Source organism: Coffea arabica, chromosome 1c, assembly GCF_036785885.1.
Source record: "Coffea arabica cultivar ET-39 chromosome 1c, Coffea Arabica ET-39 HiFi, whole genome shotgun sequence".
NCBI lineage: Eukaryota > Viridiplantae > Streptophyta > Magnoliopsida > Gentianales > Rubiaceae > Coffea > Coffea arabica.
In genome coordinates, this window is record NC_092310.1 from 7,353,689 (window position 1) to 7,425,777 (window position 72,089).

Below are 72,089 nucleotides of genomic sequence, written 5' to 3' on the forward strand. Positions count from 1 at the left end.
CTTAAAAAATGTAATTCTAAATTTACCCTTTTGTTGTCTTATTTTTATTACCAAAACTTGAGTATATTAAAAACAAATAAAAATAAAAAAGTATAGTGCATTTTTAAAATACCAATAGTTAGAATTTGAATGTTTATTTGAAGTTTTTGCAAGTTACAAAGATAATGTTTTGGGTAGTCTATAAAGTGTTTTTCAGTTAATTTATGAATCTTTTACATATTTTCAATTTTATTTTATTTTTTTGGGTCCAAATTGATGTATTGAAAATGAAAAAGATACAAGAAGAAAAAATGAGAGTTTTTGGAGAAAATGAAAGAAATTGAACTGATCATGTTTGATCAATGTCTTGAAAATGGTAGAGTATTAAAATATACCAAATCACATACAATGCTTCTATATGGCTGACATTCTCCATGTGCGTTAGGACTATAACATAACCGGTCTGTTAGTACCTTTATTTCCAAATACATGTGTCATGCTTGCTCCTCAACCTACGGTAGGACGGTCAATGCCCTTCCTACCATAAAGGTATCCTCTTTGGAAGCATTGTGCACAAGTCACACTCATCCATGATTGATAATCATTTCGCAGCTCTGAGTTAGGCTCCCAAGGTAACTAAAGAAACATTTATTTAGTTGTTTATGAAGATTGTATCACGATAAGATCGAAAATCGATGCGCTCAATCATTCTACAAAAAAAATAAAATAAAATAAAAATAGATGCGCTCAAACGAAAAAGGTGCACCCAATGCTAAGCGTGTGCAACCGTCAAAATGAGAGCAAAGAAATATTTATGGATTAAATAAAAACATTATAGATAAATAGGCTTTGAATAAAACTATATCTGGTTTTCTTTCATTTTTTATTTTTTCGGCCTTCTGAAATTACTGCAAATATCATCTATTAGTTCTTTGGTTTCCAAATTTGTGATTGTAGAACTCCCATAGTTCAATAACCTTAAATGATTTTCTGTTGGTAGTCATAAATTGGTTTTGGGGCGTTTTACAACTCAAGCAACTGAAAATACATATCTCATGTGTAGGATGCTATCAAGTTGAGTCAAACCCATATGTATAAGGTTCTCGAGTTCGAGTTCAAAAAAAAATTAGTTAAACTTGAATTTGAACTCGAGTTCAACAAATATCATATATTAGTGCTCAATCTTGATTAAAGAAAAATATGAGGAGCTCAATTAGCTTGTTTAAGCAAATTGAGCTCGGCAAAATAAAATTGTAATTTGTCCTAAAAAAACTATTATGTAGATAATTTTACATTTATATTAAAAACATGTACACAGACACACAGATTCACACATATTTATTCAACAAGCTTGATGAAATTTTGAGTAGTATTATGTGGAGATCTTGATGTGTTAAGTTCATGAGTAAAGAATTGTATCTCACCTTGATTTCAACGAAAGAGAAAGAGTCCTTAATATGTTAGTAAGGGTTCAGAATCTAATAGTTTAAGTTTTTGGGTTAGCATTGGATTTCTGACTTATATTATTGGGTATCTTTGGTGAGCTCTCACGAGTGTTTCTCCCTAATAAGTTGTATCAGAGTTTCTAGTTACGGAACTGGACTACTTATAGGCAAGTCGACTCTTCTCGGATTTGGACCAGTGAAATTCTCATCTTGGTGGTGGATCAAAGTGCTAAGGAATTTGATTGATGTTAGACCAGATGCACTAGGAGTTTGGTAAGGATCTAGTTGGTGTTAGATCAAGGAGTTAAGGGTTGGTAGGGTCTAAGATCCGATTTGGATGTTGAAGAAGAGTCGGTCCATGAGTTGAGAAGAGGTGACCTTGAGTGTTAAGGTGCAAGGTCCACTAAGAGTTTGGTAGGGGATCCAGTTGTTGTTAGGCCAAGATGGTAAGGGTTGGTAGAGTTCGATATTCGATTTGGATGTTGAAGAAGTGTAGGTCCATGAATTGAGAAGAAGTGAACTTGAGTGTTAAGGTGAGTTTTTATTGAGTATTAAAGTGAACTCAGTAGAACTTCTAAACTTGGATTCAATATAAGTGCCAAGGGATTTGATTGGTGCTGGACCAAGTGCATCAAGAGTTTGGAAGGGAGTTCAGTTGGTATTAGACTAAGTAGGTAAGGGTTGGCAGGGGGTCCAAGATCCAGTTTGGATGTTAAAAAAGAGTGGGTCCAAGAGTTGAAAAGATGTGATTTTGAATGTTCAAATGAGTTTGCACTGAGTGTTAAACCAAGGAGCTAAGGATTGATTGGGGTTGGAGATCTAGTTTAGATGTTGAAGAAGAATGAGTCCACGAGTTGAAAAGAGGTGACCTTGAATGTTAACATGAGCTTATATTGTGTATTAAAGTGGAATCAAAATAGATCTTGTAAACATGGATTCAATGTGAGTATCAAGGAATTTGGTTGGTGTTGGACCAAGTTTAGGGGAGGTTCGAGATCCGTTGTAAAAGAGTAGATCCATGTGTTGAGAAGAGGTCACCTTGATTGTTAAGGTGAGTGTACATTGAGTACTAAAATGGGTCAAAGAAGAGTTTGTAAATTTGGGTCCAATGTAAGGAGCTACACATGAAGGGGAAAATTATTAGGTTCACGAGTAAAGAATTTTGTTTGACATTGGTTTGAAAGATGGAGAAAGAGTTCTTAATTTAAGTTCATGAGTAAAGAATTGTGTTTAATATTGGTTGAAAGATGGAAAAAAAGTCCTTAATATATAAGTAAGAGCCCAAAATCTAGTAGATTAAACTTTTAGGTTAATCCCAAAATCTAGTAGATTAAACTTTTAGGTTAACGTTAGATTCCTAACTTGTATATTAGGTCTCTTTGATGAGGTCTCGATTTATGGATCAACTTGAAGTACTTGAATTCGACTTGACTTTTGAATTTCACTGAACACTTTTGAGTCTTTGACTGAGCTGCCTGATCTATTGCCTTTTTTTTTTTTTTTTAAATCCTAGCAAAAAGTCAAGATCTCTAATTTCTGGGCCCTCAATTTTAACCACTACACTAAACCAAGGCATCTTTGACCTTTTTTTTCTAATTATTTTCGTAACAAAGGAAGGGTAGAATTTAAGAAACGAGAAAGAAGCAAGTGACTAGAATTTAGAACCTCTAACTCTTGGGGCCTCAACCCACTGCCTACTTGTGAAAAATGAAAAATGTGATAGAGGCATGTAAATTATTCCCAATAAAGATATAAAAATTGGTCAAAAAAATATATAAAAATTTTAGAAAATATTATTTACACTTGTGTTGGTGTTAGCGGTACTCTTTTTTTTTCCTTCCATGTGTTTTTGCAAAGATTTGAAACAAAATGGACCGTCAATCGTCATTAACAATAATTGGACAATTCGTCAATAAAATTAGCCAAATATTAATTCCTTTCATTGATGAATTGGACTGAAGTGTTCATTGAATTGTTACTTTGAAGCTGTATATTGTCTTCTACCTAGACGCAATGAGGTAAGACTACTTACTCCTTCCGCAAAAGATTTGCAGCAATCTTAAAAATGTCAAAAGAGACAAAGGTAAAAACAATAAATTTAAAAGAACAAAATTGCCCTGCGTATTGCACTTATCAGTTAAGTCTTCTTGTAACTTTTATAACCACATCATTTACTATTGATTGAGACAGATATTAATCCATCCGGTCATACACAATCTATATCTATATGTATTCACGAAGGGGTTTTTAGCAGAAACCCTCTCAATGGCTTCTAAACTTCTCATTATTTTTTCTAGATTTTGTATTTATTTTAATCATAAAAGTAGTGGATTATAACCCACCTTATCACCAATCAAATTTAAATTTGAAATATTCCCACTATCCTCCAATTTAAAAATTTCACTCCAATTAAAACTCCTCCAAACATAGCATCCTCCATCAATTTAAATAATTAATTAATATGTTATTCAATATTTATAGATATTTGATATACACCTCTGATTTATCTGGACCTTCAAAGATGTACATGGAATATAAAGGTTAGATTATTTAGATTAATTGATATGACGATATCTGGAGTGTTTTAGCGTTCAAGGTGCATCAAAATGATTTTTATTAATGATCAGGTAATCATTCAAATCATATCTTATTTATTATGTTGAGTTTTAATATTTACTAACTTTTTAAAAAAATTATCAGAAATTTGACATGCAAGGAATAATAAGAGGGAGTAGTATGCTTAGTATTTTCGGACAACACCTCCGTGAAGGTAAGATATATTTGTTTCAGAATATACATGTAATCCCAGCAGATGCCAAGTACCGGATTGCACCACATCAGTTCCAGTTATCATTTGAGAATGATACAAAAATAGTGAAGATTTTAGATAATTGTGCAACCATCCCCCGTTTCAAGTTTAATTTGGTCAAATTGAGACGTATAGAACAGTACATGGATAATGATATGCAATTGATAGGTACGTCCTCACAATTAATATCATTTTTATTATATTTCTGCAAATCACTTGCTATTAATTAAAATTTTTTTATTTATTACAGATGTAATTGGTTTAGTTGTATCTGTTGGTCCATACTATCAGATATCTACTAATAACAAAATTGGTCGGGAGATACTATTGGTTGACAAAAGGTTAGTTAACAAATCTCGACATCTTTAAAACTTTTTATTTTTAGAGAATTTAGATTTGCACTTATCAAAATTTTGTTAACACAGTTTGACAGTAGCTCGATTCATATTGTGGGATAAATTTGCTAATGATAATGGTGAATAGTTATATCAATCTGCTACAAAAAATAATATTTTACTAGCATGTGGTATTTGCGTATGAAATTTCAGAGATAAATCAATTGCTTTTAGTTATATTCTATATATTTTGAATAGCTTTTGAGCGAACATAATCATACTATGCAGGACCATCACTGTGCACAATTGGAGCTAGCAAATTGTATATTAATCACAATTTAAATTTTGCTCGATACCTGCGCAGTTAGTGAGTTCCTTAGTAACACTATATCAAACTATTAATATTGTTTCGTACTCTTATTGACATGTATTTCAAAAAAATTGCAGGTTTGAAAATAATACATTTGCTTGCAAGTTAGTTACGTGGTTGAGATCAAGCAATTTCACAACACCACAAGCACTGTTGATAGCAAATTTAAAGAGAATATGGATATCTGAATATACAATCATGCCTACGGTAAGTTTACTCAATTTTAATTAATTACTGAACGATTTTTTTAAATTTATAATCATAACCTATATCTTCTTTCATTCTTATTAGGTTAAATATTTTCGAATACTTGATTATATTCAGAGCATTAACATAGAAAATATGTTCAACGAGCTATGCAAAAATTGTGGACAACTATGTGAAGATCATTTTTCAAAGACAGTGTGTATGCATTGTAATGACGTGGTTGATACTGTTATTAGGTAATTAATTTCATGTATATTTAACTTCAATATATTTTTCTGTATTGCATATAATATTTTATTTGTCAAACAGGTACAATGTTAACATATAACTTAGAGATTCCAGTGGTAACATACATATTAATCTACAAGACAGACATGCACGATTTGTATTTTGTTGTGATGCTTTTTATCTCAGAGAATTACAAAGGAAGGTAGAATTTCTTAATATATATTTATTTTTTATAGTACTATTTATAAACTATGTAAAAAATATACTAATTTTGTACGTTCTTAATTATCAGGAAAATGGTGATAGGTTGTTCGGCCAATGAATTAATTCATGCAAAAATCGTGTATTTTCATTTGTAGTACGAACTCCACAAAATTGAACAGAATTAATTAAATCACCAATTTTGGAATTTGTAATAAAAGTGGATTGGTGTGAAGAGTGTTCACACCTTCAAGCAAGATTATCAAATCGAATGCTTAGTATTTGTAAGTATTTCATTTTAACAACATTCAATTACATTCATTTGTAGAAATATATCATTCCCTTTTTTAATATAAATTTTTTTTTCAGGATCCATCTTCCGAAAAAAGACAGTTCTTGAATGATATACACATTCTATTATATTTCAAACTATTATTAAACAGATATTTACATTTTGATTTTGTTGGTACAATTTTTTCACCTTTATTTGTTCACCATTTTATTTTTATTATTTTCAATAATGTTAGCACCGTGCGTAGCACGGGTGTTCACACTAGTGTAAGAGTATTGAAGTGAATAATCAACACCAAAATTTCCCTCTTGCTTCTTGATCAAGGAGGTTCTCTTCAGCATTCTACTTTTGAGCTTCGCCATGTTCTTGACTCTGAAGCATTCCCTGGAGCAAAAGAAGAACAAACAGCCTCCAAGTCCACCAGCCCTTCCAATTGTAGGTCATATACACCTCATGAGAAATACTGCTCCTCGCTTGGCATTCCATAAGCTCTCCATCAAATACGGCCCCTTGATTTCCCTTTATTTTGGGACCCGCCGCATCCTTGTCGTGTCATCTCCATCACTTGCAAAGGAATGCTTCACCAAGAATAACGATATTGCCTTTTGTAAACCGGCCTGATTCCATTTCCGCTCAGCACCTTGGCTATAACTACACTAGCCTTGCGTTTTCTCCATATGGAGATCACTGGCGTAATCTCTGCCGTCTAACGGCCATCCATATATTTTCTTTACTTACTCTCCAACAATATTCATCAATCTGGAGAGATGAACTACGTTTTGTTGTCAAAAAACTGTTCTCAAGTAGCTCTGATGAGAAAACATGGAAAGTTGCAGACCTGAACTCTTTGTTCTTGGAATTGCTTTTCAATGTGGTAATGAAAATGGTTGCAGGAAAAAGATGGCCATCCGAACAATCAGGGGATATATTTACACCAAGATCGTTCTTGGAAATTTGTGTGCGTTCCAATTTTAAGGTGGATCAGTTTTGGATGGCCGGAGAAGAGTATGATTTACTTGCACAGGAAAAGAGACAGAGTTCCACAGGGTCTGATTGATAAAATGCGAAAAAAAGGAAGGTAAAGATGTTGCATGTTCAACCAAGAGAAAAGATATTATTCAAGCATTGATGTCTCTGCAAGAAGCTGATCCTGAATACTACACCGATGTATGAATGTAAGCCCCTTTTCATTTCAAAAATTTCAATTAGAATTTCCCTCAGTTATGTTTTTTAAGCAAGATGATTCACGGAGTGATAAACCTTGTGCCTTGTAACCACATCCAAGGTCATATATCACTTTCCAGCCTATACTGTCTGTCATTGCAGTTGCAGGTTCAACCGCAGAGAGCAATTTCTGGTTTCAATCAGTAGCTAATGTGGCCGGACATAGGCTGCTGATCCCAAATGTTCTTTTATTTCATTTGCTAAATTAGATTTGATAATCAAGCAAACATTTTGATGGGGCCGGTGATTAACTTTCACAGTTGCACCTAGTAAGGATCACATTCACTGTGTTGAAATTTGGGGGCATGACGTTAAAATCATTGAGTTTTACAAAATTTCATCTGCATTAACGGACAAATCCTCGTTGTTAGGTGTTGCTAATGGTCACTAGCTCAGCTTTGAACAACTATGTTTCCTATATACCATTTTATAATTCATGATTTCTGTTTCTGCATGTCTCAAATTTTTTTTTGGTGGCTCAAAAGGGAAACAGAAAAATACTAATATCCTTGTTTTTACCCTTATAAAATTTTTAACAAAGAACATTAAAATCATGTTTCAACAATAAATACTCCAATAAACCACTTCAGACTTTAACACTCCAAATATAACTACAAAATCTTTTAGATACAAATTGAGGGACAATCAGGAAAAAAAGTAAATTGCAACTCGTCAAACATCAATTTCTTGAACTGTGAGCAAAATTAAGTATAACTAACGAAAAGGAAAGGAAAAATTATCCGTAACCTTGGTCGCGTAAAAAGAGTCAAGACTTCAACTGCTGAGGTTCCAGATTGATATGACTTGATGAAAGATCTCAAAAACTAGGCAGATGAAAGCGTCCAGAAAAGAGCTTCTGAATTCTTAGTTCCAGATTGATGTGTGCTGATGAAAAGGGTAAAAAGAGTCAAGACTTCAACTGCTGAGGTTCCAGATTGATATGACTTGATGAAAGATCTCAAAAACTAGGCAGTTGAAAGCGTCCAGAAAAGAGCTTCTGAATTATTAGTTCCAGATTGATATGTGCTGATGAAAGCTCTCAAAATCTGGGCAGTTGAATTGAAAGTGTCTAGAAAAGAGCTTTGAAGCATAAGGAGTCGATTAATTTGGTGCACTAAAGAATTTTTTTTTTAAGTGGTGACATGTATAAGCATCTATATTATAGTTTAACTGTTAAAATGGATAGATTTTTTTTTCTTTTTTTTTTACGCAAAAAATATCGTAAAGATCTTAATCATAGTTTTCACAAGAGGAGACCATCAAATACATCATAGGAATTAAAAACATGGATAGTTGAGAGAAATTTCCAAAATTATGATGATTTTTAAAAAATTTCTGTAAAAGGGGCATTTTGAGTATGCAATTCCATCCAAAGAGTCTTCGCATTCAGCGAATGTGAGCCATGGAGCTCACATTTGCTGAACGCGAAGTCACTCTGAATTTTTAGACCCACAAAGTCCAAAAAAAAAAAAAAAAAAAAAAAACAGAAAACCAGAATGCGAGGTCTGGCACCTCGCAACAAATTGAAAGCTTTGGTATTTGCTGAAATGAACTCGTGTTAAGAAGTAGAACCGCTAAAATTTTATTGGCATTGACCTCTCAGTTTGTTTTCTCCTCATTTGCTGTGTTTTATGTTCTTTGTGGGAATTCTTTGCTAACATTAGTAGTTCCTCTAGAGAACGTCCACTTTTGAAACCAGTTAGGAGATTCTAAAAATTGACCATTACTACAATTGGTGCAAGCCATTTTGCTAAACGTGAGATCTAAATTTTTTTTTTTTATGTTAGAGCTATCATGATATGAAAAATATATGTTCTGTCAGAGAAAATAAATATTTTTTAAATATTTATTGTAACTGTGATCATTTTGCTCTTTTTGACGACTTTGCATATTGTCATTTACTAAATGCAAGCTCCTAAAAAAATTAAATTTAAATAATATTTGTTTTCTTCTAGCGAGCTTCTACAAAATTAAATTTAAAAAAGATTTGTTCTCTTAACGGTACTTAATGCGAGCTCCTAGCGAATTAAATTTAAAAAATATTTGTTTTGCAGATCTCTCATTTACTAAATGCAATCTTTAATAAAATCTTATTTTTTTTTTAAAAATAATTGCTTATGCATTCATTGAGTGCAAGGAGTAAATATTTTGGATCTCGCATTCGATAAATACGAATTCATAGAAAATTCCTTTCAAAAATTGGGGTACCAAATAAATGCAAATTCGATAAATGATTTAGGATGTATTTTGAGTAATTGGGGGTACCAAATGTGATTTTCAAAAGTTAACATTTCTGCAAAAATTCGCATAAGAAAACGCAGTTTGCAGCAATACGTGACTTCTAGTCGCGTATTACAGAAAGTGCATTTTCAATTCTGGAAGCTTAAGGCATAAAACGCGACTTGAATACGCAACTTGAAGGTGCGTATTCATGATGGCGCATTTTCAATTCTGCAAATACAACAGAATACGCAGCTTGAAAACGCGACTTTAAGTTGCGTATTCTTGAAGTCATGTTTTGACTTCTACAAGGAACATGAAGAAAACGTGACTTAGCAATATGTGACTTGAATGCGTGTTTTGTGAAGTCGTGTATTGTCTCACTTGTACAAAGCTTTAAAACGCGAATTCTCTCTCAGTTTTCTTCTTCATCTCTTTCTTCCAGCCGCGTTTTCTCTCTACTCTTCACACACAATTCACCAATTCTATTTTTGCTCCATATCTTGGTTAAAAATCATTAAGCCAACACCTTTTGAGCATTATATAGTCTTTCTAATATATTAAAATCCAATAAAAACACCTCAAAATCGGTTTTAAGGAGATTGAAAGCTAGGGTTTCTAGTTTTAAATTTCTTCAATTGGAGGTCAATTGGAGGGCGTTTCATAGAGCTTTTTACACAGTCATCATCTCCAAATATCCTTCTGCATAATTGAGGTAAGTTTCTTCATCAAATTTACGTATTTTAGAAGTTGATATTTTTCAATTTCCTGAGCTTTTTGACATGTTTTAATTTCGAAAGTTTGATGATGTTTATAGATGTTTTTGGCCTCTATTATGCTTGTTGATGGTAATTAAGTATGTTTACAAATTCAAATGTAGAAAATTGATGATTAATAGTTCTTTAAATTTTTAAGTTGCTATATTTGGCTAAAATTGGAAAGTTGGTTTGGAATGTTGTTGAGCCATTGGTGATCAATGATTATGGTATAAAATGGTTAGTTGATGATGTTTTAACATGTGCATTGTGTAGAGAGAGTGATTTGATGAATTTTGTGAGTTATTAGAATACATCTTGCTTAATCATGTTTATAGCTAAATGTGTATTATTGTTGCTAAAATTTGGCTGCTATTATCTTGATTAGTGCTAATTTCACTGATTTTGATATATTTGTGGCCTATTTTGATAGATTGATGATTTTAGTAATTTTTGACATTTTGACTATGTCATTTCTCTTATGTCATAATAATGATTGTTTAACTATATGTTTTTGATTTCTTATGACATGGAGGGATGTATTTGTGGTCATTTGAATCAATTCATGTTATTTATTGTCAAAAATATGAAATATGTCTTAATACATGTGAATAATTGAATCCTTCTTATTAGGTACTATGGCTAGGGGAAGACAGGTTGTATATTCATCCTCTAGTAGTGATGATATGGATGTTAGTGAGGAGGTCGAAGTAAGTGAGGAGGAGAGGTCACCTTCTCCTCAACTGGTTAGAGGACGACCAGGTGAGGGTACTTCTCGTGGTGCCGAAGCGTCTGTCTTTGATAGTGCTAGGTTTTCTACCCTGAGGAATCAAGAGTGGCATGAGGCGCACGCTAATTTGGAGTTCCTTTTTGAGATGCACGTGAGTCCAGGAGTTGAAATAGTTTATCGCATCTCGGAGGCTTCAATCAACTTGGTTGGGCGTCAATTCTCACCTTGCCAATTCACTACTACCTTGACTTGGTGCACGAGTTCTGCGGCAACATTGATTATAAAGCGCGCCACAGTGGTGAGATGGTGGAGTCATGGGTGTGTGGGAGACATGTTGTCTTGTCGAGGGAGCGCCTAGCTACCATTTTGGATTGTAACAACCAGGATCGAGCTATCGACTTGCAAAAGGGATTCGTCACACTAAATAGGCGGTGGGATCCATCACATGACATGACTAGGTTTGGTCTTGATTACCAACCTTTTCGATCCTCGAGGAAGGAGACAATGTTGGCGAGTATTTTTGAATCTCGCCATCATCTCATTATCTATATGATGGCCCACAACATCATACCCAAGAAGACAGGGCATACGAAGTCCGCAAAAATTACATCTACTTTCTCGACTACATGTTTCATAATCGGGACTCCTCCTACGCTCGAATTCCCTTGCCAAACATCATTATTAGCCACATAAGGTCTACAGTGAGGTGGAGAATGACGCCATTCAAATTGGCATTTCCTCGTTTGCTTTCCTTGGTGTTCGAGAATTTTGAGGTTAATTTGCAAGGTATACAGCAGGAATTTGTTACACCTAAAACCAAATTGTAGGTTTCTTCCCTTTGTCGTCTCAGTATTGGCACGGAGAACATTCCTCGACCTATTCGAGAAAGTGGACAAAAGGCAAGACATGCCCGAGAGGAAGTCGGACCTTCTACTACGGAACCTCCTCCTCCACCGTCACAATCGAATTGGCAGCAACTCTTCACTCGCTTGGACGATATCGAGTATCGGTTGGGACGGATGGACACTTGCCTGGAGCGGATCGAGTATTTAGGCATTCCTCCACCTCGTGATGGTGATGAAGATGAAGATGACGACTGAAGCTGCACCTTTAGGATGGCTATTTTGTTGCTTCAGGATTTAATTGTCATTTTGTTTTTAATTTGTTGGATGTAGAGTGTTTAACTTGACCTTTTCTGTTTTCAAGTTTTCTGTTGGAATATGAATTGCATTCAAATGTTGTTAATCTTGAGTCTGCTGGCAGGGTATTTAGTCCAGTTTTAAGGGGAAATTCTATCAAAAATATTTCAAAATCTTGTCCAAAATTACAAAATTGCCCTAAAAGGTTTCAAATTTTTTCGATTTTATCCAAAGGGCAACAAGTTCCCTACAAGTAGTAACTCAAATTCATTCTACTTTTGAGATAAATATATGTGATTTTAGAACTTCCTCATCTGTACCCCAACTGTAATAGAGAGTCACTAATATCGCACTAAAATCAATTGTGCAAATGATTACAAATGAGTTCTGAAGAAAATTTTATCTACTACTAATCCTTTGTATATAAATTACAAAAAAGTTATATTTCTTCTATATTAAAAGATTTGATAATTATACGGTTGGAAACACTTAATTTTATTATTAAATAATTTTGTAAAGAAATAACTATACATGTATAATTCTTTATTTTCACAGGTCAATATAAAATACAATAAAATTGTTAATATGTTAAGTCTTAACTTTTGATGAATAAAATTCTCTTTTTTTATACTTCTCATACGCAAGCATCAAAATTTTTTGTCATATGTTTAATAGAAGAAATTTTTTCTCATACAAGAGCATCAAAATTGTTCGTGGGAAAAGAGAATTTCTTTGTAATTTTATGAAAGTTTCTAGTTTTGTAAAAAAGGATCGATAAGATATACGTGATTAAGTTTTTCTGCTAATATTCGGGAAAGTAAAAAATATAAACAGGAAATGACACAATAAAGTATGTCAGCCATAATTAGTTAGTTTATACAATAGCTACACAATCAGGACATCATCAATGATGTCCAAATTTTTCATGAGTACTACATCCTCTGGGTTTGCGTACTCTTTATGTTCGACGTGACTAGTTTTGCATTACTATATCGACTTGAGTAATCTCTGACTCAAGTGTAATATCATGATATTGGGTACTTTGACCTTCATCTATACCTCCTGCATATTGTGCAGAAGTGCCATGATGTAAGTCTGTATAGGGCGTAAACTGTAAAAAAGTCACTAGAGACCTAGAATGGCCAATGGATGCACTGTGCAGTTGCATGACTTCAGTCTGAGGTATGACTAAAGAAGATGCGTCAACATGGTGCTCAGTAGCCTGTGACCCTTCATCGAATCCAGTTTGGATAGTGGGTTCTGGTGATCAGAGTCTACGATGTCGTCCACCGCCATGCTGACCTCCGTGAATATTCCTAGGAGCTTGTTGAACACGACTTGCATCTGCGTGTTGTGGAATGTCCTATGGTACTTGTGGACGGCGAATGCAAGTCAGGATGACTCCCCGACATGATGCAATGTTATTGATGCAAAGTCCTTCATTGTATTAAAATAATTCCTGTGCTGTTCGTCACTATGTGCTAGAGAGTCCTCAGCCATATAATATACCTGAGACATAGCATTCATCTGGAGTGCAAATATTGGAATGAATAAGTATTAATAACGTTAAACCTTAAAAAATTCACTACTACAAAAATATCCTTTTATGAAATTTGAAAGCTCATTATAGCTCCATGTTATGACGTTTTAACTATAATGACGCTCTGTCAGAAGTGTCATCCATTCTAACGTCACTATAAGTTTTATGACAGTTTCTATGCGTCCTAATTTGTAGTTCTTCTGGCACTTATAAATGTCATTAGTTATCGCTATTATGACACTTTGAAATGACAAGAAATGCCAGGGCACAGTTGATGTTATATAAACTTAAGTGATGCACATAATTATCATATTTTGAAACTATCTTGACACTTCTGCCATGCAAGTATAATAAGATATTATAATACACTCACATAAGTAGAATAAAGTATTATGACACTTTTTGGTGTAACTAGATTAAGTTATTATGACACTTTTTAACATGAAATTTTGTGAATATTATGTATAATAAAAGTCGAAGTGATGACCTTTTAAGTGTTAGAACTGCATGTTGCATTACAGCGGGCTCTATTAAAGCAAGAGGGTCTGTGAAGTCTGCTGACGAAGAAGAAATCGGATTCCGTTGATGAAGAGTTGATGAGTCTGGAGGAAAAGGCTCACTCGACAATCATGATGTGCCTATCAGATGATGTCATCACTGAGGTCGCCGGTGAAGAAACTGCTGCGGGTTTGTGGGCTAAACTTGAAAGTCTCTATATGACAGTCTTTAACCAACAAGTTGCTCCTAAAGCAACATCTATTCGGTCTGCGTATGCAGGAAGGTACTCCTTTTCGAGAAATTTAAATCAATTAAATACAATTCTTCTTGAGTTACGTAATATTGATGTTAAAATTGAGGGTGAGGATGCCGCGTTGATTCTGTTAGTGTCTCTATCGTTATCGTATGAGAATTTTGTTCAGTCGTTTATTGGCGGCAAAGATACTGTGACTCTAGAAGAAATAAGATCAGCACTGCATACTAGAGTGTTGCACCATAAGGCGGTTGGTAATGTTACAGATAATCAGGTTGCTGGGTTAGTGGTCACCAGTGGTAAAGGAAAATTTGGAAAAAAGAAGCCTGGAAATAAGAAGCAGTTCTCTAAAGGTCCCAAGCCGGATGATATCTGTAACTACTGCAAGAAAAAGGGTTATTGGAAATCAGATTGCCCTAAGAAGAAGAAGAAGCAGGAAAAACAACATGTTTCAGTTTCAGTTTCAGAAAAAGAAGCGATAAATTCAGATAAAAATCTGGCCCTAATTGCAAACGAACCAACACATCACTCTGATGTGTGGGTTCTTGATTCTGGGGCATCCTATCACATATGTCCAAATAGGGAATGATTTACAAAATATGAGCAGATAGATGGCGAAAATGTCGTGATGGCTAATAGCGCTATCTGCAAGGCTTTGGGATTGGTTCTATCAAGATCAGAACACATGCTGAAAAAGTTGCCACACTGAACGAAATTAGGCACCTTCCCAAAATGACGAAGAATCTGATATCACTTAATACTCTTGACAGTAAGGGTTTTAGGTTCAGCGGAGGAAGTGGAGATTTGTGCATCAGTAAAGATTCATTAGTGGTTCTCAAAGGAATTAAGCATGGCATCCTGTACATCTTACAGGGTTCAACGCTAACAGGTTCTGCCACTGCTGCTGTTGCATCTTTTGAAGATCGTAGGTCTAATATGACCAAGCTGTGGCAGATTAGGCTTGGTCATATGAGCGAAATGGGGATGCAGATTCTGTCTAAACGTGATCTTCTAAAAGACCACAAGGTCACCGATCTTGGATTCTGTGAACATTGTACTTTCGGTATACCACATCGCAGAAAGTTTGGGAAGGCAATTCACAGGACAAAAGGCACACTTGATTACATCCATTCTTACTGTTGAGGTCCTTCACGAGTTGAGTTTTTGGGAAGCTATCAATATTTTTTTATCCATGATTGATGATTATTCAAGGATGACTTGGGTAATCGTTATGAAGAAAAAAGGTGAAACTTTCAAGAACTTCAAGCAGTGGAAGGCCTTAATGGAGAATCAAACTGGAAAGAAGATCAAAAGGCTGAGAACTGATTATGGTCTAGAATTCTATTCAAAGGAGTTTGATAAGTTCTGTAAAAATGAAAGAATTACTCGGTATCACACAGTTCGACACACACCACAACAAAATGGTGTAGCAGAACGCATGAATCAGACACTTCTAGAGAGAGCACGGTGTATGCTCTTCAATGCTGAGTTGCCAAGGAGGTTCTGGCCGGAAGCAGTGAGCACAGCCTGCTTCTTAATCAATCGTACACCTTATACAGGTATAAATTACAAGATACCTTATGAAGTGTGGTCTGGTATGTTCCCTACTTACTCAAATCTGAAGGTTTTTGGTTGTACTGCATATTATCATGTCAGTGAGGGCAAACTAGAACCAAGGGCTAAAAAAGGAGTGTTTCTGGGATATGGAGACGGGGTTAAAGGGTATAGAATCTGGTCACCCTCAGAAAAGAAAGTTATACTTAACAGAAGTGTAATTTTTGATGAAAACTCGATATTTAACCACCCCTATGAAGACTGTTGTTGAAGAAAGTGCAAGTGTTGATAAACAGGTAGAGCTACAAATCATTCAAAATGATTTTGAATCACAGCAGAAATTTGATGATCATCAACAACTATCCTTTGAAACTGAACCTCCTGCAGAAGTAGAGTCTCCAGAACCTACATCAGCAGAAAGGTTGGCACCTATATCCCATACTGTGTCAGTAACTCAGCAACACGATATTGGTTATGATCATGCGGGGAGAGTGGGAGTACGACTTCCCAGCAGGTATCGAGATTTTGTAGGTTATGCATTTCAGGTTGTTGAGGAGGTGGATTCCCCTGAACCCTCTACCTATAGAGAATCTATTTCAGGCAGTGAGTCAGCTCAATGGCTTGCTGCAATGGATGATGAAATGGAGTCGTTACACAAGAACGGCACTTGAGAATTGGTCAAACGGCCAGCAGAGAGAAAGGTTGCGACTTGCAAATGGGTCTTTAAAAGGAAGGAAGGTATTTCTCCAGCTGAGAGCATCAAGTATAAAGCACGTTTTGTTGCAAGAGGGTTCACTCGAAGAGAAGGAGTAGACTACAATGAGATTTTCTCACCAGTGATCAGACACACTTCTATCAGGGTGCTACTAGCAATGGTTGCACATCAGAACTTAGAACTTGAGCAGTTAGACGTGAAGACAGCTTTCCTACATGGAGAGTTAGATAAAGAGATTTATATGACTCAACCAGATGGATTCCATGTTCCGGAAAAAGAAGATTATGTATGCAAGTTGAAGAAATCCTTGTATGGATTAAAGCAGTCCCTAAGATAGTGGTACAAAAGGTTTGACGGCTACATGATTGAGCTCGGCTACAACAGAAGTCAGTGCGATTGTTATGTATATCACAACAAACTTGAAGATGGTTCGATGATCTACTTGATTCTGTATGTAGATAATATGCTTATAGTTGTGAGGAACAAAGCTGATATACAGAAGTTGAAAAGTTTTCTCAGTGCAGAATTTGAGATGAAAGACTTGTGTGCAGCACAGAAAATTCTGGGAATGGAGATTTTTAGGGATAGAAGTCAGAAGAAGCTTTTTTTATCACAGAAGAGTTATATTGAGAATGTACTATCCAGATTTGGCATGTCTACAGCAAATCCTTGAATACTTCGAGTGCAGTGAATGGTCAACTATCAATTACACTCGCACCACAGTCAGAAGCAGAGATAGAGTATATGGCTAAGGTTCCCTATTCTAGTGCAGTGGGTAGTTTGATATATGTCATGGTCTGCATTAGACCTGATCTGGCACATGCAGTCAGTGTTGTTAGCAGATTTATGGCTAATCCTGGGAAGGAGCGCTGGCTGGCCGTGAAGCGAATTTTTCGTTACCTGAGGGATGCGTCTGATGTTGGTCTCATCTATGGAGGTGATATAGAGTGTTTGATTACAGGCTATTCAGATTCTGATTATACTGGAGATATTGATAGTAGAAGGTCGATGGCTGGTTATGTTTTCACTTTTGGGCATTCTGTAGCTAGTTGGAAAGCAACTCTACAACCTACAGTGACTCTGTCCACTATTGAGGCAGAGTATATGGCACTGACGGTGGCTACTAAAGAGGGAATTTGGTTAAGGGGACTGGTTGGAGATCTTGGCCTACATTAGGATCAGGCTAATATATATTGTAATAGTCTCAGTGCAATATGTCTAGCCAAGGATCAAGTTCATCATGAGAGGACTAAACACATTGATGTTCGATATCACTTCTTGAGATCCGAGACAAGGATCAAGGTGAAGAAAATTGGCACTGCTGACAGTCCTGCTGACATGTTCACCAAGCCGGTTCCTCATAATAAGTTCAAACATTGTTTGGACTTGCTAAATGTCCTAAGTTTTTTATAACCCTTATGGGCATTCTGATGGTACTTAGAGACAATTCTGATAGTAAAAGAAGACTCTGAGTACGTCTGGCACTTCATCAGTGCTTCTGTTACATTTGTTTCTGAGAAGATTCAAGTCAAAGTGGAGATTTGTTGAAATGTCTTGAATCAGATTTTCGACCTCCACTGAGTTGTTCAAAGGTCTTGATTTTTGGGCCTAATTTTTGGGTCCAGTCCGTTTTGATTATTTGGTTGTATATATATATATATATCTTATATCCATTCTATACAAAAATATTTGATACATTCCGAACCCTAATAGAAAAATCTGATTTTTTCCAAATTTGTTCTTGTTTGTTCTTCCGTTCCGCTGCATCTGTTTTAACACCATCCGTGTTTTATACTTATAAGCAGAAATCACATTTCATCCTGCCTGCATATTGTAAATCCTAATTTTTGGAATGATAAAGTAGTTAGTCCCATCATATAAAGGAAAACCAAAGTTATTTACATCTTCATAGTAACTGGTGCAATACAATAATCCAAACTGGTGCAAAAATATATCATCTAAGCAACTCACCTTAAAACTATGTCAACAAATTACATGCTAATTCAAAGATTTTCCACTAGTGAGGAGTATTGCAGTAGCATTGTCAATATATATAATGGAAGCAGTAGCTTGACAGGAACTCAACTAAAAAGCATTAACAATGTCTACAAAAAATAGCCATTTGATCCAAGGATCATTTAGTTTTCTTCAAGATTCACCTACATGTGTCATAAACCAAGCAATTGGAGTTACCAATCACACAGCTCTGCTTTTACAGTTTTAATCTTAGAAAACAAATAAAAACTAAGTTAGAGTAAAGATTACCAAGTTTATTGGCCAAGTAATGGCCACTCCAATTGCATCTCCAATCTTGTGGAAATTATGGTATGGCCTTATCAGCTCTTCATCACTCTCCACAAACACATTCACATGGATTTCACACCAATGTAATCCCAAAGGCGTGTCACCAAGATAAATCATAGTTTCTGTGAATGCATATTCATGACAAATATTTAAGTAGGCTCATGATTAAAAGAGAACCAAATGTTAGATTAGGTATGTCATTAAAGGTAATTTTCTAGTAGTAAGCAATGTAGATTGACCCTTAAGTCACAAGGATAGCTATGCACATAAATAACTTAGAAGAGCAAACACAAGTCATGAGGATTTATGTAAAGTTTTATTAAAGAATTCAGTAATATAAATTTAGACATTTAGCGACGATAAACAATTCCAAAATTAGAGCTACAAGTACATGGTTTTGGTCAATCATGTTAATCAGAATAATAATTTTCATCTATGTCTTGTTGTAAGATTTCAATTTATGAAGTTAAATGTGCACTAGTGTGTAGTGAACATATATTTATTACATTGGACTTACATAACATTTAATAGCAATTGGAAAAAAAGAAAGACTAATAGTAACTGAAACAAGGACAAAACAAGAGGGGAAAAGCTAGACAAATATTAGGACCAAGAGTTTTGCCATTTCCTGTCAGTAGTATTCTGGTGACCCTAATTAACAACGTTGCTAGACAAAGACCCAGTGAAAACTAAAGTCATTAGAAATTAAACTAACCACTGGAATTTATAAAAGGTGTACACTTCATCACTGTCTTTGTACCTTGTGCAACGAGAAATTGAAAAAAAGAATAGAACAAATTTCATAGTATAATGCACTTTGTCCCAACCATCTAAAATGTCTCTGTCACCTATTAATTTTGTCAAATTAAACTTATGAGATATTTTAGTTGTACAAACACATCCACAAGTAGGTCTAATATAATCAATGAAATTAGAACAACACGAACATAAATGTAAGATTAGCCCTGCTTATGTCATGCTCCAATTTAATATAAATGTAACATGAGCCCTAAAAGCATTAGCTTGACACCAAATAGTAGAAGCTTCCTTATGCTTTTCTATAAGCAACATGTTTTTTTCCTCATTCTTGAAACTATAATATCCAAATCTTTGATCAGTATCTGAATAAAAATAGACAAAGTGATTTCCTAAGTGAAATGAGATTGTGAGAGTGTCCAAACTTTTTAAAAGGCAAGAAACAACTTTACATATTGTCTTCACTCAATATATATCATGCATAAATACTTAATGAACAAACAATAATATCACATGACAAGAGTTGCCAAGCTACTGCTTCATTAGGCAATGGTCTGAGACAAAAGTAGCTAAATACCTCAAATAGAAAATGCATGTTCAAACTAAAGATCCAAAGAGAAAACATAAAGACACATTCAACCATGTTGCAATATTTCAGTTCTCTATTCAACTCAAGATTAGTTTATAAAATTGATTTCAAGAAAAGAAGGCAGAGCCTTGGCAAAAAACTAAAGGGCATGCTGCTTGGAAGAATTGAGTAAACTATAGAACAAATCCATTTGGCCCGCAATGAAAAACTCATTTAGTCAATTTATCAAATATGTGGTGGGTCACGGATGCTACCAAACCGATGCTAAAGAAGGCTATAACATTTACTTGGAATCTTTCGACGGCATCCAATCATCAAGAAACTTCAGTATAACCATCAAGAACCTTCTATTGTTTGCTAAAAAACAAAAAGAAAAAATTCCAAACATGAGAATAAATCAAAACAATGACACATCAAATCAACTAACATTTTGATGGCATACTCAAATAGCTAAGTAGAAGACAACCCTAAATTGTTGATGCCATCAACCTTTTTGCTTATTTTAGACAAAATTGGAGATGTATATGTAGACCTAAAGTTAAAATTATCTCTTAAATACAAGAAATCAAAAAGAAAACAATCTTGATGTTAACAAAAAATTGAATAATTGATATTCAATAAACTAAAAAAACATCTTAATCATTGTACCTCCATCGGTGGGATGAATCCCAGTTGCTTCCTCCTTGAAAAATTAGTTGATTGGCAAGAAAATTGGCTAAATTTACCCTAAATTGAGAGAAACAAGAGAGGGAGGGAAAGGTCACAGTACAAAGAGAGAGAAAATGCAGCGGGTGAGCAGAGAAGTAATGAGATGTGGTAAGTAAGAAAAGGGAGGAAATATTAGAATTTTGGGTGAAAATAATCACGCGCTAAAGCATAGCACCAACTTTCAAAATTAAGGGTGATACGATATAGTTTTGTCTACTTTTGGCACCTTTTTAATGACACTCCTTACTGACTATTATGTTAACACCCTATTATGACGTTTAGGAAATATGTCATAATACAAGTGTCATTAAAAGCTATTTTTCTAGTAGTGATTATTTAAATAAATTTTTATAAACGGGTAGTGGTTAGGCAAAAACTTACAAGATATTGTGCTCTAGCGCTATCACCTTGAAAGTCCTCTGGAAAAGTGGGATACCTACTTGGATTTGAAATATAAAGCATTGTCTGCTCTCGATACTAATGACGATACTCATCCGATGGATATGTAGGATCTTCAACTACAACAACATCTTGTACATGCACACGCCGATCAGTCCACACATCTATATATGCTCTATGCGTAGTTATCCAGTCTTGATTCTCCCTTACCACGACGATCTAGAGAATGTAGGGTTACTTGATTTTCAGTCAACTTAAGATCAGGCAGGGATTGATAATATCTAAATTGTCATATACCTAGATGCGGAAGATGCGGCCCGACAACTTCCCAACATATAAGATACTGTCACCTCCAAATGTCACGACCTGCAGTACAATATGCAGGCAGAAAAGTGAGAACATCCTCCGAATATGGCTACCATATGAACTGCAAAAAAGATAAATGAATATGCACAGACCACTAAGTTAAATTGGTCTCCACAAACAATTTACTATATGCACCATTGAATATTGTCAAATGCAAAAAACACAACAAATTTAAGCAAATTTCTGTCATTTTTCATATTTTTTAAGAAAATTTTGACAGCATCTCCCCTATAACTGGAAGAAAACTCCCTGTCAACAAATCCAAGTTTGAAATAATCAAATACAATCTGTATCTATTCATCTAACAGTTACATATTTTATTATCTTATTCAAAAAAGGTAAAGTATTAGATGTTCAACGTCATTGCACAATTACAATACCTCTTGAGGATGTAGACCTATCAACTGATCTCGAAATATTGACACGACATGTCTTACAACTCTGTGTAGATAAAACCCAACATTCCACCTAAATAGAATAAATGAAGATTTTTTTAAAACAAATGATTGTTATTTAAATTACAAATTATGGTCACAACTACAATTGATTTATACACACCGAACTCCATATGGACCAGGATAGTGCTCTAACGGCTGCACTCGATCGGAACGCATTATAGGTATACATTCCCATACCCATATCTGTAATAAAAATTGGAATCATTTCATAATTGTAATAAAATAATAAGTAAATAACCTTACTTTTATTGAGTTTAATGTATCTGTAGCAAAACTAATGGTCATACAATAATCGATCTAGAGGGTGATGTGACTATACACAGGGATCGATAGAGAGTCACTAATATCGTACTACCCCAATTGTACCGCCCAACAATTTTCAAGTCTCATAATAAGGGAAGATATATTAACGGGACTTTATTATCAGATTTATCGGACAATAAATGACCACCTAATAACAGGAGGAGGTATATGCATGCTTGCTGTCTACATTCGACATCCGAAGCATCAGTTGGCAACTCTGTATCTAATGCCCTGGATAAACACCCCAATTTTAACCTTTGTTCATCAAAATCCGACAGGGACGGAGAAAAACTAATAAGCTCCTCACATATGAGTCCCCATTCCTGAACACTATAAGATGTATCTATCCCTGTAATTGGAGGACTATTGATCGGTAATCCCCATAGGACCTCTACATCCTGTAAGGCAACTGTAACCTCTCCAACGGGTAGATGAAAGGTATGAATTTCAGGCCGCCATTGCTCCATTAAACTAGTGATCAGAGCATGATCAATCATCATATATCCACTCTCGAGCACCCCTTCAAACCCAACCAAACGAAAATAATGCCAAACAGTTTCGGGAATAGGTGTATGCTCCCAAAAATCCTTATCACATCGTCTGACATCGAGCTAATTGTCCAAAATATGCCAGAAAAATATGAAATGTGCCCATTGTGCAGTTCTTGCAGAGATAATATCGTACATGAATGGCCCCAGATGCAGATCTGTTGGTGCAAGAATGTCAATCATATCGATGTGAATATCTGCAAGAATAAGTACAATAATGCAAAATTTGTCATTCCTTATAACCATAAACCGAATCATCAAATACAAAATATTGAAAGATTCAACTAATATATAAGACTACACACTATAATGCCTAGAATAGGAGTTTGAGAACCCATACTAACTTGACACTTTAAGAACTAAGACCCCTTCAAACTAAAAAAAAAAACAAAAATATTATTTTCATAATTTATCAACAAATAGTATATAGCAAAATATACTAATTTCATAATGCCTTCTAATAGAATTACATGGGTTCCTATCTCTAAATTATTTCATTCAAGGTTTATAATTTGAGCAATTTCTTCTATTGTGACCCGACTGATGATAATTTGTACATTTTCTTGGTTCTTCTGGATCTCTCTCATCCATCTCATTTCGAATTCTTCTTGCTCGTACTCTTCCTGCCCGAAATGTAATATATTTACTTCTATCTACATGTAACTCCCAATCAGGTTGGAGCCAAGTATTTGGATGCGGTAAAGGGTTAAACCTTTCTGAATACTGTACCGGCCACCACTTTTTTATAAATTGGGGCCTGTACTGCTACCACTTGGCACAAGAGCAAGTTTTATCAAAAAATTTGACCGTTTGTGTATTACCCCCTTTGCCATCCATACGTCGGCCTGTCACAACTTTGTACACCCCTGTTGAGACATCAAACTCCACAACCCTATGGAGTTCGGCTTTCTGATCAAAAATTTTAAATCGCCGCCATATCTTTGGAGGAAAAGGGTTACAGTAATGTCTGGCATTCTCACTTCTCGTTTCAAACAACTCAACTGTCCCGATGAAATGTCATATTGATACAAGCCCAAATTGGCAAATGGCGTGCCCCTCTAAGTACATTATTATAGCTTTCGGATATGTTGATTGTAAGAATACCCCCAACGATGGCCACCGTCATGTGTTAGACACCACTTTTCAGGTCCAATATCAGACAAATAAGTTCATGCATCAGAAACATGTTTCTTATTTCTCGTTTGAACCCCCGCCACTTGCGCAATTGTCTAGCTTTTTCCATTGCTCAACACAACCTTTTAAGATGCAGGCCTTTGAAGTGTGTCATTAGTTTGCTCCTAACGTGTCGTAGGCAAAACTTATGAAACGCCAAAGATTCTTTTCAATAATCAAACTGTGTCATGGCATGAATGATACCATTATGACGATCCGAAATGACAAAAAGAGGATACCGGTCACGAGCCACATGGTATCTAAATTGCTCCATAAATCATGACCAACTAGAAATAGTCTCTTCATCACCAATGGCATAAGCAATTGGAATTATCTTGTTGTTGGCATCTTGCGCAATTGCAACAAATAGTTTGCCTTTATATTCACTATGCAAATGAGCGCCATCAACATATATAACCGGTCTACACATGCAAAATGCATCAATAGCCGGTCCAAAAGCCCAGAATACAAACTTAAATGTTTTTACTCGATCTGTACTTTCCAAATGGTGCTACCACTTGACCACAGTTCCCGGATTTGACTGAACAAGTGCATCAATATATTTTGGTAGTTTAGCAAAATTGGCATCCCAAGATCCAAATATAAGTTCAATAGCTTTGTATCTGGCATACCATGCCTTTTTGTAAGAAACATCCACCTTCAAGCCTTCCTTAACATGACTCATTATATTCTTAACTTTAAATCTAGGATCATTTTCAATGCTACAAAGTATGTGTCTAGCAATAACTGAAGATGTGAGACTTGTATTGCTATTACTCATCAAATCACCTAGACAATTATTGTCGTTGACCCATTTGATTATTTGCCACAAACTATGAGTCTTCTTTTTCACTGCTCTAACACACTAGTCGCATGCCGAATACGATGGGGTGACTGTAGTGCTAGTACTCCTATCAAATACAGATTTGCATTTGACAACCCACGTGTTACTCTCGCTCTCAACCACCCTGAACTCCCTGTTATGATTGATAGACTACATCCTAACAGCCCTACTGAGCTGTTGTTTGCTCTCAAATATTATATGTAGGCGTATATTATTATTTTTCTCACTGAATATAACAATGCGCTCTAACTTACTTTTATCAGTGAGTTGGTCATCATTATGTATGTTTCCAAGGTCAGAGAAAAATCTAAGACCTCTTGGAACATATGAGAGGCCCACAATTGCATTGTTTGACCTACTATCTCCTCGCTCAGTATTCGCAACGCTCATACCATTAAAAGGCTATTGGGTCTCGAGATCCGGGTGAAAACCACAAGCTTCATGTTCGTCATCTGAGCCACTGTCGGACACATCAATTGACTCAGATACTTCTATGTCTTCTGTGTCATGTTCCGAATCATCGTCTCCTCTAAAGCAGGGAGCTTGTCATATCCACTGGCATACACATTATCTATAGTTGTTGTTGGACAACTTAGACCAGGGGTGAAATCTAAGCCATAACAAGATAAATGATACAGTGATCCTGGATCTCTACAACTTGGAATCGAGTCAAGGCCGTGAACATATTCAACATCACGCCTTAACCCTGATGTGATGCTTGACTCTGACGAGTCCCTATCCCAATCTCCATGTGTATATTGGGAGGCCGATGCAGTCTCTGATACTACTGTACTAGAGTGGGACCGGAATCTTGTTGGATTCATGCATGCATGGACAAGTGACATCATCGGACCAACATTGGTAGTTGATGAAATGAATATGCTACTGACTCGAGAATTTTGGAAAATTTCGTCCTTCTCGATATAAAGCTCGGCTATGTATGGAACAATTTCATTCCATATATCGTACATTATCTCCAGAGTTTCATCATCCACCACTGTGGAGACATTATAAGAGGTACGGCCACACGATTGACGGAGAAATAAATTCAACTTGAACGTCTCCCGATTAACCCCCATATATTGATAAATTATGTCAACCAATTCCTCATATCCAATTCTATGCCGCAATGTGAACGTACGGTTGGAGGTATGAGGCAAGTAACAAATTGACCCATCCTCGTAATGTATTTTACCTCCCCAATAAAGAGACACTCGCAGAGGTCTTTCTACAAACATATGTGTGAAATGAATCCTTATTTTGGGGAAAATAAATTAGAATTTGTAATACAAAAGTATGAAACAAATGACTATCGGATTAGGACTCTCTTCAAAATAATTTTCGCATCATCTCTCCCAAATATTAGCTCAAACTTTTCATTAACCATTGACCAATTTTTTTTAGCTATCAATGCACTGTAAATAATTACTATTTCTTAACTAGCTAAAGAAAAAACTATATTAATTATATGATGCATATAATAGAATGTGAAACTACAATAATTTGGAGGAGAATCCCCTATCTCAATGTTAGAAGCAGCCTGCTTGTAAAAGTTAATATTTTTAGTTAATTTTTTATAGAATTTGAAAGCATATTTTAAGTTAATATTCCCTCTAAATCCCCTATAAATTTCGATAGAATGTTATTCATGAATTCTTATTCTGCAAAAAAAAAAAAGAAGATAAGTTGATTAAGTTCAATAGCTTTCCTTGTTTTATTTCACGTTTCAAAACACCCCCTTTGAGTCACTCTTGTCACCACTCCTCAAAAAAACTTTTAAGTTAATAACTAACCAAAAAAGCCCAAAATTATATCTAAGCATGTAAATGTCAAAACTTTTTGAAAACTTAGTAGAATTTTTGAAAAAATTTCAACAGAATCTCCCCTATAACTACGCTAAAACTCCTTGCCAACCAATCCAAGCACGTATCAATTTTCAAAGCTAGTTTATTTAATTGCCTAAAATATTACGATGCATTCGCTAAATCTTTCTACATCCACCAAATTCATCAAATTCGTCATCTTTATGGTTCAAAAGTAAAACTACATAAAAGACCATTCAAATAAAATAATAAAGCCAAAACAAAATGGCCAATCAAAATTTCCAAATCCCTGATAATTTGGTCAAAAAAAGATGTATATCTCATTTTGTCATGTTCGAGACAACCGGAGGGATCAAATAAAACCTACTTGTTCAAGTAAAATGAACTTGTTCATATAGTTGGACAAATATCATAAATATAAAGAGAGGCAACTTTGTTAAAGTTGTAAACTTATAAATTTACCTAATAATTAGTCTCAGATTCCATACATGCACTCCAACAGAGATTTGATCCTACTATTATCAACCAAAGCCTCTTCAACTGATAATGTGCTCGTGTCACCAACTTTGTGCGCATCTGTATGAACATGATGGAATTAATGACAAAACAAAAAAATTTAAAAATTAGTCGTAGCATGTATTTGTCAAAAATTTTTAAACAACTTTGATAGTTTTTAAAGAGATTTTGATAGAATCTCCCCTATAAATGGGCTAAAACTCCCTGCAGCTGAACAAATCACATCAATTTAGAACACTGCAAACTATAATCTCCTATTTTGCTATAAGAGTTTATTGCAAGGGTTAAAACTGAAAATTCTGCTAAAATGTCCGGGTTTAACAACATTGCCCCCTCCAGCTTTTAAATTGGACTTGAACTTTTTCCATTAGCATAAAAATGAAATTTATAAGTAAAAATTCAATCTACTCGAATGAATGAATTCAATAAACACTCATTCGGGTCCAAAATCCAACTTATTTGAAAAATTATAGCCTTTGGTCATGTCTTTCATAATATCTTCCAATTTTCTATTTTTATTTGTACTTTGGTCCAATAAATCTGACCTTTTATAAGTCCATTTTAGAGATTTTTGAGTTAAAGTCTTCTTGTTCCTTTTTTTTGTTCCCCCTCGAGGATGATCCTTTGGTCATTGTGGCTATCTTATGGCCCGTTCAATTGGATAACATCCACAAACAAGAACTTGTACCAAGCATTCATTACCAGTTTGTATTTGTTTATCATAATATAAAGTTGAATGGACTTATAAATGGCCCATATTTTTGTCAATTCACCATTGTATTGGCTACCTAAACGTCCTGCATCTCCTCCCACATATTGTAGTATTAGTTAATTGAGTTAATAAAAAATTGGGCCCTGCTTTGTGTTGCCTAATGCTGGATTAGTGCAAAACAACTTAAAATCCAAAGATGTCTGTAATCTCTATGATGCATTGTATTTACCTTCAAATCCAAGTTCATGTACAACTTACAAATCTATTAAATTAGGATTGAATATCCCAAACTCAAGATTTAATTGAATTCCTAATCCTCAATCCATTTTCATCTACTAATACACTGGTATCTCAATTTGTCATTAACCTGTTATGTTTGTTCTCAAAATCTCCTTCATTAATTGTCACTCCAGCTAACATTTTCATCAAATATAACCCAACTCAGCAGTCTTGACCCCTTAAACCACTTTCCAGGCTAGGATATACCACCACAATTAATGATACCAAAACAGAGGGAATGTATTAAATGTCAATGTTGATTTGTCAAATTTCCTCCACCAAGGCAAATTATGCATCGGACAATTATCTATTGATGGGACCAAATTATTGTCGGCAATTGAAATTCTGAGCAGTCAAATTAACTGCTGTGATTCTTGAGAGGGCAGGCCATTAAGGATAGTGATTAAGAACTATATGTTGACTTTAGTCCCTAGCTTTTGATATTTACAAAACAATGGATGATACTAATACCTCTTCAAGAAATATTTTCAGCTATGAAGCAAATCTGATTCAAAGAACAAGAGCATTTGAAAGAGATAAAAGAAATTGAAAGCTGTCGGACGCTCGCGAAAACAACATCGGACATCCGAAAAACAATGCAGCACTTCGGACGCATGAAGAACTCCATTACTGGATGTCCGAAAGAATTAACATGATTTCTCAAACTCACTATTTATATAAATAGTGTATGGGCAGAAACTTCAAACAACTTTTGCACACTGAAGATACAAAAGATATAGAGTAGTTTTAGTGAGAAAACACTCTCTAAGGAAGATTTGTAGTCTTGGTGGTGTGAAGTTTGTTGTAAGCTTTTCATTTGTAAGTGAATACTTCAATAGTGTAACTTTGTGAGGGTTGTCCTGAGGGATAATAAAACTTCCTAACTTGATCGAGTGGAGTTTAGGGCAAAGAGGAAGTGAGCCTTCTTTTGTACACAAGATTGGTTGTATTTCATCAACTTGAAGAAGTTTGTTTGAATTGATCTACAAGCTCAAGAGGGTAATCAAATAGTTTGCAATTCTTCCTTTCTTATTTACTTATTGTTATCTTGTGATCTTTAAATTGCTTATATCTTCTACTTTTCTCAAGTGATTTTGTTCATTCATTGATTGATTCATTATGTGATCACTTAGAAAAGAGGGTAAATTTCATATTGAGCAAAAAGTGCCCATAATCTGATTAATTTCTTAATCAACCTAATTCACCCCCCTCTTAGGTTGTCTTCGATCATTACACTATAAATAAGTGGGATTTTGTAATTTTAACTCCACAATAAGAACATTTGTATTCTCTTCATGTCCTTAAGAACATCTGTACCATGAATGAACATTAATGTTTAACAAAAGAAAAAAATAGCGATTATTCGTAGCATTCATTTTCACCAGAAAAAGAAACAAAATCAATAACTACGGGCATTTCAGCATCTTCTTCCGTCACTGGCCATAGCATCACAAAGCTTACCTTATTCACCGAAAGATGGCTGTACCTTCAACATTTTCCGGTCTCCATTTTGCAGCTTTTCGGGCCTTCAACTTTCCGATCTCCGTTTTGCAGCTTTCTGGTGAGAGCTTCCGAGATGACCAGAGTTGGACTCCTTCCCTCCAACGGCTGCACTCTTGATGAATGCTGCTGCTTCCGAGGATTTCAATGGCGGATTTGGGATGCAATTTCCCCTCAATTTGTATTTCCCAATTTTGTTGTTTCTTACGGTTTTCTGGTTAAATGAGTCAAAGAGAGGACTGAGGTTGAAGGAGCTGGGTTTTTGTTTTTGATCGACAGACAAAGGACCTCGCATTTCTCAAATGCAAGGTCTATTTAAAAAAAAAAATGCTACCTGGCTTTTTGTTAGCTCGCATTTGCTGAATGCGAACTAAGCTAGTTCGCATTCAGAAAATGCGAACCACTTGATTTTAGAAATTACCCCACAAATACCGTCTCTTGTAGAAAATTTTTTTTCCATAATAATTTAAGAATTTACTCGGATAGTTTATTACTATTATAAGATAAATCCATGACGAAGTAAGGGAAGTGGAGGTCATTCCATGTCAGTAGTTAGGCAGCGTTGAAAGATCCCCTAATACTTCTTTTTATAGAGGAAATTCTTAAATTATTATGGAAAAAAAAATTTTTACAAGAGAGGCTATTTGTGGGGGTGATTTCTAAAATCAGGTGGTTTGCATTTGCTGAATGCGAACTAGCTTAGCTCGCATTCAACAAATGCGAGCTAACAAAAAGCCAGGTATCATTTTTTTTTTTTTTAAATCGACTTCACATTTCTCAAATGTGAGGTCCTTTGTCTGTCAGTCAAAAACGAAACCCAGCTCCTTCAACCTCAGTCCTCTCTTTGACTCATTTAACCAGAAAAATCCTAAGCAACCACAAAATTGGAAAATGCAAATTGAGGGGAAATTGCATCCCAAATCCGTCATTGAAATCCTCGGAAGTAGCAGCATTCATCAAGAGTGCAGCCGTTGGAGGGAAGAAGTCCAACTCTAGTCATTTCGGAAGCTCTCGCCAGAAAGTTGAATCCCCGAAAAGCTGCAAAATGAAGACCGGAAACTGTTGAAGCTACAGCCATCTTTCGGTGAATAAGGTAAGCTTTCTGATGTTATTGTCCAATAACGGAAGAAGATGCTGAAATGCCAGTGACGGAAGAAGATGCTATTGTCCAGTTACGGAATCTCGCATATGCAATGCTGACCTCGCATGTGTCAAACGTGGGGTTGCCTAACCTTTTGACAAGGTAACCTCGCATTTGACAAATGCTTGAAGCAATTTTTTTTAAAATTTTTGCAAAATCAGAAATTCAATAATAAATCGCATTTGCGAAATGCGAACTTAGTGAGCTCGCATTTTATAAACGTGAACAACACTTAAGCAGAATGCTACACTCAAAAAGCTCCATTTATAGAAAAATTTTAAATTTCATCATAAATTTAGAAATTTCTCCGTAAAATCAAGAGCAATTTTTAGTGGATGTGACGAGGCCGTGACGACATTTTTACTCAATTCCTAGGCTGCAGCAAGCAGATCTAAAGGACCGTTCCAAATCCCCAAATTTGGCCTGGAAATATAGCAATCTTGACAATTTTCTCAAAAAATCTGGCAAATTTCACTCATCAGCTAGCAACTCCCATAATATAGCAACCTTGATAATTCTTATCCAAAAATTTACTAGCAATTTTTACTCATCAGCTTGCAACTGTTCCCCAATTCTTGACATAGCTTATACGACATGATGCTACTTAACCAAAACTGAATGAAGCTGACAGCATTTACAAGGAACTTGGGTCAGACTTCGACCAAGATCAAGTAAACTACGATCTCGGTTCTATTGTGTCAACAACAAATTGGAACCTAAGCACTTGGAACAAATATTGAACATCCCAATATGCTCTGCCCAATTATGCTCTGTCAAAGGGATTACTGACCGCATCAATGTGTACGGACCTGGAATGCTGGGATCCCAACCTTCACCACTTTTACTGAAACCTCTATAGTACATGATAACAGCATTACAGTAAAATATTTGTGCTCAATATAGCTAGTCAAGTTGTTTCGTCCAGTCAAATGGATCCCAATCTTGGGCAAAAGCAGCAACAGCTTGTTTCTGCATCTCCAACGATATATGCTTCTGTCGACAGTGCATGTCTTCAGCAGGCAAGCGTAGCATACCTCTTATCACATTTAGGCCAAAGTTGCTCTTAAATTGCTTTTCATCATCAATCACATGAACGAATCCCTTGTCTAGGCCAAATTCGACATGAAAGTAAGGGAAGTTCTTTGGAACTGAAGCACGGAGGCCCTTCTGACTGGTATCAATCAGCTTCTTGGCATTATGTTGACTCCACTCCTCCTCTGCCTCATCAATTGCCTGTGACATATCAAAAAGTAGCCAAATGTTAAGTATCCAAGCATGAAACTCGAGCAGTTTTTTATTTTAAAGACATCAACATGTTAAACCAAAATAATCAATCAAAAAGATCCGATTCATCAATGACTAACTAATCTATAAACAACAAACAACAGGAGTAAGTACGATTGGTTTAGTAAGGAAATTCTTGCTCTAAAAGGACACAAAAGAGAATTTACTCTCTTCAGTTTTCAAGTACAATCATAAGAATATAGATTTACTTCCAACATGTCACAAACATCTCATATGTCTCCTTCTAGCTGAATCACAACTATCAGAGTTGGATAGAACACCTGCACCAGATCATGACAAATTATTTTTAAGGTTTTCTGATGCACAAACTGAGTAATTCATAATCATCATTGCTCTCCATACAAATCAATCAATTTCTGCTTTTGCTTTGCATGCCTTGATCAATCAACAATTTCGTCAAGAACTCAAAGGACTACTTTTACACTTGATTCAGGTAACACCTAGAAAAGCTATTGCAAGACTTCTTAAACAGTTAACACTGTCAATAATAAAAATGAAAAGTGGACACCACCCTCCATGCCCTTATCTACGCAGCAAACTCCATATCGTTAAACACTTTATCATACCAAACTAAACACCACAAAATTTTGGTCTAGAAGGAACCCCATGAGCTCCAATTTATATTTTTCTCCAATCTTCAGCAAGTACTGATTGGTCAAAATTGAAAAAGAATTTAAAAAAAAAAACACATTCACACACACGGATGGCCTCCAGAGTCAGGATCACCTTTAAGATTAACCATCAGAAAGATGCAAAAAAAAGAAGAAACTGAAGAAAACTAACCTTCTTGAAATACAAAGGTGCCTGTTTTGCAACTTCATGGGGCAGCGGAATGCAATCCAGCAAACAATGGCGGCGTTGCTGTGCCAAGCCCATCACTGTTTCAAGAAACACAACATCCTTATCCTGCTTAGCAAACATCATTATCAGGCACTTCTTGAAATTCCGGATTTCGTCCCATATATTGTTGTCTACAGTTCTTGTCCGAGACTCATGCTGCACATGTCAAAAACCATTGTTAGCGCTGTGGGATGATGACAATAATTACAAGATCAACTCAGCAGCAAAGTTAACTTTCTTTCGTTTCCTTTTCAACACTATTAGTGCGTAAAAACTTAAATGTCCATCACAAAGTTCTACGTGGCAAGCAGAAACGATAATCTGGGTTACCAAGGTTTCACATTTTTCAGCAACTAATGAAATGTTAATTTGGAGTATATTACCTTTTGCTGCCCTATGGATTAAGCACAAACACTTGTAAGAATATACCCTGAACCCCAATTTGGTTTTAAAGATGCAAATGCACAACCTTCACTAGGGCATACAAGTAGCTATAACATATCATGAAACATCTGTAATGCATATCCATTTTGGTTCTCTTAATTGGTTGTTTAACTGAAGAATGCAGACCTAACCACTTTTTTGTATACAGGGTACCTCTAAAAGAAAGGAGAAAGCAATTCCTATGAGTCTAAGTTTGTGAAGCACAGTACTGAGATATCTCTAAAGGAATAGGGACATGCATCTTTATCATATAACAGACTAGAAAAGAGGCATTCGTCGTACACGCTCAAGCTCCAGAATTACAGTGGAGCAATCCTGCTCTGGTCTAGATATAAACTGTAAATATGGGGAGAGAGAGAGAGAGAGAGAGAGAGAGAGAGAGAGAGAGAGAGAGTTCACCTGCATAGTTAAAATGCAGCAATGACCAGGGACAACAGGCTGCCAATGAGGTCGAAACAAAATTGACACCTCTCTTTCTGTGTCAAGAGGCGATTTGCAATCCTAGTTGCCTGACTTATCTCATTTGGTTTTTGGTCTGTACCCATTCCTTTGTGCCGAGTCTTTTTCCTTGGACCATCATCATAATCATACTCATCATCTGCCTGACCAGAGATGTTATACTGCTGGTTCCACATTATCTTTTGAGCCAGATACAAGTCAGCGTCCTCCTCCTTCATCTTTTGTCGAGCAGATACACCATGAATGATATATCTGCTTGTGCTCCCATCAATCCGTGGTCTGTGAGACTCATCCTCAGCATCTGACTTTGCCTTTGTGTTTTCAGCCTCCTTCACAAGTTTTTCAGCCTCTTCATGTTTCCCTTTCATGCGAAGCTGCATGACTTTGGCAGCCAACTGGTTTGCCTTCAATGCTGGCTTCACAGTTGGACCATCTTCACCATGTCTTTCAACCAAATTTGATTCCACTAGTCTGTCATTTTTTGCATTTGAAGAACTGACAGGATCATTTGAACTATCATTTTTCTTTTGCATAAAGTCACGCATAAAGCTTCCATCATTGGAAAACTTATTTAAGCTAGACACTGCAGCAGAGAGGTTGATATCCTGAGCAGGCATCTTACGCTTTCCCCAGGATAAAGAATCCTGAACTTTTGGTATTCTCATATTAGCATGGCACGAAGACCCATCCTGCAAAAAGTTACTGTTAGGATTCTAAAACTTATCAGGAAAGGGAAGAAAACCATCCATAAAGAAATATGACTGGGAAAGTCTGGGAAGTTTTTGAAAAATTACCAAAAACTAATCACATACTTCTTTTGAAATTGGAAAATTTTGTATCATTAAGCCAACGTCTTTCAGAAACAACACAGTCTGGAGAAATCATACCTTCTCAATAAATATTCCCTTGTCTCTATCTGCATCTGTTTGTTCTCCGTCCTTTAGCCTTCTCCTCCGACTTTTTATCGCATGAAGATGAGCATGATTTGGTGCCACTCTATGGGATGCCACAGAAACTGCCAGCTCTCCAAGAGAGCCCCACCGATCTTCAACCACCTGTACAAAGTTAGTTCATTACACAATACTAGCTTGAATGAAGAATCTTCAAATAAGAAACCTAAGACAATCCCACATACCTCCTCAAGCTTCCGTCCTTCACAGGCTGCTTGCTCCTGAGCTCGTTTCAATGCTTTCAACCTCCAGCTTGCACCTCCATCACCCACAAGTGAAGAAAAAAGAACTTGGTTCTGACAAGCATTAACATCTGAATCTTCTGGATACCCACTACCATTATTCTTCAAATATGGATTCAAGTCCCTGGGATTCATCTTCTTAGTCTGAACCAAAAAATATACCAGGAAATAGAATAACCAAACTGTATTTGAAAATGCATGATAACAGCAATTTGGCATCTACAGATAAAATCAGCCCAGAGAACAATCCACAACAGGCAAGATAAACACTCTCAACGTTGACAAGAAAACACAAGTATTGGCAGATCGGTCAAACCAATCATATAAAAAATTACATGAAGGCACAACTCAACTGAACAAAAGCCACAGGGCAATGCTTCCTGCAAGAACATGTAGTTTTGTGCATAGACGAGTTGATTTCAGACCCAAAAATAAATAAATAAATCAATAAAGCACACACACACACAAGTTTGGAGAAAAGAACTAAATAAAAATGGAAAAAATCCAGAAGGGAATTTAGATTATCACTTTGAATTGAGATTGACTCATTCAAGGTCATCCAGGATTGAAATGTTACCATTGCTACTAAGCTAATAGCACGTGAGAATATACTACAAAAGAACCAAGTCCTTAATCCAATTACTCCAAGAGAGCCGTTAAAGCCTCTCCAAGTGTCTCTAGTCTCCCCTGTCTCATTTTTATTGATCCTAAATGCTTGTTCTGTCTATTATCCATTAACACCAAAGTTCCTCAAACTCCAATTACCAACAGGCAGCCCCTATCCATTTCTCGTCTTTTCTTGACAATCAAAAGAAGAAAGCGGGGCAAACGATTGAACCCAAAAATGTCAATCGCAGCCTTTTTTTTTTTTTTTTGGGGGGGAACCAAAGCACATAGAAGTTCCTTTACCAACTGTTGTTCCCAAGGTTTCTCCATCACCAAAATTCTGGCCTTTTTAAACTAAAACGTTGCCGCTACAGTATGTTCAATGGTAGAGAACAAACATCAGATTTACGCGTTTGCAGATTTTACATTAAAAAAAAAGTCTAAATAATTTGAAAGCTAACCTCTTCACGTTCAACCTGAACCTCCTGTTGCTTGTCCGAAACCGTTGCCGGAGTCTTTTCCATGGTATCCTTCGGTCGCAGCATCCAGTCCAAACCCATCTCTTTCCTTGAAATATCTCTCAAGTTCTGGGATTCAGAACCTCCACCATTATCTGACCAATTTAGCAAAAGAATAGACAGATTAGTGGAGTCAAATAATTTCATCAATGAATGGACTTTCACCATGATTTTCAGATATTTTCAGGGTATAAACAAATTTTTAAAAAAAGGGGAAAAAAACCTTACCCGTATCCCATTTACACAAGAAATCGCACAGAAAGGCAGCCATAACAAATCAATCTTTAACCCAAAATTAATTCTCTGTTTGAAGACTCTTCACCAAACAGCAAGTCGGTAGCAGAAGTTCAAGAGAAGGAGAAGGAAAAATAAAAGGGCGAAGAAAACGAGGAGGCTTTCATATCATATGCGCGGTGGGTGGTGGTGAAATTCGAAGCACAGAGGGAGAATAGAATAACAGACTCGAGTCGGAAACCTCCCTTGAAGAGGTTTCTGGCGGTGCTTCACAAACCTCCCTTGAAAAAGTTTCCAACGGTATTAGTATTTTTTTTTTCAGAGATAACAATTATAGTATAACCTATGTATCCTAAATTATAGGGAATGAGAGTCGAAAAAGGCATTGTATTAGGAACTAATAGGTACACAAATTTTACTAAATCAAGGGAGTGCTTTAGTATAATTCTTCAATTTTTTTTACCGCATATGAGATTTAAACCACCCAACTACAGCACAAGGAGGTGTTAAAGGGACTTAACACTATGCCACTTAGCCAAGCACAGTAGTTTCTAACGGTATTAGTGGTACCCTTAATTCTGAAAAATCTCACTTCTCTTAATTATTTTTTTGGGATAATTTCAGAAACCTCCCTTTCATGCAGACACGACCAAATATCACCATTAGAAACCTTCAAATGATCAAATTGCCCTTAAAAACTTGTGCCAACAAATATTGAAAATATGAGAAAAAGAAATTATTTTAAAGTATAATTTTTTTCTGCTACTTGGCACCAAATAGTTGGAGGTATATATATGTTTAAAGCGTCAAATAACACTTATAATGGCATTATCTAAGAAAATCCAAAATAGCTTTAAAAAAAAAACAAGGAACTAGAGGCTCAACCGTTCGTGATACTTCACTTGGTGAAGGATTTGTGCTAAAAGGTGACAAATATACCACAATTTAGGTTGCAGCAAATTCACTAGATGTAAAAAGATCAAAGCTTTTTTTGGTTTATTAAACCTACTTATAAGTTTTCTAAGTATTGATTGTTATTTGTCATATTAATGCACCTAATGCTTGTCATGGATATAATTTAAATTAGAAGATTATTAAGTTTTCCAAGTATTGATTGTTATTTATCATATTAATGCTTGTCATGGATATAATTTAAATTAGAAGATTATGCTATACTTGTGAATGTGCCTTTATGCTATTTTATGATGGTTACAGATGACTTTGTTTATAGAATATTTTCAACTAAAGTTCCCATGAATTTTTCTTTTGGCAATTTTGCTAGCCTTATATGCTGACACCAAATTTTTTATTTAATTTTAGCTTTACTTGTTTTCAATTTTAGGTTTATTTTATTTTTATTTTTATTTTATTATTTATTTTGCCTTCATACCAAATTTCAAAAAAAAAAAAGAAAAGAGAAAAAAGAGAAGAAAGGAAAAATCCCCACAAAAAATTAAATTTGTTTTAGCCCTTTAGATTTGGATTTAAAGCACTTTAATAGCAATAAATTTTCTATTAAGAATTAATTCTGTTGTTTAAACTTGAATAAAAAAAAAGAAAAAAAAGAGAAAAAAGGACACGCGCTATTTCCTCATTTTTACAGGCTTCGGACAACACAGAAAATTGCAGCTGGCCATTTCTTCCATTTTTTACTCATTTTCCGTTGCATTTTTTTTTTCCTCCAAGTACTCTCAGTACAAGGCCAACGCATCTTGGTGTTAAGTTCCAGAATCAATGCCCATCTAAGGGCCCAAATTCTTGCCAAAAATGCAGCTCCAATCTCCTCCCTTTGTTCTAGGTTTTGGAGGGTTTCGGCAGCTATAAAAGCTGAGGATAACAAGCAAAGAGAGGGAGGGTGGTGACGGCTGAGAATCGAAAAGGAAAAACAAATGGACAGGAGCGGCTAGGTTTAGAGGAAGAGAATTTGGTGAGAGTGAGAGATAGAGAGAGCGTGGGATAGAGCAAAAAGAAAACAGCAAGAGAAGGAAAACAGGGAGTGAATAGCGGCGGAGAAAAGAGCGAGAGAGGTAGGAGATCGAGGGTGGCGTTCGGCTGCACAAGAGGAAGAACCAAGCGAGGAAAACTGAGGGAAGGCAAGGTGAAGTGAGGTTTCGGCTAGAGGAAGGAAACCGAGAAAACAAGAAAGAAGAAACTCAGAGCCTAGAGTATCAAGCTTGCGTTTTTTTTTTTACTGAAGACTGCAAATTCATCTCCTTCGATTGCTGGTGGAGCGTATTCAATCTCTTGCGGATTCTCCAGCGCCGAAATTTCTGCAGTAAAGACTTTGGCTTGCAACCTCAGATTTAAATCTTGCTATCCTCAGATCCCTCACGTTTAACTAGTGTTTCCCAGCATTAAAGGTAACCCTTTTATCTTTTTCCGCTTATACCTCATCAGACTTGAAAAAAAATAGTTGAAATCTTTGCTGCCATGCCTGCTGTTGCATTTTTCAGCTTTCCTTCCTTCCTGTTTGTGATTTGGTAGGAAAAGAGGATTGTTGAATCTTTGATCTTGTGTCATCGCTTGTTTATTTTTGTTGGGTTGAGGCTCCTATGCATGAATCCGTGAGTCTTGCTTTGGATTATTGCTGTTCTCATGTGTTGAACAAATTTCTGAAGTTGCAGAATATGGTTGATTCGTTGAGTTGCATAGTTTTGGTTTGTTGCTTGCTGTAGTGTCGACAAATCCTTTTCCTTTCTTCGGTTGCTGGGGTTTTAGCTTGTTTGTGGTTCTTGACTTGCTTGCTGTTTGATTGGGATGGCCTGTCTATGTGTACCGCAAGTCTCACTCCTTTCTTTGCTGCATTTCTGGTCTAATTGATTTGATTGGATCTTCTAGGATAGATGATCATGTTAATGACAATAGGATAAAATCCTAGCACTTGGGTTTGGTTGTCCAATAGAGTTTGTTTCTGAGTTTCTTGCGCACAAACATATCCAAGCTGAAATAAAATAAAAAGTTGCGTTCATCCTTATGACTTGCTGTGTTCTTTCCCGCAACAGCCTCACCAAATGGGTTTGCCACCTAATTTGCTATGTGATCTTGTGTTAGAAAGAGGAAGTTGAATCGCTGGTGTTGATTTTGTGTGTTGTTGGTTCAAAGGCACATAGATTAGGCTCGAATATTTGCTGGAAATCAAGTTCCCGTATTGGCTGGAAAATGCAGAATGTTGCTCTTCGATGCATGCATGATCATGTTACCAAAATTGCACTTTGCTCCCCTTAGCTTCTATCTATGCTTCTATGGCCCAAAGAATGGGAAAAATCAATCAAATTGCCCCCTCAAACTTTCTTTTTCCTTTTTAATTGGATCATAATTTTGTAAATATGGACTGTTTAGTTATTTAAATGCTTTTAATGATTCAATTTCATATTTATGTGATTATTTATGATGCCTTGACCTTTTCTTTTATTTTTGGAGGGTAAATAAGCAATTTCACTCCATTAAGGCTCCAACTCAAGGGAGGTACATCATATCCCTTATTTCTTACTTTATTTGACGTGCCCTATGTGACTTTACGTGTTTAATTGCATGCCTCTTGGATGTTTATTTATTTATTTCATTTATTTATTTATTTGATTTATTGGCTTTAGCTTTGTATATTTATTTTAGTTCAATTTTGATCATTTGAAAAGCATTTGAATGCCAAAGTTGTAATAGCTAGGTTATTATTAATTATTTTGTTCCTTTCCCTCCTAGATTGTAGTAGGCTTCCCCTGAATGTAATAGTTAGGGTCTTATTTGTTTTATTTGCCTTGTGTGTTTTTGCATGCCTATGTGTTATGTGTTACTCGCTTTCCTAGGGTCTTGCATCTAGATACCATGCTTATGTGTTATGTGCTATATGTGATTTACGTGTTTACCTGCTTTTATTAGGTCTTACATGATTTATTTGATTGTAACTGATGTGTGACATCACCACACTAATCCAACGCTAGTTGTGGTCAATTTCTCGAATCCACACTAGTCCAACGCTAGTTGTGGCCTTTTGTTCCGACTTTTCTCACTGGTCCAATGCTAGTGGGAAATTGTAGACATAGGCTAGTCCAACGCTAGATCCTTAGGAACAATCCGCACGTTAGATCATAATTGTATGATAAAATCACTTCATCTCATGCATATTTTCACTTTTTAGGGCTTTTTATCATGTTTTGCATGACATCCCTCTTTATACGTATATCACTTCCCCCATATTTTTCCTTATATGTATATTACTTACCCCTTTGTATGAAACATGACATTAGACTTGCATTCCATTTAAGCATTAGATCTAAGTTAGTACATTTGCTTGGTTAGACTAGAAAAAATCCCTTGGATATGGGATATGGACGAGTTTGGCTTCTCTAACTTTAGCACGCTCGTATTTCCTCTATTAAAGGGAACATTGGAGTCACGAACATTAGTTCCCCCGTACCCGACATGATGCATTCCTTTAGGCCACGTATATTTGTATAATTACTCTTATTTTCCTTTTCTTTCTTTCGAGTCTCATGATTTGCATTATTTGTGACTTTTTCGAAGAGTCTTTATTGGGCGTCACAATTAATGTGATTGGTACCAAGTAAGTTTTGAAGATACATTTCGACCCTCCGATACCCTATTAGGTTTAGGGTTTGCATTCATATAAAACATCCAAAATGTGATAAATCTTAAGGGTAAAATAAGAAAATCTTTGACTAAATCGCGCAACTAGCCTTAGCTAGGTTGAAAGGGTGCCTTGGATTCTTATTCTTGCATTCCCTTTCTTCAAATGTGACTCCCGAAATTTTTTCTCTGATTTTCGTAGATTTGGAGTCGTTTAAAAAGCGTTTTCTACTTTTCCCTTTAAAATTCATTTTTTAGGTGACTTGGTACATTTTAACTCTATACCAAGTGGCGACTCCATTTTTTGTTAAAAAAAAAACCCTTTTTAAACTATATTTTGGGTCAAATCGTCGCATTTTCAAGTCCCATTTAGACCCACATGTTTTTCATTTTCTTTTTAAATCAAAAATTCATTTTTTAATCAAAAATTGAATCAAAAGCCATTTTCCTAAACTCGTCTTTTATTTTTCTCTATTTAAAAATGAGGCGCGACAATTAGCGACTCCACTAGAGATTTTGAGAGTCCGAGCAAATTTGATTTAGTCAATCTTTTTTTTCTTTTAACCTTTTCATATATCATATTTGGATGTTTAGGATTGCATTTTTCCTTTTTAGGATTTTTGCATTTCACGCGTATCAACTCACTCCATCACCCTTTGCGTACAATTGATTTTGATGGATGGATGGTTTATTTATGTGATCCCGTGCATTGCATTGCATTTGGGTAGGGGGTATTTCCCTAGAGTCTCGCGTTGGTTCTCGATCCCTCCTCTCCAAACGAGCACTGGCATACGTGCATACGCTTTATTTTTTATCCCTCCTTTATTTTTTTTTAATGGCTTGTCACGCCACTCCACCCTATTAGAATTAGGCGACCCACTTGGACGTGTGATCGCGACACGACGTGTGCGTAACATGATCCGAGGGGTCACTCAATCTTCTGCTTTAAGTTGTGGGTTAATAACCTTTAGCTTTTAGTCGAAGGTTGAGGATTTTTATAGATTCACTCAGACATGTAGCTCTGACACGACGTGTGCATAGCAATGTTTGGGGAATCGATCGAGCCACCGACAAAGAACCTTGGGATTGATGACCCTTGGTTTCCCAGTCTGAAGGCTCGGGGACCTAAAACCTGTCGAGTTTAGATGCATTAGTGAGCCAATACCTCATGCATCCATAATAGTTCACCTAGGACAGAGTCCGTCTCACCCTATTAGGGACACCATTTGTTAGGAAATTGGATTAATTTCTTTTAGGTAAAATTCCTGTTTTGTGTGGAAGTAACTAGTTTCCTAATTGGATTTAGTTACTTGAAGTAGTAGTCAAGTAAATTCCTATTTAGCTAGATACTATTTTCTACTCTATGTGAGTTTAGGAAATAGTATTGATTTCCAATTGTTATTTGGTTTTTTTGGCAGTAATGTTCCCTATAAATAGGTGGGTTGGCATACTACAAAGATACACAAGAAAGGAGCGAGAGAGTTCTTAGTAGGTGAGAGAGTTATACAAGAGTTGGGGTTTGGGAATCAAGTTGTAATCTTGTGGTGTTTTTCTCTCATAGTAAGAACAAGTTTTTCTCTCCGTGGATGTAGGCTTGGTGATTAAGCCGAACCACGTTAATTCTTGTGTGTTGTTCATCGTTCGTGTTAGATATTGTTTTCTATTAAATTGTTGGTCTTTTCTTTTTCAAATAATTGGCCTGATATCCCAACAAGTGGTATCAGAGCCGATGGTTCGGCTGGGCAGTGACTCCAGGATAAAAAGCCAGTGGGAGTGGTAAGGCGTGGCTTGGATAAGAGCGGGGAAAAAAAAAATCATGCAGACCTGCAGTGAGGTAAGGGCATGTGGGCTCTTGAGCAAGAATCGTACACTCTAGATTGAAATGGGCTTGATGGAGTGGATGGACTAGGGAGAGAGGTCCGATGTGAAAAAGATTCACAATTGAGGGGGAGATTGTTGGGATATCAAGTGTGAATCAATATCCCACATCGGAAAAAGATGAGTAGAATGAGGAACATATAAGAGATGAGTAGAATGAGGAACATATAAGTGGGAACGATCCATAGACCCAATGCCTTAAGGTTTTGGGTTGGATGTGGTGTCAAGCCCATGGTTGTGGTTCCCATTCTAGCTCATGGTTAAATTCTCCCCGGGTTTGGCTTTCTCCGAGCCCAACAAGTGGTATCAGAGCTCCGTTGGGATTTTGGTTAATTATTTGAAATTGGGTGGTGGTATACCATGGGGTTTGGAACTATACAGTTTCCAATTCAACCATTTAATGGAACTACAAGTTTCACTCTTTGGCAAAGAAGAGTGAAGGATGTTCTAGTTCAACAAGGTTTGGCAAAAGCGTTGAATGGAAAGAACAAGAAGCCAGAGAGAATGAATGATGATGAGTTTGAAGAGTTGGACGCAAGATGTGCGAGCACGATTCGGCTCTATGTGGCGGACAACATCATAAATAATGTGATAGATGAGGAAGATTCTGCAGCAGACCTCTGGAAAAAGTTGAAAAAACTTTATCTGGCTAAAAGCTTATCCAATAAGTTGCATCTAAAGCGGCAACTTTATGCACTAAAGATGGTGGAGGGTGGCAGCCTCATGGATCACATGAATACATTCAACGGAATTTTGGATCAACTCCAAAAGGTTGGCATAGATATTGAGGAAGAAGATAAGGCCCTTTTACTTCTTACCTCAGTCTCTGATTCTTACGAAAGTGTCGTGACAACCCTGTTGTATGGGAAGGACACTTTAGAGTTCGAGAATGTGTAGTCTTCTTTGTTGGGTCATGAAAAACAAAGGAAGGCAAACTAGGATGTGACACAAGAAGTTGCGTTAATTGCTCGAGGTGAGAATAAAAGAGGAAAACAATTTGGCGGTGAATCTAAGGCAGGTGGTTCAAAGGCCAAGGGAAAGGGTGGAATCCAGTGCTTTGGTTGTCATGAGTTTGGCTATATCAAAAAATATTGTCCTCATCGAAGGAAAAATGATGAGAATGACTATGATAATGTTGCTGGATATGCATCGGGTGGAGATATTCTCACAATCTCCAAAGGTAATAATACTTCTTCTCGTGATGGTTGGATTTTAGATTCTGGATGTGTTTCACATGTTTGCTCCAGGTTAGACTATTTTGATACTCTCCAAAGAAAGAAGGCAGGTTTTATGTCCTTGGGTGATGGATCTACTTGTCAAGCCAAAGGTGTTGGAGTGGTGAAAATCAAAATGTTGAATGGAGAGATTCGTTCTTTGGGTGTGTGGCTTATGTCCCAAAATTACGAAGGAATCTAATTTCTTTGAGCCAGTTAGACTCCGAGGGTTACCATTTTTCCGCTGCAGGTGGAGTCTTGAAAATCACACATGGCGATACGGTCTTGTTGATGGGGAAGAAGTATGGTAATCTGTACCATTTGAATACCTCAATGAATTGGGAGCGGCAGGGGATCCAAGAATGCTCTCAAATTACAAATGGTGGTGAGAGAAAAAATCCTGCTATGGGAGAGGGTGCATTGAGGCCCCTCTCGCGAGTCAACTAGATGTTGGACTCGGTTAACTACGCACGTTCATTTGCCGATTGAATCAATTGAAAATAAGACCGTATTGATTCGGGTGTGTAGTTAGGCACCAAGGTACTTGGTGGGAAAAGGCAAATGGAGTTTTTTTGGATGGTTTGCTGTGTTTGCTAAAAGAAATTTTGCCAAGGTGGAGATTTGTTAGGAAATTGGCTTAATTTCTTTTAGGTAAAATTCCTGTTTTGTGTGGAAGTAACTAGTTTCCTAATTGGATTTAGTTACTTGAAGTAGTAGTCAAGTAAATTCCTATTTAGCTAGATACTATTTTCTACTCTATGTGAGTTTAGGAAATAGTATTGATTTCCAATTGTTATTTGGTTTTTTTGGCAGTAATGTTCCCTATAAATAGGTGGGTTGGCATACTACAAAGATACACAAGAAAGGAGCGAGAGAGTTCTTAGTAGGTGAGAGAGTTATACAAGAGTTGGGGCTTGGGAATCAAGTTGTAATCTTGTGGTGTTTTTCTCTCATAGTAAGAACAAGTTTTTCTCTCCGTGGATGTAGGCTTGGTGATTAAGCCGAACCACGTTAATTCTTGTGTGTTGTTCATCGTTCGTGTTAGATATTGTTTTCTATTAAATTGTTGGTCTTTTCTTTTTCAAATAATTGGCCTGATATCCCAACACCATTCACGAGGGGAGAGATCCAACCCCTCTATTCCTTTTATTGCTTTACCTCTTTGTATTGCTTTGCTACAAATGTGTTATATGTATTTATCTGATTGAACTAACTTCTCTTAATTTTTTGTTTCCATTGCATTCATAAGCCCTAGAAAAATAAGAGTCCTGGCATGGTACTCTCTAGGAGTCTACCTTATTTGATGTGACACGTTTAAATTTAATGCTTGGCATTTTCAGCATAAATACATGTTATTTTAGACTCACCCCGACATACTAAAGGGGGTTCCCTTTAGGTCACGTTTCATTTGTATACTACATGTTTACGCGCTTTAATAAACTGGCATCATGCATCCACCTTAGAAGGGAATGCCATTTAGGGAATCTCGTGTTAGGAACAAACCGCCCTATGTCTCGGATATATAATCCAATGAGACTTGCACGTTTATATTTCCTATACTGTCCGAAGGGGTAGTGCACGATGTAAGGTAGGATCCGATCTTTTCAAAGATGGTAAAGCAATTTTTTGCACATTGGAATATGGGCATCTAATAATTATTTTTTGGCCATTTTAAACAAAATTGGTAAGAAATTCCCTTGCGTAAATGACATTAACTTGAAGAAATTCACAAATGATTCCTCACTGTTGAGACGATAAATGTAGAGGCCAAATCTTGATTTTAGAAGGGTCATAGACTAATGCATCGCAAACTACCAGTGGATAGATTGATTTTTAAATAAACCATCAATTTCATTCAATCTATTGAACCATTTTATTCATCAATTTCATCCAATCCATTTTTTATTTTTTTTATTCACTCATTTTTTTAGGACTATCTAAGTCAATTTTGAATAAGTCATCCTTTGTTTGATCTGATCAATTTTGAATAAATCACCAATTTCATTCAATTGACTAGTTCACTCATTTTTAGGGCAATCCAGTCGATTTTGAATAGATCACCAATTTCATTCAATTCATTTGATTAGTTTACCCATTCTTATGGCAATCTTATTGATTTCGAATAAATCATCAATTTCGTCCGATCCATTTGACTAGTTTACCTATTTTTTAGGGCAATTCGGTCGATTTTGAATAAATCATCATTTCACTCAATCTGTTTGATCAATTGATTTCATTCAATTCATTTGATTAGTTTAATTTTTTTAGGGTTATACATTCAATTTTGAATAAATCATCAATTTCATTTGACCAATTTACCCAATTTTAGGGTGACCCAGTCAATTTTCAATAATTTATCGGTTTCATCCGATCCATTTGACGGTTTAGGGTTTCGGTGCCAAATTTTAGAATTAAAATGGCTAATTGTTTTGAGGAAATCATCAAAACGCATTCATTCGACTTGGATAGATTAGGGTTTCGATTCATTTTAAGAAATTTCAAATTTCTCTAATGACAAGCTCCTCAAAGTTAAATCAATTTGTACGAATTCCTATGCCAACCAAAACCATTTCTTCATTTAGAGGTTTCCTGCTGTTCAATTGGCCCAAAATTTTCAAATTGCTTTCCAATCAACTGTCAATGAGTTGATCGGATCCATCAGGTATGGTATAGTGCCTATCTCAAAGGATTACATCATGTTAGGCCTACCCTTGGTACTAAAAAGGTCCCCCATAGGACATGCATACCGATTTTGTAGTTTTGCCTACTAACTCGGGGTATTTTTCTTTTGTTTTCCCCCCTCCCCTGCATTCATAAAAATGTTTTAATAAGGTGAAAATATTTTTCTATGTCTGCTAAAATTTGAAAATTACAAGTATTACTTGATTCTTTGGTAAATCCTACAATGAAAACATGAAAGATGCATCTGAAAGCTCTAGGCTAAAGCCTCTGAGAGACTTTGTAATTGTTTTTCAAAGGAAAATTCTGTTTATTTGATTTGTTAATACATTTTTGTTCCAAAAAAGGGAGACAAAAGTGTATATGTGGGATTTTTTTTAGAAGTTTTTTCTTCTCATTTGTATTATAATTGAACGAGAAATTTTGTTTAAACTTTTTCAGCAATAAAGTCTTTGGACAATTATAGTTTTGTGTATATTTATGTACATTTGATTTTGTATCTTACTCATTAGAGATTTCATGATGAATTTTGAGAAATAAGATTATATTGAGATTTCTTCAACCCCCAGCCTGAAAAATTCACAAGTGTATGCCTTCCAAAATCTTTACGTTCACAAGATTAGTGATCCAAACTGTACAATAAGAGTGCCCGAAATTAAAAGAAGCCACTCAAATTGATAGGTCACTCAAAAGTCCCAATGAAATACCTTTTCTCCTTCACAAAAGCACCCAAAAATAAAATCAGTCACATTGACTGATAAAATGCAAATTGGGGTAATCTTTGCTTGAAAAATGTCCACTGTGCTTAATTATATTCAATTCACATATAAATGAAAGCAAAATGTGCATTATTCTTGTTTGTTTTGGAAATTTGGAATGATACTTCGAGCGCTCGTTTCTCTACCCATACAGATTTTATCATTTGTTCTCCCATTTGAGCCTCTGAAAGAATAATTTCGTTTCAAATAAGAGCCTTAATGATCACTACCCTACATTGGAAAGTTCTTAGATATAAAAAAAGGAGTGGATTTTCAATGACCATTTCGTTACTTTGGTTGTCATGAGGTGTGAGAATGATACTTTGGCCACCGTTTCTACAATCTAAACACTATTTATCCTTTGCATCCTCATTTGAGCTAAAATGGGTGTTTCTTGTCAAAAGCACTTACGATCGCACCCTATATTGGGGAAAGAGATTGGAGAATTTTTCAAAAGGGGAAAAATGCTAAAATTAAAAGAAAGAGAGAACCCCGAATGGGAAAATTTATTCTACCTGGGCTTCAATTTAAAAAAAAAAAAGAGAAAAGAAAAGAGAGAAAGAGAAAAGAAAGAAAAGTTGTCCGGCGGATCCTCTATGTTTCACGGATATGGATGAACGGAAGTCATTCTCGATTAATTGATTCAGATGCATGCAAAAAAATTCGCATTAATGAAAATTTTCTTTTCAGAGTTAATGTAAGGAACGGATTAAAAGTCAGACCCTCTTCTTTTCCAATCAAGCATTCTATTCCTAGTTATCCCTTTTGAGCCTTCAGAATAAAATATTTCATTTGGCAAACCCTGAGAATCGCAAACCCCACACTGGGGCAAGTTTGAGTTGAAAAAGAAGAAAAATCTCAAAAGGTGAAAAGTGATAAGGCAACAAAATCAAAAGACAAAGAAAGAAAATAGAACCTCAGTTGAACATGAACCGGGGCAAATTTTGAAAAGTTCAAAAGAATGGCAGAACGCCAAAAGAAAAAAAGAGAGAAAAATGAAAGAAGAAGACCCTCAATTGAGAATAAACTGGGGTGAGTTCTGATTTAACCCTAAAATAGGGTTGGCGCAATAATGCGATCTCAGATCATTTAAACCACTTTTGAAAATTTGCTTTCAAACCTTAACTTTTCTAAGCACCCCACCAGACTCCATTACAAAAGTCGAAAGTCCTGACTTCTGTTTCTTTGCAATATCTCTGTCAAGAAAATTTCTAATTGGCAAGTGATGCTTGTATACTGATGCCAGAATTTTTTTTAATGTATTTCTGAATTGATTAGCTGTGAAATTGACAGTACTTATCATCTGAAAATCCGCCAGGGCACCTTTGAAAAGAAAGGAAAAGGAAAAAGCAAAAAAAATAAATGCAAAGGAAATGAAAAAGATTTGATAGTCCCTGTTAAGTGATGACGAAAGTCACCAAATCTAAGATCTTTAAGTTCAAAATAGGGGCAATTTTGAAAAAATGCGATCTTTTGTGCAACATTCTTGAAAGTTTTATTCTTTAACTATCGTTTTCAAGCCACATTACAAGCTCATAAAGTCCATCGTTGACTTATCCTTCATGACAATTCGAAGTGAGGATTATACTTTTGAGAAATCCATCATTCATTTGTGATCTTAAGGCTATAACCTTTTTCCACATGTTTAATTATCGTTTCTGCCCACATATTACAAGCCTAAAAAGTTTATGTGTGACTAAATTTTCTTAAGAAATAGGGGTGACAAACTATTTGCTTTCACTAAGATGTGGTATTGAAGGGATTACATACAATTTGGGCACAAGAATAAGACAAATCTTGGCCTCCCATTTCCCTTAGTCACTTCTGAATCAGAAATAACGCCCACTTGATTGGTCCTGAAAGATGAGCTAACAAGAGGTGGTGACCCATTACCCTGAGCATCAATGCTAAACTAGGGAAGGAATCTTTTGTAATTTGGTATTATTTTGAGAAATTCATCATGAAATTTTCTGTTAGGAAGCATAGTTTCTTACTTTGTTCAAATAAATGGAGAGTCATCCAAACAAATTTTTACAATTAAATGAGCCCACACTAGGGCAAATTTTCATTTGAGAGATTTTGCAAAATGAGCCCACACCGGGGCAAATTTTTATTTGTAAGATTTCGCAAAATAAGCCCACACTGGGGCAAAATTTTTTGTAACCCATTTGAGAATTTCGTCCAAGAGTCAAGTAAGACGTTTTTAAATCAATCATACTGCTCTTTTCATGAGTAGTAGATGCACCAAAAAATTTAAGTGCATGTTGTACTTGGATAAGTCCCTTGTGCAGGAATCCATGGCTTGAAATCGATGAAGAAGCGTAAGTCAGAATCTTGCGAATCAAGACCTTAAGGAGGAGCAACCATGCCATAACGCAAATCAAATGATCGGCTGCACAATAATTGGTGGAAATTGGGGCAAATTATTTTTTGAGGAGATTCTCCCAAATGGAAAAATTGGAAAAATCAAGAAAAAAATAAGAAAAGAAAGAAAGAAGCATAAGACAAAACAAAAGGGGTGGAGGCGACCTTAGCGAAAACCCGAAAGGGCACTGAGTGCTTTCGCCAACACCGGACTCCGGAGCAGAGATATTTGAAAGGGTCAAGACTGACGTTTCATGCCAAAGATTTTGCACAGTGTATGATCATAATTATGGGATTTGGGCAAGTGACAATCTTTTGGTTTACTAAAAGTGCAATTGGATCTGTTCGTCCTTGGGAAAGCACAATGGAACAACGAACAGTTGACAATCTTGATTCCAAACAGAGAAGTTTGTTTCAATGGAATGCCAAAATTGAAAGTCTCAAAGTGGCTTGTTGTGAAAATAGTTCGTCGAACAAAAATGAAGATCGCTTTGGGCTTGGACTTGGTGCCTCCTGCCAACATCAAGACATTCCGTTGGACTCGAACTTGGTGCCGCCCGCCAACATCAAGACATTCCGTTGGGCCCGGACTTTATGCCGCCAATGCAACCAAGACAGGCTCGGGTGTAATCCCACTGACCAATTCATTATACAGGGGCAAATTATTTTTAGAAAGATTCAAAAAAAAATTCAAAAAAAAAATCAAAATCAAAAAATCAAAAATCAAATCAAGTTTCATCACGGCAGGCTCGGGTTTAATCCCGCTGACTGATTGTCAGAGCATTTCATTTTGCATTGCCACCAGCCATGGGTCAGTCCCACTAGTGTGCATTCTGATTTAAAATTTTGTTTGGTCCAGTCCCATGATTTTAATTTTGTTCGGGTCAGTCCCATAATTTTAATTTTGTTCGGGTCAGTCTCATGATTTTAATTTTTGTTTGGGCCAGTCCCATGATTTTAATTTTGTTCGAGTCAGTCCTATGATTTAAAGTTTGTTCGGGTCAGTCCCATGATTTAAAGTTTTGTTCGGGCCAGTCCCATGATTTTAATTTTGTTCGGGCCAGTCCCATGATTTTAAATTTTGTTCGGGCCAGTCCCATGATTTTAATTTTGTTCGGATCAGTCCCATGATTTAAAGTTTGTTCGGGTCAGTCCCATGATTTAAATTTTGTTCAGGTCAGTCCCATGATTTAAAAGTTTGTTCGGGTCAGTCCCATGATTTTAAAGTTTGTACGGGTCAGTCCCATGATTTAAATTTTGTTCGGGTCAGTCCCATGATTTAAATTTTGTTCGAGTCAGTCCCATGATTTTAAATTTTGTTCGGGCCAGCCTCTTTTATATTTTTTGTTAGGGGCAGTCCCCTTTTAAATTTCTTGTTAGGGTCAGTCCCTTTTTAAAGTTCTTGTTCGGGTCAGTCCCGTTTTAAATTTCCTGTTTTGGTCAATTCTGTTTTAAAGTTCTCGCCTGGGTCAGTCCCATTTTAAAGTTTTCATTAAAGAGATCAGTCCTCGTTTCAATAATGACAGTCATTCGAGTGTCTGCAACCAAAGACACAGGTAAGTATTTGGTGTCTACGTCTTTGTCTCAAGTTTCTTCGAAACTCAGACAAAGAGGGGCAAACTGTAGACACCAAATTTTTTATTTACTTTTAGCTTTACTTGTTTTCAATTTTAGGTATATTTTATTTTTATTTCTATTTTATTATTTATTTTACCTTCATACCAAATTTCAAAAAAAAAAAGAGAAAAAAGAGAAGAAAGGAAAAATCCCCACAAAAAATTAAATTTGTTTTAGCCCTTTAGATTTGGATTTAAAGCACTTTAATGGCAATAAATTTTCTATTAAGAATTAATTTCTGTTGTTTAAACTTGAATAAAAAAAAAAAGAGAAAAAAGGACACGCGTTATTTCCTCATTTTTACAGGCTTCGGACAACACAGAAAATTGCAGCTGGCCATTTCTTCCATTTTTTACTCATTTTCCGTTGCATTTTTTTTCCTCCAAGTACTCTCAGTACAAGGCCAATGCATCTTGGTGTTAAGTTCCAGAATCAATGCCCATCTAAGGGCCCAAATTCTTGCCAAAAATGCAGCTCCAATCTCCTCCCTTTGTTCTAGGTTTTGGAGGGTTTCGGCAGCTATAAAAGCTGAGGATAACAAGCAAAGAGAGGGGGGGTGGTGATGGCTGAGAATCGAAAAGGAAAAACAAATGGGCAGGAGCGGCTAGGTTTAGAGGAAGAGAATTTGGTAAGAGTGAGAGATAGAGAGAGCGTGGGATAGAGCAAAAAGAAAACAGCAAGAGAAGTAAAACAGGGAGTGGATAGCGGCGGAGGAAAGAGCGAGAGAGATAGGAGATCGAGGGTGGCGTTCGGCTGCACAAGAGGATGAACCAAGCGAGGAAAACTGAAGGAAGGCAAGGTGAAGTGAGGTTTCGGCTAGAGGAAGGAAACCGAGAAAACAAGAAAGAAGAAACTCAGAGCCTAGAGTATCAAGCTTGCGTTTTTTTTTACTGAAGACTGCAAATTCATCTCCTTCGATCGCTGGTGGAGGAGCGTATTCAATCTCTTGCGGATTCTCCAGCGCCGAAATTTCTGCAGTAAAGACTTTGGCTTGCAACCTCAGATTTAAATCTTGCTATCCTCAGATCCCTCACGTTTAACTAGTGTTTCCCAGCATTAAAGGTAACCCTTTTATCTTTTTCCGCTTATACCTCATCAGACTTGAATCCAAAATGTGATAAATCTTAAGGGTAAACTAAGAAAATCTTTGACTAAATCGCGCAACTAGCCTTGGTTAGGTTGAAAGGGTGCCTTGGATTCTTATCATTGCCTTCCCTTTTTTCAAATGTGACTCCCGAATCTTTTTCTCTGATTTTTGTAGACTTGGAGTCGTTTAAAAAGAGTTTTCTACTTTTCCCTTTAAAATTCATTTTTTAGGTGATTTGGTACACCCTAACTCTATACCAAGTGGCGACTCCATTTTTTGTTAAAAAAAAAAACCCTTTTTAAACTATATTTTGGGTCAAATCGTCGCATTTTCAAGTCCCATTTAAACCCACATGTTTTTCATTTTTTTTTAAATCAAAAATTCATTTTTTAATCAAAAATTGAATCAAAAGCCATTTTCCTAAACTCGTCTTTTATTTTTCTCTATTTAAAAATGGGGCGCGACAAGTACTTTTGCTTCACTTTTGAGGTTACTTTTTATGACAAGAACTGACTTTGTTATTAAAAATATCAATCAAGGGAAAACCAGTGTAATTTTTAATATTAGAGAATAGTTATGTGAGATTGTCAGAAACCTCGAGGGAGGATTCTGAAATTATCTCTATTTTTATAACTTTTGCAATCCATTTCAAATATATGATATTAAAAACTCATTTGGGAATAGAGGATATAATCTCATTTTAAATTTACCCTTTTATTTTGGACTCTTGATTGTCATAACACATTAATTTTCTTTCTTAATTTTTGTAAATGTGGTCAGCATAGTTTTTTAATTGAAATTTAAAAGTTGGTAATGGCAAAAGACCTTTTAATAGTTTTTTACGTCACTAGTTTGGACAAGAAATATAAGGATATTGAAAATTATAAATAATTAAGAATACTTGTAAATGACATGAAATATTTTATAACAATGAAAATGAGTTTTTGTGCCAACTTGAAAACATCACAAACAAGTTTATATATAATTTTCATCATATTTTATTTTTCTAGTTTTCAAATCATTGATTCAGAAAAAACCTAAAAATTTGAAAAAAAAAAAGTAAATGATTTATAAAACTCCTTAACTCAATACATATGGTAAAGAGAATAATACTTTTGTAACTTGTAGAAACTTTAAATAAAGTTTAAAATATTAACTCTTTGTATTTCAAAAGCGCACTATATTTTGTCCTATTAGAATTCAACTTTCATTTTTTTTATTCTATTTTTTAATATATTCAAGCGTTTAAAATTATTATATTTGTTAATGGGTAGTACTCCTTTTTTATTTGTTAATTTTTATCACATTTATTGAGGTTTTGGTTAAATTCCCCTCTTTCCTTTATTTTTATATATTAATAAAGTAAAGGACTGGCAAAAATATTTTGTACTATGGACTTAGACAACAAAATGGTAAATTTGGAATGAAATTATATTCTTTCTCTCAGAAAATGAGGATTTTAATAGTATATTTTGAAATGGATTTTAAATGTTGCAAAAATCTTAAAGTAAATGAGGCAAATGAGATTTTTCAAAGTTGAAGAGTGTCAAATAATGCTGTTAAAAACCTCAAGAGAGGTTTCTAAAATTATCTCAAAGATAAAATTGTATGTCTCTAATTTGCAAGTGGTGGATTAATTAACTCAAGTAAACATGTATATCTTTAATTTGCAAGCAGTGGATTGAGAGGTGACTAATTTGCACTATACTTTGATGAAATATTTTGTTTGTTTTGTTCATTTTTGGGAAATTATAGGTTGAAACAAAATAATTTGAGGTTAAAAGGTGATTAATAGTTTTTTGGAGTTTTTATATGGTTTAAGTCCCTTTTACTTGCATTGTGTCTATGTTTGTTGTAGGAGATAGAAATGGACTTCACTTGGGACGAGAAATAATTATTCTTTATGTGATTGAAGTCCTAAAGGATGCAAGGTTAGTGAGTTTCAAGGGTGGATCGAGGCACAAGAACAAAAAAAAATGAGGAAACTTGAAGATGAAGAAAATTGGCCGAATCCCTCTGTGAATCCCTCCAAGAACCAGTCAGATTGTCCGAGGGATTCATGGCAAAATGTTGGCTTGAAGCAGAAACGAACAAAAGAAAAATAGAGAAAGAATCCCTCCAAGAATCCGGCCAAGATTCCAATTGGATTGCCCAAGGGATACCGGTCAAAATTTGCGACTTTCACTTGCGCAACTTGTTTTCACCTCCATTCTTTCACATCTTTTGACGGATGTTTGGCAACTATTTTGCAGCTGTAAAAGTGACATTTGAAGCTTTATTTCTTAACTTGTTTCACTTATAAATAAATCATTTGCTTTAAGAATCAAGGAGAGCTTGGAGAGAGCAAGGAAACACTGCAAAAATGTAGTTTCTTAGCTCTTTAGTTTATCGTAGTGTAGGATAGTTTAGCTTAGTTCATCCTTTCTTGTGTAGTAACTAGATGAAGATGAAGTTGGAGGATGAAGAAACAAGGAGGAAACTCATGTGACAAGGGTTACTCTACCTTTCTAACTCTTTATTCTTTTGTAATTGATTCTAAATTTAGTTAATATATAGGTTTGGATTTTATCTTCATTATGTCTTTCTAAAGTTTACGCCTTGAGTTTTGGTTGAAATTTTTGTGATTGTATTGTGTTGATTTCTTGGCTATTTGATGCTATTATTTTGACTAAGTTATTTAGCACTTTTACTCCTCTAATCATAGTTAACTTGGTACCATTAATTATGATTATCTAAAGGTGTTATTTTTTTTAATGAAAATGGGAATTTAACGCTAGTTCAAGGAAGTGCTAAACCTAGAGAGTACACTCACAAGAATTGAGGTACACCTTTGTGGCTTTGGTGGATTTGTTCCATATAATTTCATTGAAATAATGAACTTGTAGCTAATTTCATAATTAGAAAAGTAGGCATGAATTAGTTATATGTATAAGTGATTTACTACGAAAGTATGTTTCACATACATAAGGAAATTATGCCATAACTAGCCAAGGTAGTAGTGTTCAATGATCCAAAATTTGCATTTGCATGAGTAGTTAGGGATATCATGACCCAAGGAGTTTTTATTTGCTATTTTCTTGCACATTTTAACATAGTTTTATTTTCTTCAATTTGTTGATTGTCTAAATAGTAGAGGAATCTTAATATTGCCAATAGTTGTCCATTCTTTCTTGTGGTTTAACTTAATACCCTATACTCAATATCGACTCGTATACTTACAAAAAATCGTGTGTGGGATATTTAAAACTTTATCAATCTAAAACTTAATTATGGATTGAGCTTAATTTTGTATGCATACCCCGCACTCGTCAAGTTTTTGGCGCCATTGTTGGGGAAGATTTGTGGCAATATTAGCGTGAAAAACAACTTCTTTAGTTTAGACATTTTACTTGTTTTCTTGTATTCATTGTGTCTAGTTTTCTTGTATATTTGTTGAGTCTTTGTTTGTGTGCTTTTGTACATGTCAAATCACCTATTTTTCTTGACTAAACTTATTTTTGAATTACTTTGAAGGCATATTTAGGAACTTAAGGAGAGTAGTAAACATGGGTGGACAAATTATGAGAAGTGGAAATTCAGCAATAAATTGTTACTACATGCAAGGGTCCATGAATAGAGATAACCAAGCGGTGTTCAATGAAAAACAGTATATAGGCAAAACAATTTAATAATTTAAGTAGACAATGAAGTTAGGTCAATGAAGTCCACCTTTAACAATTTAAATAGGCAAAACAGTATATCAATTTAAAACTTAATAAGCACAAGATTTCTTACTATTTAGAGATCATGGCTGCCTGAAGTACCCTCAATCATATGGGGACACACACGAATATCGTAAATTATGGGTGTCTCAAACCAAGGAATCATAAAATGAGTTCCTTCAGGGTTTACCTACAAGATGATGGGGATGTCTCCGCTGCCCATCTATCAACACCCAAAATGTAAAAAGAAATGGAAAATTGAAGAAGGATGACATAAAGAGATGGAAAAATACAATAGTTGGGTCCATGATTATGATTCTTTTGTAGTCTAGCAAAAAGAATGCATAGCAAATATGAACATATTTTAGGATGCATTTCTATTAAAAACAAGATGTTCGAAATAGAAGTGATCTATTTTAGTTAAATATGCTGGAGATATTCAGGCAACTGCTTTTTAAGTACCTAATGTAGAATATCTGAAACACTGTAGAGGATTAAGCCACTTCACTAACATTTCAAGGCAATAAATATGCATATGCTTAGGGTTGTTCAACATTAGCATTGGCATTGATGAGAAAGGGATGAGTCTTTCACTGATTTTTTTTTCTTTTTCTAACTAAATATACAATTTACACCTTGAGGAAAGCTAACATCTATAACATAATTTGCAGGCTATGTAACATCCAGGATGCATCAAACTCATCATCAAACCCAATTCAGAATGAAGCAAGATAGATACACATGAATAACGTTTTGCCATATTAAGCAGAGTTTCTTTCAAGTGGATCAGATTTCTCTCCTACTTCAACATTGCCATGTTGAGTAGAGTTTCATTCAAGTGGATTAGATTTCTTTGTTATTTCAACATGAGTTGGGACACATAACTCCTAGAAAATAGACAAGTGAATATGTGAAATTTTACATTTAAGAACATTTACCCAATTACTATAGTTATATCTTTGCATAGTGTTAAGAAGAAACTTAAGATGTAAATGCATTGCAAAGCAGAATATGACAAAGAAAAGAAGATCTGGCTGCAAAGGAAAATTGGGAAATACAATTTATCATTAACATAGAAGGAATGAAACTATTTGACATAATGGCTATTGGTTTAAGTGTACCTTCTTTTTCACACCAATAATACGATTGAATGCAACATCTCTCTAACCTCCTTCCATATTGTAAAGGCTCTCTAACAAAATATATGCTGTAGCAACTCCAAGAACTCCAACTTTTATTAGAGCAAAGGCCCATCCTAGCAACTTGGGCACATTAAGCTTAAACTTGTCAATGTTTGAATTCTACAAGAGCAAGATATTGAGATCAGCATGTAATCATGTGCCAATATTAACACTAAAAAGTTAAGACTAAAAATCAAACTCTTATGACAATGAGGTACCATATGTTCATAGGCACCCAAATTAAACTTACAAAATATAATAAGCTACAGTTCCAAAGGAACATAAAAAGATTAAACAATTCTAAAAATTGTCATTTCTCATACTTAAAGCCAATCCCCTTAATTTGCAACACAAATTGCCAGTAGCAGAGACAGAGAAACTAATGAACTTAAAAATTAATAACAACCTTCAAAGTCACATAATAGAGTTTAGAATATGAAAAAGTATCCCCCAGACCTTTTTATTTTTTGAAAGAAAAACCTCAAATATCCTGTAATCAAAACCCAGGTTAAAATTCATGAAAATCAACATATAATAAAAAAATAAATAACATCCTATAAAATGCTTAGGCCCAATAAATGTATACACTGCAAAACACAAAACTCACAGCCTCATTTGCTGAAGAAAAAATGATAAGCAAAAGTAAAAAAAATACCTTTTTTCTCTTTTTAGAGAAAATAAAAGGCTAGTTTTAGTAGAATGACTTTGGTGAACGGCCCTTCTAACTTGTGTGTAACTTTACCGTTTGAAAAAAAAAAGACTTTGGTAAACGGCCCTTCTACATAAACAAGCATAGAAATAATCATAAATCCCTCAATTCCAACCATCAAAATTAGCTCAACTATGACTAAAAGACCTAAAATACACAAACCCCAAACACCAAACTCACTATAATTAACTAGTATTTCGCCTCTTCCTAACCCTTATCCCCATTCCACAAAAATGAATTAAAAAAAAAAAGAAAAGAAGAAAACCTCAGCCCATTAGAAAATCACATCAATCTGGGGATAGATCCATAAGAGGAAAACAAATAACCAGAGCAAAGTAATTACAAGAATAACTTCAATCAAAAAAGAAGTTTACAATATTTAAAACAACAATATTACCATAAAACTAACATGTAATGATAGAATTTGCTAGCAGCATTCCAATCCTGTGAAGATCATGAAGTTATTTGTCCAAAAAAAACTTTTACTTGACACATAAACAGATAAAAACACATGTAGAAGAAGAGGGCGCAAAAGCCCCCTTGAAGTATAAGGGAAAAATTTTTTTAAAAAAAATGCATACGAAAATTGAAAAAAAAAATCCATTTCCAATAAAAATATTTAAAAAAGTGAAAAATTTTCCATTTATTTTAATTACCAGGTATGTGAGATTAAAAGCAAAAAGTTTCATAGCTTAAGAGTAGGGAAGAAGCTTTTTTTATACCTGAGTCTATATATGCTCTTTTTTTTTCCTTCTGTCAAAACCAATGATGCAACCAATAATGTTCATGCTATCTACCCTAATTATATCCCTAATTGAAATGCCCTTGACAGAAGAAGCACCAGGCTTGTCCCCTTTGCCTTTTGAGGAAGCACCAGTTTGCTCCCTCTACTGCTTCTCTTATTTCCTTTATTTCCATCCCCATCTTTGTCCTTCTCTTTTTCCTTACTTTTGGAAAGGCCTAGTTCATAAGATTTTACTCTCCTATGAATCTTGAATATGAACTCCCTCTTGATTTTTCCAATCTTATTGTGTCCAAAACCAGTACCCCATGAATTCTTGAATTGAAATATCTCAACCCCATTTTCAACCCAAAACCACGTCAACAAAATAGCATAGTTTTCCTTGAGACTATCTTCGATACTTTTTCCCTCTTCTGTTGGTCCATGATAAATGCCCTACAATATAGTTAAGATTCAATTTTACATCATATAAAATGTTTGTGCTCGTACTTAATTTTACTTGATTCTGTTCTTAACCTTTCCCTTGAGATGGATGAAGCTTGGATATACCCGTATTACACCAGTAAGAGGAAATCGTGAGAGTGCCAAATTGACTTCTTTTTTTGTGTGTGGCTTTATAAAACTTTTTGTAAAGAATCTCTTTGTCTGTAAAGACAAGGATTCAAAGATTTTTATTTAGTATTATATATTTAAAAAATTACAAAAAAAAATTAACTAGAACAAACTTGCATTATGAGGTGGATTACACCTCCTGTTGGTGCAATCCCATGGGTAATCATCATTCAAACAATATCTTCGAGCACCTGCATATTCAAATACCCATTTATAGGAGTTTCAATTTTCTTTCACATGGTTGAGAACTTGCATGCTATAGTAGTAGTCTCAGCCTCTCGTATAGACAACTGCTGGTGCTCCTCTTTAGGGTGGAGAACTTTATATTATGAAGACATTGCTTCCAATCCAACAATAGCTCAACATATATCTTAAAAATAAATTACAACTGCATTAAGATCCAAAACTACTGCTTACTACTCATTACTGCTAAACTAAAATATTATATTATATTATAGGACACATATCTTAATAAACACATTAATATCAAAAACTATTGCTCACTACTAGTAAAATATTATACTAAATACTACTCATTAATAGTAAACTAAAATATTAAATATTATATTACAGGACACGTATCTTAAAATAGATTAACGAATACATTAATATCCAAAACTACTGCCCACTACTAGTAAAATATTATATTACAGGATAGGAAATAAAGTCATTAGCTAAGCCTAAGTCTTGCTTAATGACTAGTAGCACAACTCTAGCCTCATTTAATCATGCATGATATTCCTGTACATCATCATAATCATAAAAAGTTTCTAGAAACAGAAAAAAATTAGAAAAGTTTCCAAGAATGTAAAAACAAATTACAAGACAGATGTACTAAGTTATACTTTAAAAAATTCAACTTTTTAGTAAGGATGCAAGTTTTACAAATATTATCAGTAACAAAAATAGTGAAAACACAATTTTTTAGAAAAATAAGTGAAACGAAGGGATTTATGCATCCAAAACCTCTTTTTACCCATGACATAAAAAATTCAAAAAATAAGAGATACTTATTCCAGGATATCTAATCTGTCATTGGTCGAAAGAAGGAAGTTGAAATATATGACACTATTTTTGATGGTTTTAGATTTGCAGTACATGTAGACGAGAACCAGTGAGCCGAATTAAGGTGAAATGCCGGACGAACTAGAAGTGGTTGGGACTAATCCCCTAATTTCACTCCGATATTTAAGTCTGAAGTTGTCAGAAGTTGTAGAGGATAAGTAGGATTGCATACCTTTCAAGTGAAGAAGGTGTTATTAGTTATACTAAAAGAGATAAATAGAAAATGATGAGGTCTAACAGTAGTCTAAACTCGTAACAGAAGATATGGCTGCGATGTCAATAGTAAGGCTGAATTGTAGAGTGGGTGAATGTCACATCAATCATGCTAATCACCAACTATATTTTAAAACTCAGACCGTGCAGGGACTTGATTGAGGTCAAGGATCAATGGGTTTCACCGGGATCAAATCCATTTAAGAATCGGATAATGTCATCAGGATGTCATAAGTATAATTAGTTTTAAAAATTAATATACAATGTAAAATTTTTTAAAGTATAATAATATAAAAGTGTGTTCATGCATGTTTGATTTATTCAAAACTATTGCTCACTACTAGTGAAATATTATACTAAATATTATATTACAAGATAGGAAATAGAATCATTAGTTGAACTTGAATCTTGCTTAATAATTAGTAGCACAAGTCTAGCCTCATTTAACCCCGAATGACATTCCTGTACATCATCACATATCATAAAAAGTTTCTAGCAATAGAAAGAAAAAATTAGAAAGGTTTCTAGAAATGTTAAAAAAAATTAAAAGACAAAGATGTATAAAGTTATACTTTACAAAATTCAACTTTATAGTAAAGATTTAATTTTTACAAACATTTTCAGTGACAAAAATGGTGGTAAACACAATTTTTAAGAAAAATAAGTAAAATAAAGGGATTTATGCATTCAAAACCTACTTCTTTTTACTCACGACATAAAAAATATTAGAAACAAAATGTACTTATTCTAAGATACCTGATCTATCATTGGTCAAAAGAAAGAAGTTGAAATAAATGATACTATTTCTTGTGATTTTAGGTTTGCCGTGCATGCGAACGAGGACCAACGAGTCGAATTAAGATCGAATGTCGGACGAGTTGGAAGTGTCGGGACTAAATCTCCCAATTTCACTCTGATATTTAAGTTAGAAATTGTCATGAGTTGTATAGGATAAGTAGGATTGCATACCTGCCAAGTGAGGAAGGTGTTGGTATTTATACTAAAAGAGATAAGTAAGAAATGATGAGGTCTAATAGTAGTCTGATTTCGTAGAATAAGATACGGTTACGATATCAATAGTAAAGCTGAATTGTAGGGTGGATGAAATTTACATCAATCACAGTAGTCATTAGCTATATTTTGAAATTCAAACCAGGCAGAGACTCGATCGAGATTAGTAGTAGGGGTGGCAATCGGGTTCAAATCGGGTTGAGTCCCAATAAAATCAAAAATTCGCTAACCCAAACCTAACCCGTCAACTCGAAACGGGTCAGGATACCTGACTTGAACCTGAAATTTTTCGGGTTAGCGGGTCAAACGGGTTGACCCAAAATGATCCAAAATTTAATTTCATTTTACTGATTTATTGGCTATGATTTTTAACAGAATAAATTCCAAACTAAAAAAAAAAAAACACCATAAGAGTAGAAACTAATCCCAGTGGTTCAATTGTTGCATTTGGCTTGCAAATTGCCACTAGCAACAACACAAGGCAGCTAATCAGATACAATGAATTTAAGACCAAATCATGTACCTTGGCTAAGAATAACAACACCTGTTTCATTTCTTCTTCTCTGAAACAGAGAATAGAAAAAGAAACTAATTCAACAACATGATGGTCAAAATACTAAAACATACAGAAGCTAAGCTCGATCTAAATCAGTAAATCTGCATACATTTTTCGCTTCTTCAATAATCGATCTAGATTAGGAATTGCTTGCTGCTCAGACCTCAGAGAAGAAAAGCCGTTGCTTGCTTCTAACCGCCGTCTGCTAGTGACAGGTAATGAGGTGAGGACCGTGAGGTGAACTGGTGAAGGGCAAGGCGGCCCTTTCTGGTTTTGCCATTTTGAAGAAAAGGTGAAAAAAGATTTAGGTTAGGTGAAGTAGTGAACTGTTAAGAGGAAGAAAGATTTCGGCTTCGGGTGAGGATCAAGTGACAACATTTGACTATTTGGGCAACTTTTCAAATTTTCTTCCTTGGCTACTGCTTAAACAATCCACCTACAAGCTAGACAAATTAATAGGGCCAGCCAAGTCAAGTGAATGTGAATTGTTGTTTTGGTGTACAGTGGTATTTACTATTTAGTCTTTAGATAAGTTTTTAATATTTATTTATTTATTTTTATTTTAGAAACGGGTTAGCGGGTCAACCCGATTTGGACCTATTTTTTTCGGGTTTATCGGGTCTGACCTGAATCCTCAAAATCTAAACCCAAATCCATTAATTTCGTATTAGATTCGTGTTGTGTTTTCAGGTCGTATCGGAAATTGCCACCCCTAATTAGTAGTTCTGAGTCAATCGATTCCACTAGGGTCGGACCTATTCAATAATCAAATGATGTCATCATGATATCATAAATATAATTAATTTAAAAAATTAATGTACAATGTAAAATTTCTAAAAGCATAATAATTTCAACATGTGTTTATGCACGTTTGATGTATCCAAAAGTATTGCCCACTACTAGTAAAATATTATACTAAATATTATATTATAGAATAGGAAATAGAATTATTAGCTGAACATGAGTCTTGCATAATAACTATTAGCACAACTCCAGCTTCATTTAGCCATGAATGATGTTCATATACATTATCACATATCATAAAAAGTTTTTAGAAACAGAAATAAAAAATTAGAAAAGTTTCTAGAAATGTAAAAAAAAAAAATAAAAGACAAAGATGTACTAAGTTATACTTAAAAAAATCCAACAATATAGTAAAAATTTAAATTTTACAAACGTTATCAGTGAAAAAAATGGTGGTAAATACAATTATTTAGAAAAGCAAGTAAAACAAAGGAATTTATGCATTCAAAACCTACTTCTTTTTACCCACGATATCAAAAATACTAGAAGCAAGATGGACTTATTGTAGGATACCTGACCTGCCATTGATTGAAGAAAGAAGTTGAAACAAATGACACTATTTCTTGTGATTTTAGGTTTGCAGTGCATGCAGACGAGAACCAACAAATTGAATTAAAGTTGAATGCTGAATGAGCTAAAAGTAGTCAAGACTAAATTCCCTAGTTTCACTATGATACTTAAGTTAGAAATTATTAGGAGTTGTATAGGATAAGTAAGATTGTATACTTTTCAATTGAGAAGAATGATGATATTTATATTGGAAGAGATAAGTAGGAAGTGATGAGATCCAATAATAGTTTGATTTCGTAGGATAGGATATGGTTGCGATGTCAATAATATGGCTCAATTGTTGGATGGCTGAATTTCACATTAATTATAGTAGTCACCATCTATGTTTTGAAATTCAAATCGGGTAGGGACTCGGTCAAAATTAGTGGTTAGGGTTTAATGGATTCCACTGGGTCAGAACCATTCAAGAACCAGATGATGTTATCATGATATCATAAATATAATTAATTTTAAAAATAAATATACAATGTAAAATTTCTAAAAGCATAATAATTTCAACATTTATTTATGCATGTTTGATATATTCAAAAGTACTGCCCACTGTTCGTAAAATATTATACTAAATATTATATTACAGGATAGGAAATAAGTCATTAACTGAACATGAGTCTTGCTTAATAACTAGTAGCAGAACTCCATCCTCATTTAGCCATGAATGACGTTCACGTATATCATAACATATCATTAAAAAAAATTTAGAAACAGAAAGCAAAAATTAGAAAAATTTCTAGAAAGGTATGCAAAGAGTTACTAAGTTATACTTAAAAAAATCAACTATACAGTAAAGATGTAAGTTTTATAAACATTATCAGTGACAAAAATGCTGGAAAACACAATTTTTTAGAAAAATAAGTGAAACAAAGGGATTTATGTATCCAAAACCTGCTTCTTTTTACCCCCAATATCAAGAATACTACAACCAAAAGGTACTTATTTTAGGTTACCTGATTTGCCATTAAATCAAAAAAAGGAAGTTGAAACAAATGACACTATTTTTGGTGATTTTAGGTTTGTAGTGTGTGAGGACGCGGACCAGCGAACCGAATTAAGGTTGAATGCCAAACGAACTGAAAGTAGTCGGGACTAAATCTCACAATTTCATTCCGATATTTAAGTTAGAAGTTGTCGAGAGTTGTATAAGATAAGTAGGATTGCATACCTTTCAAGTTTCAAGTGAGGACGGTGTTGGAATTTATACTAGGAGAGATAAGTAGAAAATGATAAGGTCTAATAGTAGTTTGAACTCGTAGGATAAGATATGGTTGCGATGTCAATAGTAAGGACAAATTATAGGGTGATTGAATGTCACTTCAATCATACTAGTCACCAGTTATGTTTTGAAACTTAAACCAAATAGAGATTCGATCTAGATTAGGAGTTAGGGGTTAATAGGTTCCATCAGAGTTGAATCTATTCAAGAACTGGATGATATCATAATTACAATTAATTTTAAAAATTAATATATAATGTAAAATTTCTAAATGCATAATAATCTCAACGTATGTTCATGCACGTTTGATGTATTCAAAAGTATTGCCCACTACTAATAAAATATTATACTAAATATTATATTATAGCATAGAAAATAGAGTCATTAGCTGAACCTGAATCTTGCTTAATGACTAGTCACACAACTCCAGCCTCATTTAGTTATGAATGATGTTCCAATACATTATCACATATCACCAAAATTTTCTAGAAATAGAAAGAAAAAATTAGAAGATTTTCCAAAAATATGAAAAAAATTAAAAGACAAAAATGTACTAACCTATATAATTAAAAAAAAGTCCATCTTTATAGCAAAGATGCAAGTTTTATAAACGTTATTAATGACAAAGCAGTAGGAAACACAATTTTAGAAAATAAGTTAAACAATGGGCTTTATGCATCTAAAACCTACTTTTTTTGACCTACGACATCAAGAATATTAAAAGCAAGTGATACTTATTTTAGGATGTCTGATTTGCCATTGGTCGAAAGAAAGAAGTTGAAAAAAAAATGACACTATTTTAGATAGTTTTAAGTTTGCAGTGTGTGCGGACGAGGACCAACGAAGCAAATTAAGGTCGAATGTCAGATGAACTGAAAGTGGTCGGAACTAGATTCCCCAATTTCACTCCAATATTTAAATCAGAAATTGTTGGAAGTTGTATAGAATAAGTAGGATTGCACACATTTTAAGTAAGAAAAGTGTTAATATTTATACTAGAAGAGATGAATATGAAATAATGAGATATAATAGTAGTTTGATTTTGTAGGATACGATATAGTTGCGATGTCAATAGTAGAATTAAATTGTAGGGTGATTGAATGCTATATCAATCATACTAGTCACCAGATATGTTTTGAAATTTAGACCAGGTAGGGACTCAATCGAGATCAGAGTTTAGGGGTCAATGGATTCTATGGGAGTCAGACCCATTCAAAATCGGATGATGTCATAAATACAATTTATTTTAAAAATTAATATACAATGTAAAATTTCTAAAAGTATAATAATTTCAAAGTGTGTTCATGCACATTTGATATATCCAAAACTACTATCCATTATTAGTAAAATATTAAACTAAATATTATATTACAATATAGGACATAGAGTTATTAGCAGAACATGAGTCTTGCTTAATGACTAGTATACAACTCCTGCCTTATTTAATCATGAAGATATTCTTGTACATCATCAGATATCAGAAAAAATTTCTAGAAACAGAAGGAAAAAATTAAAAAAGTTTCCAAAAATATATAAAAAAATTAAAATTAAAAAAGATGTACTAAGTTATACTTAAAAAAAATTCAACTTTATATTAAATATGCAAGTTTTACAAACATTATCAGTAACAAAAATGGTGAAAACACAATTTTTTAGAAAAATAAGTGAAACAAAGGGATTTATACAACCAAAACCTGTTTTTTTTTTTTTACCCACGACGTCAAGAATATTAGAAGCAAAAGGTACTTATTTTTGGACATCTGATCTGCCATTGATCGAATAAAGGAAGTTGAGAAAAATGACATTATCTTTGGTAATTTTAGATTTGCAGTGCGTGCGCATGAGGACCAACAAGCCATATTAAAATCGAATGATAGAGATTCGATCGAAATCTGGGGTTAGAAGTCAATAGATTCGATCAGGGTCAAATCCATTCAAGAACCAAATGATGTCATCATGATGTTATAAATGTAATTAATTTTAAAAGTTAATATACAATGTAAAATTTCTAATAATCTCAATGTGTGTTCATGTACATTTGATATATCCAAAACTACTGCCCACGACTGGTAATTATTATACTATATATTATATTATAAGATAGGAAATAGAGTCATTAGCTGAATTAGAGGTTTCGTTAATGACGAATAGCACAATTTCAACCTCATTTAGCCATGAATGATGTTCCTATACATCATCATATATCATTAACATTTTCTAAAACTAGAAAAAAATTAAAAATTTTTCCAGAAATATAAAAAAAATTAAAAGACAAAGATTTACTATATGATACTTTAAAAAAATCCAATTTTATAGTAAAGATGTAAGCTTTACAAACATTATCAGTAACAAAAATGGTGGAAAACAAATTTTTTTAGAAAAACAAGCGAAATAGTGGGATTTATGCATCCAAAATCTGATTCTTTTTACCCACAACATCAAGAAAATTAGAAACAAAAAGTACTTATTCTAGAATAGTTGATTTGCCATTGGTCGAAAGAAAAAAATTGATACAAATGATACTATTTTCGGTGATTTTTTATTTGTAGTGTGTACATATGAGAACCAGCGAGTCGAATTAAGTTCGAGTATCGGATGAGTTAGAAGTGGTTGAGACTAAATCTCTCAATTTTACTCTGACATTTAAGTCATAAGTTATCGGGAGATGTATAGGACAAGTAGGATTGCATACCTTTCAAGTGAAAAAAGTATTGAAATTTATACTAAAAGAAATAAGTAGAAAATAATGAGTTCTAATAGTAGTATAGACTTGTTGGATAAAATACGGCAGTGGACAAGGACTCAAGGTTCCATCGGAGTCGGATCCATTCAATAATCAGATGATGTCATCATGAGTCTTGCTTAACAACTAGTAGCACAACTTCAATCTCATTTAGCCACGAATGACGTTCCTGTACATTATCACATATCATAAAAATTTTCTAGAAACATAAGAAAAAAATTAGAAAAGTTTTTAGAAATGTAAAAAAAAAAAAAAGATAAAGATGTGTTAAGTTATACTTAAAAAAATTCAACTTTATGATAAAGATACAAGTTTTACAAACATTATTAGTATAAAAAATGGTTGGAAACACAATTTTTTAGGAAAAAAAAGTGAAACAAAGGGATTTATGCATCCAAAATCTGCTTTTTTTTTTTTTACCCACGACATAAAAAATACAAGAAGCAAAAGATACTTATTTTAAGATACCCGATCTATCATTGGTCAAATGAAGGAAGTTGAAACAAATGACACTATTTTTGGTGATTTTAGATTTGCAGTGCGTGCAGATGAGGACCAGTGAATCGAAGTAAGGTCGAATGATATGGGCTTAGTCGAGATTAGGGGTTAAGGATCAATAGATTTGATCAGAATCTGATCCATTAGAGAATCAGATGATGTCATCAGGATGTCGTAAATATAATTAGTTTTAAAAATTAGTATACAATGTAAATTTTCTAAAACATAATAATCTCAAACGTGTATTCATGCACAATTGATATATCCAAAACTACTGTCCACTACTAGTAAATTATTCTACTAAATATTATATTACATGATAGAAAATGAATCATTAATTGAATCTAAATCTTGCTTAATGATTGGTAGCACAACTTCAATCACATTTTGCCATGAATAACATGCCTCTACATCATCACATATCATCAAAATTTTCTAGAATAGAAAAAAATTGAAAAAGTTTCTAGAAATGTTAAAAAAAATTAAAAGACAAAGATGTGCTAAGTTATATATTAAAAAAATCCAACTTTATAGTCAAGATACAAGTTTTGCAAATATTATCAGTAACAAAAATTATTAGGAAACACAATTTTTTAGTAAAATAAGTTAAACAAAGAGATTTATGCTTCCAAAACGTGTTTCTTTTTGCCACAACATCAAGAATACTAACAGCAAGGGGTATTTATTTTAGAATACCTAATCTGCCATTAGTTGAAAGATGAAAGTTGATACAAATGACACTATTTTTGTTTATTTTAGATTTACGATGCATGTGAACGAGGATCAATGAGCCGGATTAAGATCGAATGTGGGAAGAGTTGGAAGTGGTCGGGACTTAATCCCACAATTTTACTCCGATATTTAAATAAGAAGTTATAAAAAATTATATAGAATAAGTAGGATTGCATATTTTTCAAGTGAAGAAGTTGTTGGTATTTATACAAGGATAGATATGTAGAAAATAATGAGATCTAATTGTAGTCTGATTTCATAGATTAAGATATGATTGCAATGTCAATAATAGGGATAAATTGTAAGGTGGTTAAATATCATTTTAATCATACTAGTCACCAACTATATTTTGAAACTCAAACTAGGTAGGAACACGGTCGAGTTCAGGTATTAGAGTTCAATGCGTTTCATTGGGGTCGGACCCAATCAAGGATCGGATGATGTTATCAAGATGTCATAAATATAATTAATTTTAAAAATTAATATACAATAAAAATTTCTAAAAGCATAATAATTTCAACGTGTGTTCATGTACGTTTGATGTATCTAAAAGTATTACCCACTATAAGTAAAATATTATGCACAATATTATTTTATAAGATAGAAACTAAAGTTATTAGCTGAATCTGATTGTTGATTAATGACCGGTGGCACAACTCTAGACTCATTTAGCCATGAATGACATTCCAGTACATCATCACATATCACAAAAAGTTTCTAGAAACAAAAAGAAAAAATTAGAAAAGTTTCCAAAAATGTAAAAAAATTAAAAGATAAAGATGTACTAAGTTATATATTTAAAAAAAAAATCTAATTTTATATCAAAGATACAAGTTTTACAAACATTATCAATGACAAAAATAGTGAAAAACACAATTTTTTAGAAAAAACAAGTGAAATAAAGAGATTTATGCATCCAAAATCTGCTTCTCTTTACCCACGACATCAAGAATACTAGCAGCAAAAGATACTTATTCTAGGATACTTGATTTGCCATTTGTTAAAAGAAGAAAGTTGAAACAAATGATACTATTTTTGGTGATTTTAGATTTACAATGAGTTTGTTTGGATAAGAGTCTATTTGGATGATTTATTTAATTTAATTACTGTAGCACTTTTTGTGATGTGATGTATGTGAGATAAAAAGGTGATTGAGAAGATAAAAAAGTGATTGGAATTTGTGAAGCAAATTATTTTATCTGAAATAATGCCAATCCAAACAAACCCAATGTGTGCAGACAAGGACTAGTGAGCCAAATTAAGGTCGAATGTCGAACGAGCTGAAAATGGTCGAAACTAAAATTTTCAATTTTACTCCAATATTTAATTTAGAATTTATCGAGAATATAGGATAGGATTGCATACTTTTCAAATGAAAAAGATATTTGTATTTATACTAGGAGAGATATGTAGGAAATTATAAGGTCTAACAATAGTCTGACTTTGTAGGATAAGATATGGCTGCGATATCAATAGTAGGGTTGAATTATTAGGTGGTTGAATGTCACATCAATCATACCAGTCACTAACTATAGTTTGAAAATTAGACCGAGCAGGGACTTGATCGAGATTAGAGTTTAGGGGTCAATGGGTTCGATTGGGGTCAGATCCATTTAAGAACCAGATGATGTTATAAATACAATTAATTTTAAAAATTAATATACAATGTAAAATTTCTAAAAGCGTAATAATTTCAACGTGTGTTCATGCACGTTTGATATATCCAAAGCTACTATCCACTACTTACAAAATATTATAGTAAATATTATATTACATCATAGGAAATAGAGTCATTAGTTAAACTAAGTCTTGCTTAATGACTAGTAGTACAATTTCAACCTCATTTAGCCATGAATGATGTTCCTGTACATCATCACATATCATAAAAAGTTTCTATAAACAATAAGAAAAAATTAAAAAGTTTTCAGAAATATAGAAAAAAAGACAAAGATGTACTAAGTTATATTTTAAAAAAAAATTCAACTTTATAGTAAACATTCAAGTTTTACAAACATTATCAGTAACAAAAATGATTGAAAATGCAATTTTTTAGAAAAGAAAATGAAACAAAGGGATTTATGCATTCAAAACTTGCTTCTTTTTACCCATGACATAAAAAATACTAGAAATAAGTGGTACTTATTCTAGGATAGCTGATCTGCCGTTGGTCAAATGAAGGAAATTGAAATAAATGACACTATTTCTGGTGATTTTAGGTTTGCAGTGCGTGAGGACGAAAACAAACGAGTCGAATTAAGGTTGAATGACAGGAACTCGATCGAGATTAGGGGTTAGAGGTCAATGAGTTCGACCGAGATCGGATCCATTCAAGAACCAAATGATGTTATCATGATGTCATATATATAATTAATTTTAAAAATTAATATACAATGTAAAATTTCTAAAAGTATAACAACGTGTATTGATGCATGTTTGATTTATCCAAAACTACTGTTATTACCGATAAAATATTATACTAAATATTATATTATATGACAGGAAATGGAGTTATTAGTTGAATCTGAGTCTTGCTTAATGGCTAGTAGCACAACTCTAGTTTCATTTATCCATGAATGATGTTTTTGTACATCATTACATGTCATAAAAAAATTTCTAGAAACAGAAAAAAAATTGGAAAGTTTTTAGAAATGTAAAAAAAAATTAAAAGACAAATATGTACTAAATTATAGTTAAAAAATTCAACTTTATTGTAAAGATACAAGTTTTACAAATATTATAAGTAATAAAAATGGTGGAAAACATAATTTTTTAGAAAAACAACGAAACAAAGGGATATTATGCATCCAAAACTTGGTTTTTTGACCCACAGCATCAAGAATACTAGAAGTAAGAGGTACTTATTTTAGAATACCTGATCTATCATTGGTCGAAAAAAAGAAGTTAAAATAAATGACACTATTTTTGGTGATTTTAGATTTATAGTACATGCGAACGAGGACCAGCGAGCCAAATTAAGGTCAAATGCTAGACAAGTTAGAAGTGATCGGGACTAAATCCTCCAATTTTACTCTGATATTGAAATATGAAGT

The 72,089-nt window shown here is 34.5% G+C and overlaps 2 protein-coding genes and 1 pseudogene across 2 annotated transcripts; 2 read left to right on the forward strand and 1 right to left on the reverse strand.

Annotated features, from left to right (window-relative positions):
- The first annotated feature begins 14,957 nt into the window (after window positions 1-14,957).
- LOC113737474 (uncharacterized mitochondrial protein AtMg00300-like) lies at window positions 14,958-15,368 on the forward strand. Its single transcript, XM_027264707.1, has one exon. The coding sequence runs from the start codon at window positions 14,958-14,960 to the stop codon at window positions 15,366-15,368; it is 411 nt and encodes a 136-aa protein (XP_027120508.1).
- Window positions 15,369-16,855: 1,487 nt separating this feature from the next.
- LOC140038798 (secreted RxLR effector protein 161-like) lies at window positions 16,856-17,670 on the forward strand. The gene is made up of 2 exons (XM_072084122.1): window positions 16,856-17,128; window positions 17,218-17,670. Exons 1-2 carry the CDS (start codon window positions 16,856-16,858, stop codon window positions 17,668-17,670), a joined length of 726 nt encoding a protein of 241 aa, XP_071940223.1.
- A 13,758-nt stretch (window positions 17,671-31,428) lies between these two features.
- LOC113712455 (uncharacterized) lies at window positions 31,429-36,841 on the reverse strand (annotated as a pseudogene).
- Between the last annotated feature and the right edge of the window lie 35,248 nt (window positions 36,842-72,089).

What these genes read in the sequence shown, in the direction of transcription:
- LOC113737474 (XM_027264707.1), top strand. Translation starts at nt 14,958, where the DNA reads ATGACGAAGAATCTGATATCACTTAATACTCTTGACAGTAAGGGTTTT.
- LOC140038798 (XM_072084122.1), top strand. Translation starts at nt 16,856, where the DNA reads ATGATTGAGCTCGGCTACAACAGAAGTCAGTGCGATTGTTATGTATAT. An exon ending in AGAAGAGTTATATTGAGAAT is followed by an intron (nt 17,129 to 17,217) that starts GTACTATCCAGA and finishes CTCGCACCACAG; the next exon opens with TCAGAAGCAGAGATAGAGTA.